At 44.3% G+C, this 72,089-nt stretch overlaps 1 long non-coding RNA gene across 1 annotated transcript; it reads left to right on the top strand.

The window, feature by feature from the left end:
- Positions 1–29,760: 29,760 nt before the first annotated feature.
- LOC132830095 (uncharacterized) lies at positions 29,761–55,789 on the top strand. Its single transcript, XR_009646323.1, has 3 exons — positions 29,761–29,847; positions 29,989–30,095; positions 55,113–55,789. It is a non-coding gene; the product is annotated as an uncharacterized LOC132830095 (long non-coding RNA).
- Positions 55,790–72,089: the final 16,300 nt, after the last annotated feature.

Raw genomic sequence — 72,089 nt, 5'->3', positions numbered from 1 at the left:
CTCTGCCTTCTCGATTAACTCCTCGTCCATTGCTTCCATCTGCCCAGCTAGAGCTAGGATCAGCTGCTGTGTCTCTCCGCTGGCTGCTGCCTCCTCCACTCCAGCCTGTTCTTCTTTCTGGGTGCCACCAGTCTCTGTTTCCCTGCTGTCTGGGTGAACCTTGCTGGTCTTTGAGGGTCCACGGCTCACATTGCCATCTCCAGCCATCTGTGCGTAAGTGGGCCCCCCCACCGTCTTGGGCAGGTCTTGTACATGTGGCCTGCCTCTCCACACAGGTTGCAGCTCTTTGTTTCCTGACAGTCCTTAGTCAGGTGACCCTCCTGTTTGCAATTCCTGCAGATGGTCACCTTACAATCCGCCCCCATGTGTCCCGCCTTCCCACAGGTTCAGCACACTTTCGGCTGCCCTGCATATGTCAGGTAGCCTCTGCTCCCTCCAATTGCGAAGCTCGAGGGTGGGTGAAGAATGTTCCCATTACCATTGACCCTCAGAGTTACCCTGACCTGCTGTTTACTGGTCCAGATCCCAAAGGGGACGAGCACATCGGTGGCTTCTCCCTCAACTTGGACGTACCTTCCCAGGAAGGTCAGGACATCAGCCGCTGGAACATAGGGGTTGTACATATGGATTGTAACAACCCGACTCCTCTGTGCAGGAAGCACACACAACAGGACTGCCGACAAGATGGAGAACAGAGGCTCCCCTTCCTTCTCCTTGAAGACCTTCAGGAGCTGCTCGCACTGCTTCACACTCCTGAAGGTCACGTCGAAATACCCTGCCCCAGGGAAATCCTGCAGGCAGTACACCTTTTTTTATTTCAAGAATATACTTTATTCAGAAAATATTTGATACACTGTACATTTGGTAATGCCATACATATGTCAACATTTACACACACAGCTCAGGATTTTCATTATTACATCCAGATCTGTGCATTTCTCACTCACATATTGAGCTGAGGCGTCAGCAGAGCCCAAATGACTGCAGGGCCCCCCGATCTTCTTTAGACAAGCAGATGTTAAACAGTGGCCTTTCCCTCCACTGCAGCAAACCCACAGCATCCCAACAACACCTTCTTAATGAACAGCATGCAATCGACCGGAGTACGACCCTCCACCTTCTTCACAGTCACCCTGACTGTGTTACGAATGCCCTGGCCAGGGCTGCGAATGGCTGCTGAGGCCACGGCTCCAAGATTGGTTGGTCCCTGAATTGGCGTTAGGCCGAAGACAGCATGAAGATCTACCAATACCAGGTCAGCACAACCAAACGATCCTCCAATGTCCAATCACGATCCAGCAATGATCTCTCCACTAGCTCTGATGACTCACAACTCAACACCTGTCCTGATAAGAACAGACACTTCATCTTAGCCAAAAGGCCGAGAAGCAGGCACTCCACCTGCTGTTCCTTCTTGCCTGAATACTGAATAGCCTCAGATATTTAACCCCCCAGTCCTGACCTTCCTGTAACCACATTTCAGTCATGCCCACCATGCCATAATTTTTTTATCTCTGCGCTATCAGCTCATTCATTTTATTCCAAATGCTGCACACATTTAGTTAAAAATGTTTTAACATAAGTTATATCGATTTATCTTTCTCCTTTAATACTTGTGTGCACAGGCTCTCTTTATTTATTGATCCGCGATAATAGTGAGCCTATCATATACTCCAACTTTCAACTCACATTTTTAAAATTGTTGTGATTAGTTCCCTCAGCATGGTCATTAAAATGGCTCTGCTTGTTTATTTGACAAACCTTTACTTTCTGCTCAGTTTCTGACCTGCTGCTTTGGTTCCCAGCTCCTGTATCATTAGCTTAAATCTGCACGATCACACCTCCCTTCCAGGGTGTTGGGGCCCCTCCATTTAAAGGACATACTTTCCTTTTTGTACAGTCTCCATCAGCCCTGGATGCGATCTGAATCATCCAAAAATCAGAAACCCTCCTCCCAAACTAGCTTTTTGCCACATATTCAACTTGACTATCTTCCTCTTCCTTGTCTCACTTCCAGGTGCCCAGGGAGTAATCCCAAGAATACAACCCTGGAGATCCTGGTTTTATACGCACTCCTAACTCCCTGAAATTCCTTTGCAGGACGTTTCAACCATTCACTCTTTTTACCAATATCATTGGTATCAATGTGAACCATGACCGCTGTCTGTTCACCCTCCTACCTCTGTATGCCCTGAGCATGCTCAGAGACATTATTGATCCAGGCACCGACCACCCTTTTATGAAGAAATCATAGAATCACAGAATCCCTACAGTGGGGAAGCAGGCCATTTCACACAGCATGTCGACGCTGACACTTTCCGACCATTCCCCTACTCTATTATTCTACATTTTCCCCTGACTAATGCACCTGACTGGCACATCGCTGAACACTATTGGCAAAACATAAACAACCCAGACCCATTCCTCTACATTTTGTTCAGTTTGCTTTCTCACAAATGATACTGACAGAACTATTGTGCATTTCCAGCAAGTTCTGGTTGTGTCACCGATGATGATTGCATATTTATAAAACCGTATGCAACACAGAATTGCAAATAAAGCTGAATTTAAACTCTCAAAAGAAAACTAAATATTTGGTTATTCAATGATCCCAGTAAAGGTTCATTACATTACTACTGTTCGGTCCATGAACGTCATTTCTTCAATTTCCCAATCCATGAATAAAGGAGGTTCTCTATCTTCCAACTACCTCAGTGATCTATCTCCCCAACCTCTCTGGGATAGAGAAGTCCTGATGATCACTCCCCTCTGTGAGAAGGAAACACACCGCAGACATACACTGTGACCTTTTGACATCAATAAAATATACGAACACCAGGTAAGAGTGACTGGCCCAGATAACAAGGAAGTATTTGAATAATGATGTTACCAAGGAACCTGAAGTAAATGGAATATAATGGAGATTGGGAGGAATCTCCCTACTTTTTTTTTGAGTGGGAGCAGCAGCAAAGGTAAGGCGAACCAGGAAGGCTACAGCTAAGGACCGGGAGATTTTTAAAATTACTTACCGGTAGTGGCCAGCGGTGTTTTTCCTCCACAGTAGGAGGGGTAGCAGCGGCGGAAGTGACGCGGACCAGAAGTGTTGCCAGGAAGGAAAGTAAGTGACCATATATATTAGCAAGACCCTGTGGCCCAGAAGGGAAGGGGGCAGAATAGAAAAGTGCTAGTGGTAGGAGACTCAATTGTTAGGAGAATTGACAGGAGATTTTGTGGTCAGGATTGGGATTCTCAGAAGGTATGTTGCCTCCCTGGTTCCAGGGTCTGGGACATCTCCAATCGGATGTATAAAATTCTGAAAGGGGAGGGCGAACAGCCAGAAATCATGTTACATATTGGCACCAATGATATAGCCAGGAAAAGGATTGAGGAAATCAAAAGTGATTTCAGGGAATTAGGGTTGAAGCTGCAGAGCAGGACGAACAGAATAGTGTTCTCGAGTTTACTACCAGTGCAACGAGATAGCGAGGCGAGGAACAGGGAGCGGGCGCTGCTTAACACGTGGCTGCGCAGCTGGTGCAGGAGGGAGGGCTTCAGATATGTAGATAATTGGGATGCCTTCTGGGGAAGGTGGGACCTGTACATGAAGGATGGGTTGCACCTGAACTGGAAGGGTCCAATGTCCGGGGTGAAAGATTTGGTCGAGTGGTTCAGGAGGGTTTAAATTGTATGGCAGGGGGGTGGGAACCTGAGCTATATACCAGTGGTGAGAGTTGATGGAGATGAGGCAATAGCAAGAGGTAGCGCAGCCAGTGGGAAGGAATTTCCTGGGAAAGAACCAAGGGATTAGTTAATATGTGTTTGCTTTAATGCAAGGAGTATCAGGAATAAAAGTGATGAGCTTACAGCATGGATCAGTGCCTGGTAAATGATGTTGTGGCCAGAACAGAAGCATTAGTTTTTAAGGGGCAGGAATGGTTGCTGGATGTTACAGGGTTTAGAACATTTAAAAAAATAGGGAGGGGGAAAAGAGGAGGGGGTGTAGTACTGCTAATAAGAGAGGGTATCACAGCTATAGAAGTTACCATTGTCATGGAGGGTCTGCCTCCTGAGTAAAAAATGAGGTCTGCAGATGCTGGAGATCACAGCTGAAAATGTGTTGCTGGTCAAAGCACAGCAGGCCAGGCAGCATCTCAGGAATAGAGAATTCGACGTTTCGAGCATAAGCCCTTCATCAGGAATGGTCTGCCTACTGAGTCAATAAGGGTGGAAATTAGGAACAGTAAGGGAGCTGTCACCTCGTTAGGGGTTTACTACTGGCCCCCCAATAGCAGCAGGGAGATGGAAGAAAGCATAGGTCGGCAGATTTTGGAAAAGTGTGAATGGAGTAGGGTTGTGGTAATGGGTGGATTTAACTTTCCCAATTTTGATTGGAACCTCCTTCGAGAAGATGGTTTGGAAGGAGCTGTTTTTGTAAGGTGTGTTCAGGAGGGTTTCCTAACTCAGTACATTGACAGGCTGATGAGGGGAGAGGCCATTTTGGATTTGGTGCTCGGCAATGAGCCGGGGCAGGTGTCAGATCTTGTGGTGGGAGAGCATTTTGGTGATAGTGACCACAACTGCCTCACATTCTACATAGCTATGGAGAAGAAGAGAAGCAGGCACAATGGGAGGATATTTAATTGGGGAAAAGGAAACTATGATGCTATCAGATGTGAGTTGGGAAGCATGGACCAGGAGCAACTGTTCCATGGAAAGGGCAGTATAGACATTTGGAGACAGTTTAAGGAACAGTTGTTGCAAGTGTTGCATAAATGTGTTCCTCTGAGACAGGCAAGAAGGGGTAAGATAAAGGAACCTTGGATGATGAGAGCTGAGGAGCTTCTCGTCAAAAGAAAGAAGGCAGCTTATGTAAAGTGGAGGAAGCAAGGGTCTTGCTCAGCTCTAGAGGATTACAGGCAGGCGAGGAAGGAGCTCAAAAATGGTCTGAGAGCCAGGAGGGGGCATGGAAAAGGCTTCGCAGGAAGGATTAGGGAGAATCCAAAGGCATTTTACACGTATGTGAGGAATAAGAGAATGATCAAAGAAAGGGTAGGGCCGATCAAGGATAGCATAGGAACTTGTGTATAGAGCCTGAGGACGTAGGGGAAGCCCTAAATGAGTTTTTTGCTTCTGTCTTTATTAAAGAAAAAGACCTTGTAGTGAATGAAACCATTGAGGAGCAGGTGTGCATGCTGGAACAGATAAAGATTGAGGAAGCTGATGTGCTGAAAATTTTGTCAAACATTAAGATTGACAAGTCACCAGGACCAGATCAGATTTGTCCTCGGCTGCTTTGGGAAGCGAGAAATGTGATTGCTTCGCCCTTGCGAAGAATTTTGCATCCTCGTTCTCCACTGGAGTCGTACCTGAGGACTGGAGGGAGGCAAACGTAATTCCTCTCTTCAAGAAAGGAAGTAGGGATATCCCCAACAATTATAAACCAGTCAGTCTCACGTCTGTCGTCTGCAAGGTGTTAGAAAGGATTCTGAGGGGTAAAATTTATGAACATCTGGAAGAGCATGGCTTGATTAAATGCAGTCAGCACGGCATTTTGAGGGGCAGGTCATGCCTCACAAATTTTATTGAGGTCTTTGAGGATGTTACTAGACAAATTGATGAGGGTGGAACGGTGGATGCGGTGTATGTGGACTTAAGCAAGGCATTTAATAAGGTTCCCCATGGTAGGCTCGTTCAGAAGGTCAGGAGGAATGGGATATAGGGAAATTTAGCTGCCTGGATACAGAATTGGCTGGTCAACAGAAGACAGCGAGTGTTGGTGGAAGGAAAGTATTCTGCCTGGAAGTCAGTGGTGAGTGGTGTTCCACAGGGCTCTGTTCTTGGGACTGTACTCTTTTTAATTTTTATTAATGACTTGGATGAAGAGATTGAAGGATGGGTCAGCAAGTTTACAGATGACACAAAGGTTGGAGGTATCATTGACAGTATAGAGGCGTGTTGTAGGCTGCAGCGTGACATTGACATGATGCAGAGATGGGCTGAGAGGTGGTAGATGGAGTTCAACCTGGATAAATGTGATGTGATGCATTTTGGAAGGTCTAACTTGGAAGTTGAGTACAGAACTAAAGACAGGATTCTTGGTAGTGTGGAGGAACAGCGGGATCTTGGTGTGCAGGTACATAAATCCCTCAAGTTGCCACTCAAGTGATAAGGTTGTTAAGAAAGCATATGGTGTTTTGGCTTTTATTAACAGGGAGATTGAGTTTAAGAGCCGTGAGATCTTGTTGCAGCTCTATTAAACTTTGGTTAGACCGCACTTGGAATCCTGTGTCCAGTTCTGATCGCCCTATTATAGGAAAGATGTGGATGTTTGGAGAGGGTTCAGAGGTGATTTACCAGGATGCTGCCTGGAATGGAGAACTTATCTTACGAAGAGAGGTTGACTGAGCTCAGACTTTTTTCATTGGAAAAAAGGAAGAGAAGGGACCTAATTGAGGTGTACAAGATAATGAGAGGCATAGATAGAGTTGATAGCCAGGAGACATTTTTCCCAGGGCAGAAATTGTTAACTCGAGAGGTTATAGTTTTAAGCTGTTTGGCGAAAAGTATAGAGGAGATGTCAGAGGCGGGTTTTTTACGCAGAGAGTTGTGAGAGTATGGAATGAATTGCCAGCATCTGTTATGGAAGAAAGGTCATTGGGGATATTTAAGAGACTGGTGGACATGCATTTAAGAAATATATAAAATTAAAAGTTAAAAGTTAAAAGAGAAAAAGTATAACATAGCAAAGATAAGTGGGAAAACAGAAGACTGGGAAGCTTTTAAAGAACAACAGAGGATTACTAAGAAGGAAATACGCAGAAAAAAAATGAGATACGAAGGTAAACTGGCCAATAATATAAAGGAGGATAGTAAAAGCTTTTTTAAGTATGTGCAAGGCAAAAAATTGGTTAGGACTAAAATTGGCCCCTTGAAGACAGAAACAGGGGAATATATTACGGGGAACAAAAAAATGGCAGAAGAGTTAAATTGGTACTTCAGATCTGTGTTCACTGGGGCAGACACAAGCAATCTCCCTGGGGTAACAGTGGCTGAAGGACCTGAACTTAGGGGAATCTGTATTTGCCAAGATTTGGTGTTGGAGAGACTGTTAGGTCTGAAGCTTGATAAGCCTCCGGGGCCTGATGGTCTACATCCCAGGGTACTGAAGGAGGTGGCTCGGGAAATCGTGGATGCGTTGGTGTTTATTTTCCAGAGTTCGATAGATTCGGGGTTGGTTCCTGAGGATTGGAGGGTGGCTAATGTCATACGACTTTTTAAGAAAGGTGGGAGAGAGAAAGCAGGAAATTATAGACCAGTTAGTCTGACCTCAGTGGTGGGAAAGTTGCTGAAGTCTATTATAAAGGATGAAATTATGGCACATCTGGATAGTAGTAACAAGATAGGACAGAGTCAGCATGGATTTATGAAGGGGAAATCATGCTTGACTAATCTTCTTGAATTTTTTGAGGATGTAACTCTGAAGCTGGACAAGGGAGATCCAGTAGATGTAGTGTACCTGGACTTTCAGAAAGCTTTTGATAAAGTCCCCACAGGAGGTTAGTAGGTAAAATTAGGGTGCATGGTATTTGGGGCAAAGTACTAGATTGGATTTAAAATTGGTTGGCTGATAGAAAACAAAGGGTAGTGATAAATGGCTCCATTTTGGAATGGCAGGCAGTGACCAGTGGGGTACCGCAGGGATCCGTGCTGGGACCGCAGCTTTTTACAATATATGTTAATGATATAGAAGATGGTATCAGCAATAACATTAGCAAATTTGCTGATGATACAAAGCTGGGTGGCAGGGTGAAATGTGATGAGGATGTTAGGAGATTCTAGGGTGACCTGGACAAGTTAGGTGAGTGGGCAGATGCATGGCAGATGCAGTTTAATGTGGATAAATGTATGGTTATCCACTTTGGTGGCAAGAGCAGGAAGGCAGATTACTATCTCAATGGAATTAATTTAGGTAAAGGGACAGTACAGAGAGATCTGGGTGTTCTTGTACACCAGTCAATGAAGGCAAGCATGCAGGTACAGCAGGTCATGAAGAAGGCTAATAGCATGCTGGCCTTCATAACAAGAGGAATTGAGTATAGAAGCAAAGAGGTGCTTCTGCAGCTGTACAGGGCACTGGTGATACCACACCTGGAGTACTGTGTGCAGTTCTGGTCTCCAAATTTGAGGAAAGACATTCTGGCTATTGAGGGAGTGCAGCCTAGGTTCACGAGGTCAATTCCTGGAATGGAGGGATTACCTTACACTGAAAGACTGAAGCGACTGTTTAGAAGACTGAAAGGGGATCTGATTGAGACATATAAGATTATGAAAAGATTGGAGACCCTGCAGCAGGAAACATGTTTCCGCTGATGGGTGAGTGCCGAACCAGAGGACACACTTTAAAAATATGGGGTAGACCATTTAGGACAGAGATGATGAGAAATTTCTTCACCCAGAGAGTGGTGGATGTGTGGAATGCTCTGCCCCAGAGGGCAGTGGAGGCCCAGTCTCTGGATTCATTTAAGAAAGAGTTGGATAGAGCTCTCAAAGATAGTGGAATCAAGGGTTATGGAGATAAGGCAGGAAGAGGATACTGATTAGGAATGATCAGCCATGATCATATTGAATGGCGGTGCAGGCTCGAAGGGCTGAATGGCCCACTCCTGCACCTATTGTCTATTGTCTATTGGTCACAGGCATTTGAGGGTTCGTACATTAGATTTACCTTACATGAGGATCAATGGTCAGCACAACATCGTGGGCTGAAGGGCCTGTTCTGTGCTGTACTGTTCTATGTTTTATGGTTGGAGTGATTCAACACAAGGAAGGTGGCTATGGTTCTTGGACATCCACCACCTCAGTCCCAGAACATCTCTGCGGGAGATCTATAGTGCAAGCATCCTCAGTTGCTCCTTAAATCTTTCCCCCCATCAAAAGCTCAGAAGTGGGGAAGGTCAATGAAGATCACACAATGTTCAAAACAATGTGTCCTCCCTCAGCTCCTGTAGCAGTGTGTGTCCATGTGCAGCAAGACCCGGGCAGCATTCAGGCTTATGCTGTTATAATGTCGGTAACATTCATGCAACTGTACTGCTGGGCACAGTGCTTTACTACAGTAAAGGGAAGAGTTCATTCAACACTTCAAGCTCACTTCACAGGAATTTGAGGAGGTCATTCAGCCCATCAACATTATTGGATATGAATAGGGACAGCCCATTCAATCCCTCCTGCCTATTACACAGGAAGAGAAGGAGCACAGTCCATGGATTGAGAATTTGATGATGGAGTGAACACAGAGACTAAGGTCTTCCTTTGGATAGAAGGCCATGACTGATTGGGTATCACATGCTTCAGTGCTTGAAACACCGCTATTTGTAACAAAAAGAAGTGGTTTGAATGTGAACAACACATACAGTCCTTTTCATGTTGTATTTATTAGAAGGTGAGAGGTTGCGAACTGCTTTTGGCAAAAAGGACCTGGACGTCCTTGGCCATGAGCCATGAACAGAATTCATGCAGGGCATCTATTAATCAGGACAGGAAATGAAATGCCAGCCTTCATTACAAAATGAATCATTTGTAGGAGTTGTGGAATGTTGTTGAGGCAGTATTTCGGCTATTGTGGACAGACGCGCTCTCCTTTATAAATCAATGATCTCCTTCTCACAGAGGCAGTGCAAAGCTATTTTATCACAATCATCCAACAGGAACCAGGGATTGCGCAATCAGGCCCTTGAGCTTCTACCCTGACACCAGGAGGCAGCCATTGAGCCCCTCAAGCCCCTTGTACAGAAATAGGAGGATGTTATTGACGCCCCAACATGACAAACGAATGAAGCAGAGACTGCACGGATAGACTGCTCCATGTTGATCCTCCTGGCTCCATTGCTAATGGTACACAAATGCCACATCAATGTGGTTTGCTGACGTTGAAGAGGGAAGACAAATGTTTCGTGTGAAGTCTCAAACCAGCATCTTCCATCTCCGAGAAGGTAGACGTATGTTCGCTATTCCTTCATACTCTCTTCATGTTACTATCATTCCAGAGATGATTGTGATAAAATAGCTTTGCACTGCCTCTGTGAGAAGGAGATCATTGATTTATAAAGGAGAGCGAGTCTGTCCACAATAGCTGAAATACTGCCTCAACAACATTCCTACAAATGATTCATTTTGTAATGAAGGCTGGCATTTCATTTCCTGTCCTGATTAATAGGTGCCCTGCATGAATTCTGTTCATGACTCATGACCAAGGACGTCCAGGTCCTTTTTGCCAAAAGCAGTTCGCAACCTCTCACCTTCTAATAAATACAACATGAAAAGGACTGTATGTGTTGTTCACATTCAAACCACTTCTTTTTGTTACAAATAGCAGTGTTTCAAGCACTGAAGCATGTGATACCCAATCAGTCATGGCCTTCTATCCAAAGGAAGACCTTAGTCTCTGTGTTCACTCCATCATCAAATTCTCAATCCATGTAGGATATCTCCCCCTTACACAAGGACTGTAACGTTTTCACTTACCTGTGTGCAACCGTGTCAACCTTCTACTGAAAATTCAAATACACCGTTCACCCTGGTTCTCACTCGTCGATGTCACAACCAACACCCTCCATAAACTCCAGTACATTTTTCAAAGACAGTTTTCCTGTCCTGAATCTAGGTTGACGCTGCTGAATCATATCATTGTTCTCCAATGATCTAGTTATGATTAATTACAAAAATTCTCAGTTTCCTCACTAATGACATAAACTTATCCCCTAGATGGTCCTGTTGTAAATATGTATGGTCGTAATAGCCGCTTTCCAGTCTGCAGGATCCTTTACAGAATCTAAAGAGCTTTGACCACCCTCATATAATGAAGGAAAAGGCAGGAGAGAAGGACGCTATTGACCCATCCTGTCTGCACCAGCTCCGAAAAGAGTTATCCAGAAAGCTCAATTCTCCAATCATTGTAGCACTCTAAATTCATCATTCATCTGTTCTGACAGCTTACCAACCTTCAACACAATGAGTTTTTCCAGTACTTCAACTTTACTAATTCTAAATTTCCTGAGGTTCCTCATTTTCGCAGTCACCCTGTTCTCTAATATATCCAAAAATATTTTCTATTGCTTCTTTTGTTTGGACAGAAAAATGTATTCACCTCACCCGACAGAGATGGCCTCTGTCACCTCGTGAATACGTGAGAGGATGGGACTCTGGCAAAGTGTTTATGTCCCTCATTCCTGCCTGGCAAGTTCCAGGATCAAAATGGCTGATGGACATTTTGAGTGCAGTTCTCTCCCTGGTGTGAGACTGCACAGCTCTGTGGCCTCCTCATTGTTGAAATAAACTGGCTTCGCTCTTTGCACCTGGGAAAGGTATACCATTGGGAAATATTTGTGGAAATCACAGAAAGGATCTGCTTCTCTTTATGCAGTCTCCGCAGACACAGATACACTGTAAAATATATCCCCATACCTTGCACAGAGTAGGCACACCAGGCTCCCTGGTCTCCCTGGATGAATGCAGCAGCTGACAACACAAATCCATTCAGAGAACCTACACTAACTTTCCAATGTCAGGAGCAAGTCAATACTTACATATATGGCACACCCACTCAGTGTTGACAATGCCTACTTCTCCTCTGTTTCTATTCCTGGCTGATAAACTGTTACATTTCTGTGCAGTCCCTGAAATATGAATAGTTCTGCTCACCATGAAAATAGTTGACAATGTAACTGCACAATTTTTTGTACCTCAGTCACGATAACAGCAACACCGCTATTGACGGTGGGGATGCTGAGGAGGTGATGGTCAAGCGGTATTTTCTCTAGACTATAAATTCTGAGGTCTCCACAAATATTTCCCAATGGTGCACCTTTCCCAGGTGATGACCTAAACCCGGACTTCAATCCCACCACAGCAGATGGTGGAATTTGAATTCAATAAAATATTTGGAATTAACAATCTGATGAAATATTGATGGTTGTCAAAACTAAGAACATTGGGTTCACTAGTGTCCTTCATGGAAAGGAATTTCACTGGTCTGGCCTACATGTGATTCCAGACCATCAGCAGTGGTAGACTTTCAAATGCTCTTTGCAATGGTCAAGTCTGATATTCAGTTATACACTACAAGGTCTCAAAGAAGTGAAACCAGAGAGACCTAAGCACGGCCAGTCTACAGCACGTCGATGTGCAGAGGTTCAGAGATGCAGTTCCCCAGCATTTTCTCAAATCAACTCGGAAAGAAAAATAAATGCTGACCCTGCCAACAACACCCATGTCTCATTAATGAAGAAAATAAGATGACCACACCCAGGATGGAGAGATAGAGGGGACAGAACTCTGTTGAAACAGGGACTTGGATATATACCTACATGGCCATGATACTCAGGTATATGGGAAAAGGTGAAAAATAAGTGAAAATGATCTCTCAATTTATTTCCATACCAACTGATTATCCACAGTTCCTTTGTTTATTTTTTCTATGTCTCTATTTCTCCATATATTCAACACAATCCACCAACACATATTACACTATTTCCCAGCTGCTTTCACGTTGATGCATGGTGAGTGGACTCAAAATGCTAACTCTGTTCTTCTCTCAACAGAGGCTGCCAAACCTACTCTGTCTCCCCAGCACTCTGTTTCCTTTTGGTTCAGAAGCCAAGTATCTTTCTTTGTTTCATTTAACCTTTATTTTTGTTATTGTATGGGACATTGGCCCATCGAGTCCACACTGACCCTCTGCAGAGCATTGCACCCAGACCCTCCTCATACCTCATTCCTGCATTTCCTATGGCTAACTCAACTCCTACCCTGTCCCTGCGTCTCCTGTAGCCTAGCTGCACATGACGGGTAATTTAGCATGGTCAATCTACTGAACCTATTGTGCACTGTGGGAGGAAACTGAACCTGACAGAGGTGTATGAGCAGAGTGAACAGACAGCAGCTGTTGCCTTTAGTCAAAGGGTCAAAAACAAGGGGGACCACATTTAAAATGAAGGACAAGACATTAAGAGAGGATTTGTGGAATCTGTTTTGAACCCAGACGATGGTGTGTGTCAAGAACGCACTGCCTGAGAGGGTGGATACGAAAGGAAACTTCACAAATTTTATACAACACTTGTATCAGCATTGGATGGTGCAGACTCGATGGGCCTTGTCTTTAATACACGATTTCATGTGGTGGTAGCCATGAAAGCTCTGATATGTTCTGAAGCAGCAACCAATGAGACTTGTTGGTTTGCTCCATTGAACTGTGCTCAGTAAGTGGTGAGGTTACAAACCAGCATCATCCCATGGAGTATCAGCACTTACTCAACGTAGGACACCCAGACATCTCTGAAAATATCTATGTTAATTCACATGCTCAGTGCAAGAATTGTCCAACAACAGCATCAGCATTATTTCAGCTGTTTGACACCATTATTTTAAGGACAACAATAACATAGAAACAGGCTTCCCTTCATTATTATATAGACTTCTCGTCTAAGGTTGTTATTTCTCTGAAGAATAATAAATTCCTTCTCATGTCGGTGTATCTCCTATTTAAATTTACTTAATGTCCCAAATCCACATTGTTCTGTGGCCGTGAATTCCACAGATTCACCATTCGCTGAAAGAAGTAATTCCTCCAACTTCCCCTTTATTGTAAAATTACGACTCCTCATTTTAGATTGAATCATCTTCTCTGTCTCTACTTGGTCAATCCCTTGACCATTTTATAGACCTCAATGATACCATCTTTCAGTCTTGGGCTCTAATGAATATGAATGCAAATAGTAGTTGTAGTTCAGCTTGTGACATCTTAATAACTGTGGCAGAGGATATTTGTTCAAAACTGAGCTGGACAGTTAGTACTTTTCAAATAAGAAATAGTTGATGAGATTAAGTGCATTAATATATTGGAGTTTTGTTTTTAGGAAGACTTACTGTTGGGAATATTTAGTTCAGGGAATATTGCAGTGAAAGCTGTGGAAGATTAACCTCCACCCATGTGTGAGGTAGTACACTGTAGTCAAAAGGATAAAGAGACCACTTCCTCATTGGAAATATCTCCTTAAAAAGGGCAGAGGGATCCAGAGACAGGAATGAGTCACTGACAGTAAATGGCACCGCTTTGTGAGGTTAGATAGAAAAGTAGATCATGGTTTTATTTCTGGGGCAACAGAATGGCAATGTGTTAGGTATGTGTAGAACCATGGACAGATCACGCTTGAGCACTGCAAACAGTTCTGATCTTCATATTGTACTATGGATGTAGAGGCAGTAGGGAAGATAAAGAATTATATCAAAATTGAATTTGAATTCGTCAAGTAAGATTGGACAGTCTTGTCACTTTGAAAAAGAGTGACATGGTCCAGTTAGGTAGGGGTTTGATAGGGTAGACATAGAAAAGATGTTTCTGCTTGTGAATGACACTATGCACTGGAGCTGGGGATATAATTGTAGTCTCTATTAAATCTAACAGAGAATTTGCAGAGGGCAACAAAGTCTTTACCTAGAAAGGGGTGTAACTGTAGAACTTACCTCATCAGGAATTTTGAAGCAAATAACAGATGAATTCAAGGAGGAGCTTGGAATACAAGAAATTGAAGAAAACTATTTTGATGGATTTAGGTTGAGAAGGAGGCAAATCACAAATACTGAGAACCTGTTTATGTGTCCTGAAACTATACATCTGTGTTGATCTGTAACATTTCTATAGTAGCAGCAGCGGCAGCATTAAACAAGACAGCTCACACTTACCATTCTTGGAGAAAAGCAGAACCTCTGCCCACACAAAGGGAAATAGCCCTATTGAAGAGGTGGTTCAAACAGTGGCCAATGACTTGGCCCACAGAGACAGTGTTCCTTCATTACCTTGTGAGACAGGTGAATTCTTGAACCAGAAATAATGTTTTGTCCTTCCACTGATGTCATGACTTAAACAGGGAAATGTGTCTCTTCAGTTAGATGATTTGAATCAATCAAATCTATTGCTACGTTAACACTCCTTCCGTACCCAAAGGATATGTGGGTCAAATAGGCACTTGTCTTGCACTGATTTATTTCAAGATTCCTTTTTTCAGTCATGTGCTTAAGCTATTCAATCCAAGTTCCTTGTGTTTCCCTTGGATCTGTGGTTGTGCATAAGGAAACTTAAACAATGTGTGATTCAATATCAAAGTAGTGTTGATTCAATAATTGTAAATTCGACGTTTCGGGCATAAGCCCTTCATCAGGATGAAGGGCTTATGCCCGAAACATCGAATTTCCTGTTCCTTGGATGCTGCCTGACCTGCTGCGCTTTTCCACCAACGCATTTTCAGCTCTGATCTCCAGCATCTGCAGACCTCACTTTCTCCTCAATAATTGTAACCCAACTCTGCTCCTTGAGCAGATAACTAACCCAAGGATTCTAGCTCAGCCCTTAACTTCAAGTTCAAGTTCTAAACCTTTCAGTGAGCAATGGGAAATAACAAAGAACAATGTCAATCATTTATTGTTTCTCCAGACTCTGCTTCCATTGCCACTGAGTACTCCCATAAGTTTGATGTGTCAATGACTAAAGGTGAGATTGAAGAGAAAGTCCTTCCGTTTCATCCTGCCATCAGAGAGCCATCACCGCTTTAATATGGGGAAGAAACGCAGCTCCGCTCCATGTTGGAGGTATCTTGCCATGAGATTCAGATGGAGAGGACGAGGACCATATGGTGTAATGAGTGTGAGCCAAAGTTGGGCCGGGCCTGTGTTTTTAAAAAAATCACGAGTACCACTCGGTAACAATGTGGCCAGAGTTTATAAATATTGAAGAAGAATAAATATTTCACACAGTTTTTTATAGATATTTTATTGAAAATTTAACATTTTTTACGTTTACAAAAGAAAACTTAAAAACAACCCAAGTATAAACATTGACATACAATTAAATCTTAAATAAATAATAACCAAAATCTATCAAACAGAAAAAAAAGACCAAGAAAGAAAAAAAACAAAACTCTACTAACTACTCAACTAACCAGAGTGTATGATTAAAACTCTTACATTATTCAAGAGAGAGAAAAACAACAACAGATAATACAGAAATTGAGTAGTGGTATACATGCTCGGAATGTGTTAACATCAGATCACAACAAAACCCATATTTGTGCGGGATTCCTCTCTTAAGAGGCCCTGGACCAGCCAGGTTCAGCCCTCAATTAAATAAAGGCCCTTGTTAGGATGACCTAGATATTTGTAGTTGTGTAATTCAAGAAGGGCTGCCATGTTTCATGGAGTAATTCGGTTTTTCTTTTGGTGCACCATATTTGTAAGGAAGTCAGGGGGAGTATATTCCTTAATTAGTGTATATTCTTTAATTAGTGTATATTCCTTATTGGGCAGCATGGTGGCACAGTGGTTAGCACTGCTGCCTCACAGCACCAGAGACCTGGGTTCAATTCCCGACACAGGCGACTGACTGTGTGGAGTTTGCACGTTCTCCCAGTGCCTGCGTGGGTTTCCTCCGGGTGCTCCGGTTTCCTCCCACAGTCCAAAGATGTGCGGGTCACGTGAATTGGCCATGTTAAATTGCCCGTAGTGTTAGGTAAAGGGTAAATGTAGGGGTATGGGTGGGTTGCGCTTCGGCGGGTCGGTGTGGACTTGTTGGGCGGAAGGGCCTGTTTCCACACTGTAAGTCTAATCTAAAAATCTAGTGAAAAATTATTCTGTGCCAACTCGAAAGTCCATGAGGGCCCACAGCCACCCAGTTTACCAAAATGTTTTTCCTTGCACAGAAAGAGAAAATGGAAAATAATCTCTTCCCTGTCGTAATTTCAGGTGTTCTTTATCCAATAGGAGAGCTATATTGATCCTATAGGAGAGCTATATTGATCCTTTCCTTTTTGAGGTTTGATAATATTCTCTTCCTTTTGACTGGTGAATTACTCCCCGTGACATTTCAGGTGCACCATTTAATTGACTGATCAACCATAATCACAGGGTAAGTCCGAGACCCCCTGGGAGAAGAAAACTTATCCAAAAATCCCGAGCATAGAGCATATATGGACAAGATGACAATTGTTATGATCATTGTAAAAATCCTATTTTATTAAATATAATCAAAGCATGGAGGGTAATGCAACAGGATGAGGGCAGCCTACAAAAATCCTATAGTGGGAATGTTGGGATGCCAGCCAGGGCTGACTGATGCTGTATTCAGAACCTGGGAGTCCAGAGGTATCCTCTGTTTGGGAGACCTGTTCGATGGGAAGGTCATGATGTCCTTCAAACAGCTGCATCATAAATTTCGGTTGCGTAATAAAGATCTTTTTCAATATTTTCAAATACAAGAACTATTTTACAAAAGAAGACCACATTGATAATTAATCTATGTAGACTGGCCAACAAGAGGTGAGGCCATACTGGATTTGGTTCTAGGTAATGAACCAGGCCAGGTGTTAGACTTGGAGGTAGGTGAGCACTTCGGGGACAGTGACCACAACTCGGTGACTTTTACTCTAGTGATGGAGAGGGATAAGTGTGCACTGCAGGGCAGGAGTTATAGCTGGGGGCAGGGAAATTATGATGTGGTGAGGCATGACTTAGGATGTGTGGATTGGAAAAATAGGCTTCAAGGGAAGGACACAAATGATCTGTGGAGCTTGTTCAAGGAGCAGCTATTGGGTGTCCTTGATGAGTATCTACCAGTCAGGCAGGGAGTAAAGGGTCTTGTGAGGGAGCCGTGGTTTAATAAGGAATTGGAATCCCTTGTAGAAGGGAATAGGGCAGCCTATGTAAAGATGAGGCGTGAAGGTTCAGTTGGGGCAATTGAGAATTATAAGGTAGCCAGGAAGGATCTAAAGAGAGAGCTAAGAGCAGCAAGAAGGGGACATGAAAAGACCTTGGTTGGTAGGATTAGGGAAAACCCAAAGGCTTTCTATAGGTATGTCAGGAATAAAAGGATGACGAGGGTAGGTATCGGTCCAGTCAAGGATAGTAGTGGGAAGTTGTGCGTGGAGGCGGAGGAGATTGGAGAGACACTAAATCAGTACTTTCCATCAATATTCACTCAGGAACAGGACATTGTTGCTGATGTAAATATTGAGTCACAAGTGATTAGAATGGATGGCTTTGAGGTATGTAGGGAAGAGGTCCGGGGAATACTGGAAAGGGTGAAAATAGATAAGTCCCCTGGGCCTGATGGCATTTATCCTAGGATTCTCTGGGAAGCTAGGGAGGAGATAGTGGAGCCATTGGCCTTGATTTTTATGTCATTGTTGTCTACAGGAATAGTGCCAGAAGACTGGAGGATAGCGAATGTGGTCCCCTTGTTCAAGAAGCGGAGTAGGGACAGCCCTAGTAACTATAGGCCAGTGAGTCTCACTTCTGTTGTGGGCAAAGTCTTAGAGAGAATTGTAAGGTATAGGATTTATGAACATCTGGATAGGAATAATGTGATCAAGGATAGTCAGCATGGTTTTGTGAAGGGCAGGTCGAGCCTCACAAACCTTATTGAGTTTTTATCCCAATCCTGCATATTGAAATCCCCCTACTCACTGTAACTTTGCCTTTCCTACATATATTTTCTATCTCCTGGTCTATCATGCGCCCCAACTCCTGACTGTGATTCAAAAGCCTGTACATCACTCCAACTATGATTTTATAACTTTGCGGTTCCTCAATTCTACCCACACACATTCCACACCATCTGACCATACATTGGGTAATGGGAACTGAGTGATGGCACTGAAAAACACGTTAGCTTTGTCTCAAATTTATAGTTTAGACATGGAGTAAAAATATTTCATTTTAAATTAGTTTGAAATGTCGCCGCAGTGTGTTTCATTGGCCAAATATTCTGTCTGTATTAGGGAAGAATACAAACTGTTGAAACTGTTAGAGAAGGAAGATATGAAGAGGACACAAGTCCAAAAAGAGATATAGGTTGGGCCAAGTGAACAGGCAAATATTTTATATTTCCTACAAACATAGTAGGAAAAATATGTCTGTGCTCAAAGATATTGGTGGGTTGAATGGAAACGGAGTGTATTATTTCAGTGGAGAGATTGGCTTTTTGAGAGGAACCGGGCATCTGGGTTACAAAATAAAAACTTTATGTGTACATCAAATTTTTAGGGAGGTAAGATAAATGTCGAAACTCTCTGAAACAGAATACATTTAAAAGTAGGGGTGATTTTCTACAGATCTACAAGGTAATGGTGTAACTACATCGAGAGAGCGATGGCCACAATGATATGAAATGCAATCCATAGAAGATTCACTCAGCTGACTCCTGGGAGGAGCGTTTATTTATGGAGGAAATCTTGAATTGACTGGACCTGCATCTTCTGGGCTTTAGGCGAACAACATGTGATCTTGTTTGACCCCAGAATATTCCAATTGTCTTTCAAGTCGAATTCTGAAACAATGTTTCAGTTGGGTGAGAGATTACCATGAGTGGCTGGATTATAAAACTGAAGAATGTCTCTGTTAAGAAGATGGTGATTTGGTGTAATCATCTCAAAGTGTTGTGTCTTTGTGGAATTCTCTTCCCAGATAGCAATGGAGAATAAGTCATTGAATATTCCTAAGGCAGAGGCAGGCAGATTCTTGACTAAGAATGCACTAACATTGTAAGGGCAAAGGAGAAATGTGTGATTGAGGTCAAAATCAGATCATCCACGACCTTATCGCATGACGGAGCTGTTTTGATTCCTTACTCCTGATGCTAGTTTCTACATTTCTGTTGTCTTTAGATACTGAAAAAATTATGGGCATGATTGCCATGAACATGAGAAGGTGAAGCAGTGATTTCGACCTGGTGCAGATTTGGTTCCAAGTTCTTGAATTTGCAGAGAGAGAGGAATTGTTAATTGTCACAATTTTAAGTAACTACTTCCATGTAATTGGCAAATAATACAAAGTGAAAATGTGAACATTATTTTACTCAGTAACTTCTGAGCATCTGGCACAGTCTGAATGACACATATTCAGCAGGTATTCTGAAACAGACTTGGAATTTTACTTTTTAAGGAAAGATTTGGGGGGCTGTGGCCACATGGGAGGGGTTTGGGACAGATTTTCAGCATCTCCAGAGGGAGAAAGTACAGGCCCAGTGGGCTGAATAGCCCCCAACTCCCTGTGCTCTGTGATACTGCCCCAATCACTGTGAATGATGCTCATCCCAGGGCAGAGAGAGGGAGGAGCCAACCACTCACCTCTCAGTAGGCGCCGGCTTGATTAACGGCAGCTCCAGACCAATAGGAGGAGAGTTGGTGTGGTCCTCCAGCCAATGGGAGTGAAAGAGGGGTGGGTCCAGCAGGCCAACACGTGACCATGAGCTGTGCAGGGGCAGTGTCACTGTGAGGGAGGGACCCAGTGAGTGTGAAGGGAGTGGGAGAGAGAGCAGAGACTGGGACATAGGCTGTTAGATCGGAATTACAAACTCCCTGTAAATTAAAACCAAAAGATGCTGCCAATCCAAAACAACAATCAGGAGGTTCTGGAAAACATCAGCAGGTCTGGCAGCATCTGTGCAGAGAAATCAGTTAAAGTTTCAGAACAGATCTTACTGATGAAAAAAAAGTCAGTTTATGTGCAGAAGATAGTGTGGGGGAGGATATAAGGAGTAAAGGATAGAGGTGGGGATAGAGTGAGAAGAACGTTTGGATAAAGGAGTGGATAATGTTATAAGTGAATTCTGTCTAGGTATTCTAAATCTCCGGAGAATAGTCCCTGACACTCGGCTAACTACTCTACACTAGGGCTATGGTTCAGATCAACCGAGTTCTGCCTCCACACTCTGCCGACCGCGGACTGTCCTTTAACCCTTGACTTCAAGGGAGACTGTCCACAAGGTCCCGTCCTAGGAGGCGAACTCCAAGCTGACAGCACCAGCCCTCATCCCCTCCGACTACCGCTTTTCCCGTGGCAAATCGAAATGCTGCGAGACACACAAATGAGCAACGGATGTTTATTTCAAACTTGCAAGTTTGGGCGGCTTCCAAAAAAAAGCTTCGGAAAATCGCGCCGGAAGATTTTACAGCACTAATATTTATACATTATTTTTACATGTAAAAACATTAATGACAATTCCATTGGTTAAAACATTTCACGCTTTTCTCTGCCAATTCTTTGATTTATATTGTTTTTAACAATTCCATTGGTCAAAACCTTTCACACTTCTCTCTGCCAACGCTTTGATTATCTGTATGTTTCTAATATTCTGAGAGCTACTATTGTATCATGGCCACCTGTTTCTTAAACATTACATTATTTTTCTCTATCCCAGGCCTTGGTTATCTGTATGTTTCTAATATTTTAAGAGCTTCTATTGTATTATTGCCAAGGTTACCTAGCTTCATAGCAGCCTAGTTTTAATTAACAGCTTACGTCAGTTTCATTCAAGGTTACAAACCGCCATGTTTTTGACATAACAGTTTCTCCCTGTTTCCAGGCTAACTTACATTCAGTCTCACAGTTCGCCCTTACTTATTAACCCTTAGTTAAACTGCAGAAATTACATCACCCATATCAATCCCCCCTGTCTTTTTATACGGTCTATAATTTCTGCAGCATAATCATGGCCTGTCTATCCCAATCAGTCTCAGGATCATCAGCATCAGTCTGGAGGTGAATGCCCACCACTGTACGCGGGTCGCCCTTCATCAGGGCCGTTTCAATAAGGCGGGTAATCAGGCCCCGTAGACAGGGAATTATACAACAGCCTAAAGCGATTATGACCCCTGTTACCACCAGAAGTGTAACCATTACTGAGACCATCACCCCCTTCCATTTACCGAACCACCGCTCTAGCCAGCCAGTCCAATCAGTATTAACTCCTGAATTTTCAGTTATTTCCTCTGCCAGTGACTTAAGTCCCTCCAAGGCACGGGTGACCGAGCCATCAGGGGCTGTGTTGTTAGGAATAAAAGTGCAGCATTGAGAGCCGATCATGGCACAAACACACCCCTTTTCAGCTAGGAGCATATCTAAGGCCAATCTATTCTCCCAAGCCATACGACTGGTAGCATCCAGTTGTTCCGCCAGACCCTTGACTGCATCTCTAGTATGGTTAATAAATCGTGCTTGGTTATAATAAATATAGTTTATCCAATCGACATTCTTGTTTATAGTGACCCACCAGAACAGGGATGACTCAAAGCCTGCTGCAATTTGGTTACGAGCTTTGAACTCATCAGGCACTCCCCTAGGGACCCCTATTGAGTCAAGGTAAATCTTATCATCAAAAGAAGTGGGCAACAGCGATCTCCTATCCCTTCCCTTTGTTCCGACTATCTGTTCTCCCTCAAATGCCAAGGTGAATGGAATTGCCAATTGTACAATCGCACATATCCCCTTCCAATCTGGGGGCAGGGTGGGTCTCAGTAGTTTGCCTCCACAGTACCACCACAGATCCGCTCGGGGAACATTTAAAGCTGAGTAGTTTCTTCCTTCCTCCGCTTCAGTAACGTTTTTAATTGCTGAACACAATCTCAGCTCCCCCAAATCGCTAGATCGACCTTGTCCAACAGCAGCCGAAAATACAGGGGGAGCTTGTGTCTTTCGTTTCTCCAAAGGAGGGAACATCAAACATCAAAGACAGGGAGGTACAATTCGGATTATTCCATGCAGTCTCATCTTGATATAGGGTTATCATACTTTCCATGTCCTGTTTGTTTCGCTCCCACCCGAGCGGAAAGGGAACTACCTGAGACACTGTCCTGCCGTAGGCACATGCATAGCAATTGCTTTTGTTCAGGCTTTTTACCCATTCAACCCAGGCATTTGTATCTCCGTATCCAACTTCTATTTCAAGAGTCTGTCTCAAGTCTTTTACCTCTATAATTTTTAGTGAATTCGGATCAGTGGAAGGGGTTAAAATTTGCAATTTAGAATGAAGGAATCCCAAAGGCTGTCTTTGTCTGACGCCAATTCGAAAACAGCAGCCCACAAAACGCTTCCCATACCCTGTCATCTCTATCTTTAAATCATTACTAAGGAGTTGGGACCCATTTTTACGGGGAAATGAGTCTTCAGAGGAAGCATTTTTAATGGTGAGATATATCGGATGACACTTCCTGTCAAAACAGTTTAGGGCTGGGCTAAAGGGGGCTCTATGGATAGTGATGCCAGGCGGTGGCTTTTGCGACCCAAACCTTGTGTTCGGTAGGGTGTGAAGAAATATCTTGGAGGAAAGATATTCCCTTTGAAACTCTACATCTGGGCATTCTACTAGGCTGCAAGCATTGACCTTTATAACTTGTGGAAATTCCGAAACAGAAATCATTAACACAACATCTGAAAAAGATATATGAGCAAAACTCAGAAGTAACAGGAATAGCAGTATAATTCTGACTAGTGCTAAGAACTTAAACAATATATCAAAGCACAAAACAAGGTTAAATAATCCCCGCGCTCGCGTCGCCACTGTATAATCAGTTACTCAAAGTCTGTTCAGTCTGAGTTTCAGTGGGTCACGTGTTGATTCGGCTGTCCAGACTCCTTTCTTAACTGGAGAGGGTACTGGCCCTTTGCCAGCCTTTCTCCGCCGTTCAGTGGTGAGGAGTACTAGGAACGGGCCGTCCCACACACGTTCGAGAGTTTGCTGTTGCCAATGTTTGATCAAAACCCCTTCACCGGGTTCAATAGTGTGCACAGCGAAATCCAGAGGTGGAGTCTGAGTCAGGAGTCCCTGGTGGAGTAAACAAGAAACAGCGAAGCCCAGGGTCTCAACATATTTACATATACACATATCTCGTGACTCAAGCTCTAGGTGATAAACACTCAAACATTCATGCACTAACGAACAGATGACTTTCAGCCAGAAACACAACAAAATGTAATAGCTTCTGTTCTCTCTCTGTAGGTCCTCTCACACAGCCGATTGCTCTCTCTCTCTCTCTCTCTCTCTCACACATGCGATGTTGGTCTCTCTGTCTATGTCTGCCTGTCACTGTCTCCTGTGTCTGTGCGTCGGAGCTCATAGCGACCTCCCCTTGACCACCAGGTCTTCAAGTGCTAACTCTTTTCCCCAAGTATCTCCACTCCCAGTCTCCAGTACTGCTGCCTGGGCAGTCCCCATGTGGCAGATCTTCCCCCGCTTTCCCGGAGGTCACTGCTCTACATAGGGAACTGTCCAGGGTCGGTTGTCAGTAACATTTTTAATTATGTTTCCCATCCTTTCATCTTGCATCTTTAAAACTCCACTTCTCAGTGCAATACAGTCTACTTACTGTCTCAACGTTCTGAAACTCACTCTCAAGTTACCCATATTAATTTGCATCTGCCCTCAGAGTTTCTGGTCCCCCCTGCCTTATCAGCAGCCTATTTCTTTGTACATCTATTCCGGAGCCACTGCTCCCCTGCCTCACCGGCAGCCTATCTCTCTGTGTAACTGGGTACATTTGCCCCTAGAGCCCCTGCTCCCCTGCCTCATTTTCCTGAAGGTGGATACCACCCCTCATGTGAATTTGGAATTGTTCTAACTTATTACTACCTTGCACTCAATCTCATGAATGGTCCTCCTTTCCATAAGAAGTCAGCCGGATTTAAACATGCGCCCACCTCTATCTTAAGGTCCTCTCTATCTAAGAGCACTGCCTCATATTTCAGGATTCGGGAGTCTGTGAGCCATCGTCCCGCTTTTTGATTCAGGATAGTGCGGACTTAGTGAGGAGTAACCACAGTCAGTGGTGCTCCAAACGTCAGTTTCCGGCTTTCTTCCACTAGCTTAGCAGTGGCTGCTACTGCTTGTACACATTCGGGCCAACCCCGTGAAACGGGGTCTAGGATTCTGGAGAGGAAAGCTACAGGTTTTTTATGTCCACCCCATTCCTGAGTCAAGACCCCAAAAGCCGTCCCGTGCTTGGCATTAATAAAGAGTCGAAAATCTTTATTAAAATCTGGCAAGCTCAAAACCGGTGCTGTAACTAATTTTTCTTTTAAAGTTTCAATCAGCATTTTTCCTTCTGGGTCCTATTTAACCCTGTCCGGAGCCTCCTCTGTTAGCTGCAGGTATAACCTTTTCGTAAGAGTAGCATAATTATCTATCCAGAGTCTGCAATAATCCAGCAAACCCAGGAACTTTCGGAGTTCCCTCTTAGTTCGGGGTAGTCCTAATTCTACAATTCCCTTTATTCTTTCGGGGCTTATTCTCTTCTGCCCTTGACTGATCAAATGCCCTAAATATCTGACTTCCCATTCCACATACTGTAGTTTGTTCTGACTAACTCGCAATCCCTTCACTGCAAGGTAGTTTAATAAATCATTGGTTCCCTGCTGTGTGTCAGTTTGGGTGGGACCGGACAACAGGAGGTCGTCCACATACTGAATTAACTTTAAAGTTGGCCTTAAAGTCAAGCCCTCAAGAACTTGTTCTAGGATCTGTCCAAACAAGTTTGGTGACTCGGTAAAACCTTCAGCTAAGACAGTCCACCTATACTGCTGTTTTCTCCCAGTATCAGGGTCCTCCTTAAGTTCTAATAAAATCATATCATGAAAGAAAATAACGTTGAGCATTCATAAAATTACACTCAAAAATAGCACACTGAATCAAATGACAAACAACAAGTTTCACACATAAAACCATTAACAAACAGATGAATTCAAGCCAGAGCACAAAGTGTTAAACTGCTTATTAGCTGAGAAGCCTTCTGCCAGATTCTTTCTCACAGACACCATGATAAAGCTTGCAGCATTTCTTACTTGCACTTTTCCACACAGATTTTCGCAGAGAATTTCACACAAAAAGATCCATACACAAACACAAATTCTCACATCCACAGAGACTACTTTATTTTTCACAATCAGATTTACACACACAAAGACACACATAGATCTTCACCAACACAGAGATCCTCTCTCTCTTACAACAAACAGATTTTACTCAAACACCCACATACCCAGTTATACTAGCAGCTTCCGTTCGTTCTTCCTAATCGGGCCGGCCCATCTCATTCAAACATACATAAATATTCAGATTTAGATATCCACCTTATCTATCCGACTCCTTTCCCTATTCACATTCCATCCCGTAGATGCCCTCTCTCTCTCTCCGTAACTCCGGGCATTCTCGTTTGAAATGACCTAGTTTCCCACAGTGATAACATCCTGAGGGTTTCGGCCTCCATTGTCCATAGCCCTTACCCTGGACATTCCACTTCTCTTCACCACCCTTCTGCCAACTTCCTCTATCCCTTCCGCGACATCCTTGTGTCCTTCATTCATCCTCCCAGGGGACTCACAGTCCTCCCTTCTATCATTATCTTAGCCTTCCGTTTCTCCGCCACTATGTCCCTCTATACAAATACCTTCTGAACCTCCTGTAACAACTCCGACTCATTTCTACCGCTCCCGTCCTCTATCTTCTGTAACTTCTTCTGGATATCAGGCCATGCCTTTGTCACGAAGTGAACCTTTACCATCCTTCAGTAAAAAATGAGGTCTGCAGATGCTGGAGATCACAGCTGCAAATGTGTTGCTGGTCAAAGCACAGCAGGCCAGGCAGCATCTCAGGAATTTACCATCCTTCATCCTATTTCCCCATCTGGGTCTATACTCGAACATTTCCTAACCGACTCCCTTAATCTGTGTAAGAACGCACAGGGAGACTCGTCCTTTCCCTGCCTCAGGTCAAAAACCTTGGCTAAATTTTGCCGTTTGGGGATGCAAGTTTGTATCCCTTGGATTATCAAATTTCGCAAGTCTGACGTATTATCCCTTCTATATTGTGGTGGTCCCAGTTAGGGTTCTGAAGGGGATATTTGTCCTCACCCCTAACCATCCCCCTCTCATGCCAAATTGTCCGGCAAGCTCAATACCGGCGCTGCTACTAGTTTTTTTTAAAATCTCAATTAACACTTTCCCTATCCAGTATCCCCATATAAGTCTCCTTTCTCCCCCAGTAAACAGTATATTCAAAAATAGACATTAACTCAGCCCACATATACAGACAGGGCCTCAAAAATAAATTAATTTTTTCTGACAATCCTATCGGATTCTCAACCAGGACCGTCATTTCCTTTTAAATGTTCCGACCTCCCCACTGGTGAGGGGGTCATACACAAACACAATCTCCTTGTCCCCTATCGGCACTTTAGTCGTTACGTTCTTCCTTTTTTTAAGAAATATTGCAATGTTCTTAGCTTCTCATATCCTCAGACACCAATTTATTAATTCATGCTTGACTAACTTTAAAGCCTGTTCCTAACTTGTAAACATATTTATATATTTATGTCCATTTATTCAGTATTTAATATTTAAAATGTAAAATGCATACAGTTCCCAATTTTGAAATCCACTGTAACCACCCAGATTTAGTACCCTAATTTAGGTCCAAAATTAGTTTTCTTATGTACTCCTGACCAATCATTTCTCAATTACAATACTTTAGGTCGTAAAATAATCAGAGCTGTCTTACAATAATTTGTCAATTCAAGTTAAAAAAAAATTCTAATGGCCGAATCCAAGGTCTCAGATAATAACCATGGAAGTTATCGTCTTTTTATTCCGACAGCCTACTGTTGAACTGAAAATTCAACTGTCCTTCACATGTTGAAAAAAATCATGTTAAGTTTACATAAAAATCACATTTAAAACAATCCTGGAACTCAAGCTCCAGTGAATAAAACTTCCTCATTCAATCACCAACAAACAAATGTGCATTCAAACCAAATCACAAAGGGTTAAATGTTTTGCTTGCTGTTCTCGCACTCTCTCTCTCTCTCTGCCGGTCTTACTGCAAGCTGCTGGTAAAAATAAACTTCAGTTGTCCCCCTTATACGGCTTCTATGTAAGGATAATAGAGACCATCCAGAAACGGGGTTCAACACTATCAGTTTGTAACTAATCTCTTCCGCTCTCCACAATCTCTGTAGAATCTATCAGAGGGAATTTTCGGGGTTTCGTCTTCCCGTTCCTTTTTCGATCCGGAACATTGGCCACCCATGGTTGGTCTTCAGGCTAACCTGTTTTCTATACTCTGGTTACTTAGTCAACCCTTTTATCCCGGTTACCAAGTTAACCCTTAATTTCCCGGTTACCTGTCACAACCACAGAGTCGACAAGGCAGTGTACACTTCTCAATTCCGCGAAAACCCCAAATACCAGAGAAGGTTCTTACCTTGATCCGTGCACGGAGTCGTCCGACTCAAGATAACACTTCAACCTGTTACCTTATCAAAACTTCAACCTTTTACTTTATTATAAACGCTTCCTATTCACATCGTTTGCTCAAATATCTGTGTGTGTCACAGTGTCCCGGAATCATTCAGAGCCTCCCGTGGGAGTTCTTTTTAGTATCCCGGACACGAGCCCCCAAATTTGTTATAAGTGAATTCTGTCTAGGTATTCTAAATCTCCGGAGAATAGTCCCTGACACTCGGCTAACTACTCTACACTAGGGCTATGGTTCAGATCAACCGAGTTCTGCCTCCACACTCTGCCGACCGCGGACTGTCCTTTAACCCTTGACTTCAAGGGAGACTGTCCACAAGGTCCCGTCCTAGGAGGTGAACTCCAAGCTGACAGCACCAGCCCTCAGCCCCTCCGGCTACCGCTTTTCCCGTGGCAAATCGAAACGCTGCGAGACACACAAATGAGCAACGGATGTTTATTTCAAACTTGCAAGTTTGGGTGGCTTCCAAAAAAAAGCTTCGGAAAATCGCGCCGGAAGATTTTACAGCACTAATATTTATACATTATTTTTACATGTAAAAACATTAATGACAATTCCATTGGTTAAAACATTTCACGCTTTTCTCTGCCAATTCTTTGATTTATATTGTTTTTACAATTCCATTGGTCAAAACCTTTCACACTTCTCTCTGCCAACGCTTTGATTATCTGTATGTTTCTAATATTCTGAGAGCTACTATTGTATCATGGCCACCTGTTTCTTAAACATTACATTATTTTTCTCTATCCCAGGCCTTGGTTATCTGTATGTTTCTAATATTTTAAGAGCTTCTATTGTATTATTGCCAAGGTTACCTAGCTTCATAGCAGCCTAGTTTTAATTAACAGCTTACGTCAGTTTCATTCAAGGTTACAAACCGCCATGTTTTTGACATAACAGTTTCTCCCTGTTTCCAGGCTAACTTACATTCAGTCTCACAGTTCGCCCTTACTTATTAACCCTTAGTTAAACTGCAGAAATTACATCACCCATATCAGATAATGATCTGGCTGGGGGAGGGTGACGAGCTGTTAATGGAGACTGTTAGTGGCTAACCATGGGTAGTGTGTAATGGGCAGGCTGTGAGAACAAGGGGTAGGGGTGTGGGGTAGGGGGCTAGGACATGAGGTTGTTAACCTATGGTTAGCCACTAATTGTCTCCATTGGGAGCTGTTCCCCACCTACATCACTCCACGATGGGAGCTGCCCAGGACACACCCCTCTGGAATATCCTCCCTAACTCTCTCTGTCCTCCTTAAAGATGTATCTAAAAATCGTTCTCTTTAATCAACATTTCCATCATTCGTGAAGCATTTTAGGAGATTTGTCAATGTGACAGGCTCCACACAATGCAGGTAGTTGTTGTTGTTGTTGTTGTCTGACATCAGGAGAAACAGAGAACATCCCTCTCTCTCTCAACCTGATGAACAGCAGCAAAAGCAGGAAGCACTGAGCATGCTCCAGGCCACAATGGGCCTCGGATTATTGATGTCAGCGCAGGACCAATGAGAGTCGGGGGACGGGGGGAGGGGCTAGAGGACCAGGAAGTGCTAGATGGTCCTTCAACCAATCGGAGTTAAACAGGGGTGGGACTATACTTAACCACGTGATCAGCTTCACTGGCAGCACAGTGTTGTTGTGACCAAGGTATTGGAAATGTGTGAAGGTGAAGGGCAGGGGAAAGTCATCTTGACCAGGAAGAGAAGGAAATTTTCATGGTACGGGATGAGAGGTTTTACAGAACTTAGTGCACATTGTAAAACACAAATTTTGAAAATCCCAAATTCTGCACCTCTTTCCCTCCCTATAATGCATTTTGCACTCCCTGAAATATCAACTGTGTGTTTGTCCCTCCACAGATACCAGTGATTAATGCCAAAGCCTCATTGCCTGTGGAGAAGGTGATGTTTGACTTCCTTGTACAGCTGCAATTCGTGTGGTGAAGGTGCTCCTGCAATGTGGTTGGGTAAGAGCTGTTATAGATTATTCACTCAGCAACATTGAAGAGTTGACAATGTATGCAAATCAACAACAGTTAATTTTTATCATGTTTATAATTCCACAGAAATACTATTGAAAACTTCTGCCATAAGGCCATAGATTGAGATATCAGGTGATCAAAAGCATTGCCAAATAAGCAGGTTTTCAGAACACCTTAAAAGAGGAAAGCAGGTCTGAGAGGGTTAGGGTAGGAATTCCAGACCTTCTTGCCTTGGCAACAATAGAAATGGCCAGAGAGGTGAAGTATTGAATAAACACATCGTTGGGAGTCTGAAAGAAAATGAATTGTCGAGGTCTCACAGGTTGTGTGGTGAAGGGAGACAGGGATGTTCACAGCCAGGAATTACATCAAGGGTGAGAATTTTAAGTTGTTGCTTGTAAATAGGAGCCTTTTGATGGATCAACAAGTTTTGGTACAAGTGAGCACTTGGGCAGTAGGGTTTTAGATACTCTTGAACATTTAAGTTGAATGTGGGAGGCTGGCCAGGAGTGTGTTTGGATAATTAAGTCTGGAGATAACACAGGGATGGACGAGTATTTCAGTAAATGAACTGAGACTAGGGTGGAGTTGGGTGATATAACTAATGTAGAAATAGTGCTTTTGGAGTTGGGCTGCTCCTCATCTCTTCCCCCTCACCAAATCATAGATATTGTTCCTTATTCTGTCTGTCTGTCTCTTCTGATTATGTTCTTCTCTCCCATTCTGCTACAAACTAATATTTGACCCCACCATTGTTGGAAAAACCTGCTCCATCCCTACTCTCCCTTTCCTTTCTGAATTCTTTGTATGTGGTGTCCCTCAAGGATCTCTCCTTGGTCCCTCCTGTTTCTCACCTACATACTGCCAGGAGGTGACATCGTCCAAAAGCACCGTGTTAGGTTTCACATGTACACTGACAATGCCCAGCTCTCCCTCCCCATCATCACTTTCCATTACTCAGTTATCAAACTGCTCATCACGCTCCCACTACTTGATTGGCTGCAATTTCCTGCAACGGAACATTGCAATGGTTAAACCCATTGCCTTCAGTTGCTATTACAAATTACTTTCCCTTATTACTGAGCCCCTCCCTCTCCCTGGGAACTGTCTGAGGCAGAACAACACTCTTCTCAATATTGCTGTCATATCTGACCCCAAGGTGATCTTCTGATCAGGTATCTACACAATCACAAACACCAGGAATTTCAATCTCTGAAAATATTGCTTGTCTCCACCTCAAGTGAAAAGTGAGGTCTGCAGATACTGCAGATCAGAGGTGAAAATGTCTCCACCTCACCCATTGCTACTGAAACCCCTGACCCGTGTCGGTGTTGCCTTAAACGGGACGAATCCAAAACAGAACCCTTGATTCCGCGACTATCCTAGAATTAGGTTCCACACTCCCTCATGATGGGAAACATCCTCTCAGTATTTACATTGTCAAACTCCTTAAGAATCCTGCATGTTACAATGAGATCACCTCTCATTTTTCCCAAATCCAGTGAGAAGAGTCCCAACTTCTTCAGCCTTTTCTTAAAAGTTAATCTCTGCAAGCTGGGGTTCATCCCAGTCAATCTTCTCTGAAATGCCTCTGATGAAATGATGCATTCCTTTAAATAAAGGGACCAAAACTTCTGTCATTACTCCCAGCTGTGGTCTCACTCCCACTTTATAAAGTTACACTCAGGTATATACTCCAAACTCTTACACTGAAAACTCCTTGCAATAAGAAACAATGTTCCATTCCCCTTCCTGATTCCTTGTTGTAACTGTGTTTCCTACACAATTACCCCGGTCTCTTTGTGGTGTAGCTTTCTACAGTTTCCACCATTAACATAGTACTCTGTTCTTTTATTATCTCCTCCAAAATGAACAACTTCACATTATCCCAAGTTATACTCCATTTGCCAACTTGTCCACTTCCCCAATGAATCCCTCTCTGTAAACTGTTTATAATTCTTTTGGAACTTTACCATTCTGCCTTTTCTAGGAGATTTCCCCGCTCATTCTTCTAAACATTTCCTGGGAGCACTGGGCAGTGGGAAGTAGTTATCTTTTCAGAGAGACTCTTTGGAATGACTGGGAGGAGCTTGCTGCCCATTGGTCAGAATGGAGACAACTTGCCCATCAAGCTGCACTCGCCTTTCACCCCCCATGTCTTATTGATGAGGCACAGCGGCAGCACGGACGGAAAGAAAAGGAAGCAAATCCTGCTCTCCACATCCCACTGATTCTTGGAACATTGTGTCCCATGTGTCAAAGATCTGCCCTGTTCAGTCACGTGAAGTCCCAATGTGGAAACTCCTCGAAACCCACACAGATTTCCTCCTGAACTGACTGCTGACCTCCACAAGGGGTAATGCGTCCAGTCATCCTGGGCCAGGAGGAGGGGATGGTGAGAGTTTCTTAAATGAACTGACAGTGACAATTTTATAAATGTGTATTACAGGTGGGCATTCAGAATGTAATCTCAGTAATTGTAATGCCAAACTCTGACAAAATTACTCAATTCATCAGGAGCTGGATATTCACATTGTGTGTGAGTATTGTGTTCCAGCTCATTCCCATTTGCTGCATAAAAGTTCTCTTTTGAATCACCCTACACTCTCAATAGATCTCCCACAAGTCTTCAATATGTGTCCTGTAATCCCTTTATGATGTGCTCATGAGTGTAAGGTTGATTATTCTAACGTACAAATTATGTGAACCCCTCTGTCACAGGGCACCCGCAATTTCCTCTGCTCCAAGGAGAACAACCTCAGTTTCCCCAATCCCCTGATTGGCCAATGTCTGTTTGCTATCTATAAGGCACCCGTCAGGATTGTGTTGGAACATTCTCCACTTGCCTGCACAGTGGCATCACTGTGTAAAAAGTAAAGTCATCATAGTCCGACCAGACCATAGGGCTGCTCTGTCATTAGGGAGAGTTATCTGGTGGTGGTTAAACCTGAAGGTTACCACAGCCCAGGCAAGGGGAGAGGTTGAGAAGAAGAGTCCATCTATTGTAGATGTATATTCTTGATATGTATCATTAACACCTATGTCCCTGCAACTAAAATCCCCCATTCCTTGGACCATCCTGGTAACTCTCCTGTGCCCCCTCTCAGAGACCCTGCCATCCTTCCCAATGTGTGGGCGATCTCTGGTTTGCACAGACGCAGCTGCTCTGTGTTACTGTGGGTGATGTTATCATAGAGCAACAGTTGCATTAAACCTCACTGTTTGGAAGGGTGGGAGACACACAAATCCCAACAATATTTAAGATGTATTTAGTGTGCACTTGCAATGTCATGTTAGATAACATTTTTCCGCAAGTAGTAGAAAATAGATGAGGATAGTTCGATGGTAGTTTTCTTTGTCACAGACTGATGGACCGCCAGAGACTTTTTCTGTTCTGTAGACCGCGGAGATGTTTATTATAGGAATATGACATGATCTATTGGACATCATGTCAGAAAAGGTGACACTAGAATAGATGACAGATGATTGGTCGATGTTTTTGGGAGGAAAAGGGGATTGAGATGCTTAAGAGGAAATTCAGAAGCTCAGCGCAGGGATCGGAAAGGGCCATCATCAAGTGATAAATAAACATTGGGCATCCTGAAAGCTGGAAATAAAGAAAGGCACATATGGCAGAGCTTTGAGAGACTGGTGGGGATTAGACATGGGGAGGATAATGAAGCTGGGGCAGATGAAACTTGGAAAGGATTGTTACAGAGATAGAGATATTTGTGATAGAGGTTTTGGGGTTTTGAGGCTGGAGAGGAATTATCGAGATAAGGAAGAGTTGTAAGGCTGGATGAGGTGGCATTGACAGGGAGAGTACTGAGCATAGAGGAATTTACAGAGGTAGCGAGCGTAAGAGTCATAAAGTTATGCATCATTGACACAGACCCTATGGTCCAACCAGTCCATGTCGACCATAATTTTGAACTAAACTAATTGCATCTGCTTCCACTTGGTCCCAATCCATCCTAGCATTCCCTATCGATATATGGGTCCAAATGTTTTTTCCTCTTAGAATCCCATTCCCCAACCCTTTTACTCTACATTTACCCCTGACTAAATCTAATCATCCCTGAACACTATGGGCAATTGATCACGGCCAGTTCACCTACCCTGTACATCTGTGGTTTGTGGGAGGAAACGGGAGCACCCGGAGGAACCCACGCTGACATGGGGAAGCATATCCTAGCACCACATGGACAGCCACCCAATGCAGGGATTGAACCTGTGTCCCTGGCGCTGTAGGCAGCAGTGCTAACCATTGAGCCACTGTGCCACCCTTAAATTGTAATTGTATTCACAGTCACCACGTCCTCTGCAAGTTTATTCCTTATGTGAACTTCTCTCTCTGCAAAAACAAAAAATAAAATCCAGAACGTCCTTCTCTCACCTTAAAAAGTATGTACCCACTCTTGAATCGCACTCCCTCCTGGAAAGGGCACCTGCTGTTCACATTACCTACGCTGTTTAGGATTTTATAAACCTCTAATAAGGTCACCCCTCAGCCTCCTACACTCCAGTGAAAGAAGTCCCAGCCTACCCAGTCTCTCCTTATAACTGAAAGCATCCATTCCCATCAGCATCCTGGCAAATCTCTTCTGAACCTGCTCCGATTTAATAATATCCTTCCTATAACAGCACAACCAGAACTGGGCCCAGTATTCCAGAAGAGACCTCACCAATATCCTGTACAACCTCAACGTAATGTCCCAACTCCTATACTCAAAGGTGTGAGCAATGAAGGCAAGTGTGCTATACACCATCTGAACAACTCTGTCTACATGTGATATAAACTGCAAAGATCTGAACCCTGAGGTCTCTTTGTTCTATATCACGATTCAAGGCCTGACTTTTAATCAGTGTAAGTCTTGCCCTTTTATCAAGATGTAATATTTGGCATTTATTCCAATCCAGAACATCCTTTGAGTATAAAGGCAATAAGAGGAAAATCAGTAAGGCAAAAAGGGGACAGGACTCAGCTTTGGCGAATAGGGTCAGGACAATCCAAAAGGTTTTTTTAAATACATTAAGAGCAAATGGGTTACTAGAGAGAGAATAGGACTCCTCAAGGATCAGCAAGGCAGCGTATGTGTGGATCTGCAGGCGATGGGGAGGGAATACTAAATGAGTATTTTGCATCAGTATTTACTGTGGAGAAGGACATGGAAGATATAGAATGTTGGGGAATAGATGGTGACACCTTGAAAAAAGTCCATATTACAGAGAAGGTGGTACTGGATGTCTTGAAATGCATAAAGGTGGATAAATCCCTAGGATCTGATCAGGTGTATCCGAAAATTTTGTAGGAAGCTAGGGAAGTGATTGCTGGGCCCTTTGCTGAGATTTTTGTGTCATCGGTAGTCACAGCTGAGGTGCCAGAAGACTGGGGGTTGGTTAATATGATGATACTGTTTAATGAAGGCGGTTTGGACAAGCCCGGCAACTACAGACCCGTGAGCCTGATGTTGGTGCCAGACAAGTTGTTGGAGGGAACCCTGAGGGACAGGATTTGCATGTATTTGGAAAAGCAAGGACTGATTAGGGATAGTCAGCGTGGCTTTGTGTGTGGGAAATCATGTGTCACGTACTTGATTGAGTGTTTTTTTTGAAGAAGTAACAAAGAAGATTGAGGGCAGAGCACTAGATGTGATCTATATGGACTCCAGCTCGGCGTTCGACGAGGTTCGCCATGGGAGACTGGTTAGCAAGGTGAGATCTCACGGAATACCGGGAGAATTAGCCATTTGGATACAGAATTGGCTCAAAGGTAGAAGGCAGAGGGTGGTGGTAGAGGGTTGTTTTTCGGACTGGAGTCTGTGACCAGCGGAGTGCCATAAGGATCGGTGCTGGGTCCACTACTTCTCATCATTTATATAAATGATTTGGATGTGAACATAGGAGGTATAGTTAGTAAGTTTGCAGATGACACCAAAATTGGAGGTGTAGTGGACAGTGAAGAAGGTTACCTCAGGTTTCAATGGGATCTTGATCAGATGCGCAAATGGGCTGAGGGGTTGTTGTGGTTCTGTTCGCCAAGCTGAGAATTTGTTTTGCAGATGTTTCGTCCCCTATCTGGGTGACATCGTCAGTGCTTGGGAGCCTCCTGTGAAGCGCTTCTGTGATCTGTCCTCCGGCATATATAGTGATTTGTCTCTGTTGCTTCCGGTTGTCAGTTCCAGCTGTCCGCTGCAGTGGCCGGTATATTGGGTCCAGGTCGATGTGCTTATCGATTGAATCTGTGGATGAATGCTGTGTCTCTAGGAATTCCCTGGCTGTTCTCTGTTTGGCTTGTCCTATAGTAGTAGTGTTGTCTCAGTCAAACTCATGTTGATTGTCATCTGAGTGTGTGGCTACTAAGGATAGCTGGTCGTGTCGTTTCATGGCTAGTTGGTGTTCATGGATGTGGATCATTAGCTGTCTTCCTGTTTGTCCTATGTCGTGTTTTGTGCAGTCCTTGCATGGGATTTTGTACACTACATTGGTTTGCTCATGCTGGGTATCTGGTCCTTCGTTCTGGTGAGTTGTTGTCTGAGAGTGGCTGTTGGTTTGTGTGCTGTTATGAGTCCTTGTGGTCGCAGTAGTCTGGCTGTCAGTTCGGAAATGCTCTTGATGTATGGTAGTGTGGCTAGTCCTTTGGGTTGCGGCATGTCCTTGTTTCGTTGTCTTTCCCTTGGGTATCTGTTGATGACCTAGACAGGGGACGAAACGTCTGCAACACAAATTCCCAGCTAGGCGAACCGAACCACAACAACGAGCACCCGAGTACAAATCTTCTCACAAACTTTGGGCTGAGGAGTGGCAGATGGAGTTTAATTTAGATAAATGTGAGGTGCTGCATTTTGGAAAAGCAAAGCTTAGCAGGACAGATAGATGTAATGGTCAGGTCCTATGGAGTGTTGCTAAACAAAGAGACCTTTCAGTGCAGGATCATGATTCCTTGAAAGTCGAGTCGCAGATACATAGGATAGTGAATGTGTTTGGTGTGATTTCAATTATTGATCAGAGCATTGAGTACACCTCCTCCCACCCTGCCCCCTCTAAAAACGCCATCCCATATTCCCAATTCCTTAGATCCGCCGCATCTGCTCCCAAGAGGACCAATTCCAGTACCGAACAACCCAGATGGCCACCTCCTTCAAAGACGACAATTTCCCCTCCGACGTAGTTGACGATGGTATTCACCACATCTCCTTCACTTCCTGCTCCTTTGCCCTTGAACCCCACCCCTCCAATCGCCACCAGGATAGAACCCCACTGGTCCTCACCTACCACCCCACCAACCTCCAGATACATCGTAACTTCCTTCGTCATTTCCACCACAAACAGACCCCACCACCAAGGATATATTTCCCTCCCCTCCCCTATCAGCGTTCCAGAAAGACCACTCCCTCCGCGACTCCTTCGTCAGGTCCACACCCCCCACCAACCCAACCTCCACTCCCGGCACCTTCCCCTGCAACCGCAAGAAATGCAAAACTTGCGCCCACACCTCTACCCTCACTTCCCTCCAAGGCCCCAAGGGATCCTTCCATATCCATCAGAAATTCACCTGCACCTCCACACATATCACTTACTGCATCCGCTGCACCCGATGTGGTCTCCTCTACATTGGGGAGACAGATTGCCTACTTGTGGAACGTTTCAGAGAACACCTCTGGGACACCCGCACCAACCGCCCCGTGGCTGAACACTTTAACTCCCCCTCCCACTCCGCTAAGGATATGCAGGTCCTTGGCCGCCTCCATCGCTAGACCAGGGCAACACGGCGCTTCTTCTTCCGCCTAGGAACCCTCCAACCACAAGTGATGAATGCAGATCACCACCCCCCCGACCTTATCTCAGTCCCAACCCTGGACTCAGCACTGCCTTCGTGACCTGCAATCTTCTTCCAAACCTCCCCATCCCCACCCCCTCTCCGGCCTATCACCCTCACCTTAACCTCCTTCCACCTATCGCATTCTCAACGCCTCTCCCCCAAGTCCCTCCTCCCTACTTTTTATCTTAGCCTGCTTGGTACACCTTCCTCACAGTGGAAATAGCCTCCCTGCTTCTATCTTATCTACTCCCTTCATAATTTCATATTTTTCCTATGTAACCTCCCATTATTCTAAATTCCTACGAGTATCATGCCAGTTTTCTCAATATCTCCTCATAAGGTAAACCTCTCAGCTCCAGACTCAAACTAGTGAACCACCTCTGCACCCCCTCCAGCGCCAGTCCATCCTTACTCGAAGTAAGGAGACCAAACCTGTACACAGTACTCCAGGTGTGGCCTCACCAGCACCCTGTACAGCTGCAGCATAACCATCCCTTTGGCAATGAAGGACAATATTCCCTTCACTGCCTTAATTACCAGCTGCACCTGCAAACCAGCTTCCTGTGATTCATGCACAAAGACACCCTTTGCACAGCAGAATGCTGCATGTTTTAATCATTTCATCATCCAGTTTGCTTTTAGTCCAACCAAAATGAGCTTACATTTCGCAACAATGTCCTCCATCTGCCAGACCCTTACCCACTCAATTAACCTATCTGTATCCCTGTTCTGGATCAGTGGTGCTGGAAGAGTACAGCAGTTCAGGCAGCATCCAACGAGCAGCAAAATCGCCGTTTTTCCAGCAACACTGATCCAGAATCTGGTTTCCAGCATCTGCAGTCATTGTTTTTACCTATCTGTATCCCTGTGCAGACTGACAGTGGCTTCTGTACACATTGCTCTACTACTCATCTTAGTGTCGTCTACCTTTCACGAATCCATGCTGTGTCTGCTCGATGAGGCAACTTCCCTCACTACAGAAGTTATGCTAACAGGTCCATTTTAAAACGTTGGCATCACATTTGCAGCTTTCCAATCTGTTAGAACAGTCCCGGAGTCCATCAAATTTTAGTGAATTATCACAAGTGTATTTGCTATTTACCCACTGCCATCTCTTCTAGTCCCCTGGGATGCATTCCATCACAGCCAGGAGACCCATCTACCTTTAGGCTGGTATCTTTCCCAGCACTACCTCTTTACTGAGAGTGATTGTTTCTCTATCCTCATCTGCCATTGCCTCCATAGGTCTGCGACAATGAGAGTACACAGACAGTATGTTCCTGTTCAGGCCAAGGCTGGGAGGTGTAGGGAATGCTGCTTGTTGAGAGGAAATGAGGCTCTGGTCAATAAAATGAAGGAGGGATATGGCAGGTACAGACAACTGGATTTGTGTGAATACCTGGAGATGTATAGGGGCAGTAGGTGTATACTCGAGGGAAACTAGGAGGGCAAAAAGGGGACGAGAGAGCTTTGTGAAATGGGTTTGGGGAAAATCCAAAGAGATTCTAGAAATATACTAAGGACAAAAGAGTAACCAGGCAGAGAATAGAAACCCTCAAAGATCAACAAGGCTATCTATGGATCTGCAGGAGGCAGGAGAGATACCATCTACGTATTTCATGTCAGCTTTTACTGAAAGAGGATATGGAAGTGAGATAGTTTGGAGAAATAAATAGGGATAACTTGACAAGCGTCCATATTAGTTAGGAGGAGGCACTGGAACTTGTATAATGCATCAAGATTGATAAATCCCTGATACATGATCAGGTGAATCCCAGAACTTTGTGGGAAGCTAGGGAAGTGATAGTCGGGCCCCTCGCTGAGATATTTGCATCACTGAGGTGCTGGAAGACGGGAGCCATTATCTGAGAAAGGTGATGAGGAAAGGCCAGGGAAAAATACACTGGTGATCCTGTAGTCAGGCAAGTTGTTGGAAGGGCTTCTCAGGGATAAGATTTAGATGTAATTGGAAAGGTAAGAAATTATTAGGGACAGTCAGCATGGCTTTGTGCATGGAAATCACTAACTTGGACTTCAGAAAGACATTCAAGGTGGAAGAGCTAGCTATTTGGGTACAAAATTGGCTGTAAGCTTGGAGACAGAGGGTAGTGGTGGAGGGTTGCCTTTCGGACTGGAAGCCTGTGATGAGCAATATGGTGTAAGGATCGGTGCAGGGTTCACTGCTTTTTATTTATATAAATGATTTCTATGTGAAAATAGGAGCTATGGTTAGGGACTTTACATAGACACCAAATTGGAGGTGCAGTGGATTGGAAAGAAGGTTACCTCAGAGTCCAATAGGACTTCAATCAGTTGGGCTGAGGAGAGGCAGATGGAGTGTAATTCAGATAAATGTGAGGTGCTGCATTTTGGAAAAACAAATCAGGGCAGGACTTATACATTTACTGGGAAGGTTCTGGGGATTGTTGCTGAACAAAGAGACCTTGAGGTGCAGGTTCATAGTTCTTTGAAAGTGGAGTCATGGATAGGCAGGGTAGTGAAGGAGGCGTTTGGTGTACTTGTCTTTATTGGTCAGTGCATTGAGAATTGAAGTTGTGACATTATTTTGCAGCTCTGCAGGACATTGATTCAGCCACTTCTGGAATTCTGCTTTCTGTCCTGGTCACCCTGCTCCAGGAATGATATTACAAAACTTGAAAGTATTCCGAAAAGAGATGCAAAGGTGTTGCCAGGGTTGAGGGTTTGAGCGAAGGGAGAGGCTGAATAGGCTGGGGCTGTTTTCCCTGGAGCATCAATTGCTGAGAGATAACCTTCGAGGTAAATAAAATCGTGAAGGACATGGATAGGGTGAACAACCAGGTCTTTTCCCAAAGTTAAGTGAGTACAAAACTAGAGGGCACAAGCCTAAGTGTGAGGGAAAAGATTTTAAAGGGATCTAAGGGGCAATGTTTTCAAGCTGGACGTGGTATGTTTATGGAATTAGCTGCCAGAGAAAGTGTGGAGGCTGGTACAATTACAACATTTAAAAGGCATCTGACTGGGTACGTGATTAGGAAAAGTTTAGAAAGATGGGCAAAGTGCTGGCAAATGTGACGAGATTAATTTAGGTTATCTGGGTGGCATGGACGAGTTGGATCAAATGGTCTGTTTCTGCGCTGTACATCTCTGGAATGTAACTATATGAGGATAAATTTAGAGGGCTACAGGTAAATGGGAGGGGAGTAAGGGCGGATTGGCACCATCTCGAGAGGGAGAGAGTACAGCCCCAATGGGCTGAATAGCCCCCAGCCCCTGTGCTCTGTGATACTGCCCCATTCACTGTGAATGATGAAGCTCATCCCAGGGCAGAGCCATAGACACATACAGCATGGAAACAGACCCTTCAGTCAAACTTGTCCGTGCCGACCAGATATCCTATCCTAATCTAGTACGATATGGTAGCAGTTGGCTCATATCCCTCTACACCCTTCCTATTCATATACCTATCCAGATGCCTTTCAGATGTTGTAACTGTACTAGATGCCACCACTTCCCCTGACAGAAGCTTCCATACACCCACCACCCTCTACGTGAAAAAAGTTCTCTCTCGGGTACCTTTTATATCTTTCCCCTCTCACCTTAAACCTATGCTCTCTAGTTCTGGAATCTCCCACCACAGGGAAACGATCTTGTCTATTTATCCCATTCCTGCCCTTCATGATTTTATCAACCTCTGAGGTCACCCCTCAGCCTCCCACACTCCTGGGATGATCCCACCACTCATGTCACAATGGGGCCTGGCTGATTGACAGCAGCTTCAGTCCAATAGGAGAGTTGGTGTAATCCTCCAGCCAATGGGAGTGAATGAGAGGTGTTGCCAACAGGCCAACATGTGACCATGAGCTGTGCAGGTGCAGTGTCACTGGTCACTGGGGGGGTGGTGAAGAGACCCAGGGAGTGGGAGACACTGCACAGACTAGGAGAGAAATGGAGTTAGTGTGGACTGGGAGGGTTTATAAACACACGATGTAGGCTGCTAGACCTGAATTAGAAACTCCAAGTAAATGAAAACCAAAAGAACTGCGGATGCTTAAATCAGAAACAACAACCAGAAGATACTGGAAAAGCTCAGCAGGTCTGGCAGCATCTGTGAAGAGAAATCAGAGCTAACATTTTGAATCCGATGACCCTTCCTCAGAACTGATGTAACTGAGAAAAAATGTCAGTTTATATGCAGAAGGTAGGGGTTGAGGAGTAAATGATAGGTGGTGATGGATTCCAAAGAGAGAGAGAGAGAGAGAGGAGCAGTTGAACAAAGGAATGGATAATGATCTGGCTGGGGGAGGGTGAATAGATGTTAATGGAGACTGTTAGTGGCTAACCATAGGTGGTGTATAATGGCAGGCTGTCATAACAAGGCCTGGTCTATGGGGTGGGGGGGCTAGGCCGCGAGGACATGGGAGACTTAGGACCTAAAATTAATAATTCACTGTTGAGGCCAGAGGGCTGAAGGGTCCCCAAGTACAAGATGAGGTTTGTTCTTCCAGCTTATGTTAAAGTGTGGCACAGGAGAAGCACAGCAGGTCAGACAGTATCCAAGGAGCAGGAGAATTGACATATTGGGCCTAAGCCCTTCATCAGGAATGAGAGGGTGCTGTAAGTGTGCTGACGGATAATAGGATGGGTGTGTGGGACTGGAATGAAGGTAGCTGGGTAGGCAATAGGAATATGCAGGTGGCAGGTAATGGTGAGAGGGTGGAGTGGATAATTGGGAAGGAAGGTGGCTGGCTGGGACTGTTCAAGAGGGTGGTGCTGAGTTGGAGGGTTGGATCTGGGATAGGTGGGGGGAGGGGAAATGACGAAATGTTGATTCTGTGGTTGAATGGTCCCAAGATGGAAAATGAGGTAATCTTCCTCCAGGAGTCATGTAGCTAGGATTTTGTGGTGGAGGGGCCCCAGGACATGCATGAACTTGGCAGAGTGGGAGGGGGAGTTGAAATGGTTGCCAGAGGACAGTGGGGTTGTTTGGTGCATGTCTCCCAGAAAGGTTCCCTGAAACATTCTGCAAGTTGGCGTCCTGTCTCCCCATTTTAGAGAGCAATGAACACAATAGGTGACGTGTTTGGATGTACAGGAAAATCTCTGCTGGATGTGGAAGGAACCTTTGGTGCCTTGCATGGAGGTGAGGGGGAAGGTGTGGGCACAGGTTTTACACCCCTTGCAGTGGCAAGCAAAGGTGTCGGGAGTGGAGGATGGATTGGTGGGGAGCATGGATCTAATGCGGAAGTCACAGGGAATGGTCTCTGAGGAATGCTGAAAGGGGTGTGGAGGGAAAGATATCTCTGTTGGTGGGGTCTGATTGTAAGTGTTGGAAATGGCAGAGGAAGATGTGTTGTATCTGGCTGAAAAGTGAGGACTTGGGGGTTCTATCCTTGCTGCGGTTGGAGGGGTGGGGTTCAAGAGGCAGAGGTGTGGGAAGTGGTGGGGATACACTGAAGGGTATTGTTGACCACATGGGAGGGCAAATTGCTGTCCTTGACATACGGGTCTATTTGGTATGTTCTAGAGTGTTCTGCCAGTTTGCATCAAGCTTCCCTGGAACACTGCAGTCAGAAAGAGACAGAGATGTTGGCCCGGGAACAGACTTGTGTGTTAAAGTGGCAGGCGACTGGAAGCTCAGGGTCTTTTTTGGCTTGAGAGGGAGCACAGATTTATCCAAATTGCACTTCATCTCTTTGGTTCTAAATCTGACATTTCCTACAATCACTCACTCCATGATATTAACCTGTAAACTCCTTATTTTCAATTCCCTGCAAACTTCTCATTAAAATTCCTTATGGACTCAAATTCCAGCACCATTTTGGGTGGAATGTTCCAGATTCTGACAACTGTCTGTTCATCCAGAAACTGCTGAAGTCCCTGTTGACTCTGGGGTTACAAAGGGCTGAATTGAAAGAGGAGATGCTGTTCCTGAGCTGTCATTGAGATGCATTGGAACAGTACAGGAGGCTGAGGGCAGTGTAGGTGTGAGCAGACAATGAAAATGACAGGGCTGCACTGAGAGAGCTGCTTGGCTCAATGAGAGTGTTTTGGAGTTGGGTGAAAACAGAGTGAGGGGAGACAGGGAGAAGGTGAAGCTGAAACTCAGTTTTAGTTCAGGCCATTCAGAAATTCACATGGTCCCAATGGGAACAGCCAGTTTGTCAGCAATACCTGTGGAGATTTTGTAACAGTTTTTAAAATTATAACATATCAGCTTAAGTAAAGAATACGGGACTTTGATTATAATGGAAATGTTTAAATGGAAGGAAGATTGCTCGCTCCATTAAATTCTCTTAATGGGAGTAACTAACTGAATCTAGAGAGCCTCTGTGACAGGAGACCTCAGACCCATGGTGTGCTTCTCTTGTACAATGTGGGAAAATTAGGGATGTTTCCAGTGTCATTGACGGCTGTGTGTGCAGGAAATGTGCCCATCAGCAGCTACTGGGAAACTGCTTTTCGGATCTGGAGCTGTGAGTGGACTCGCTGTGGAGCATCTGCAATACTGAGATGTTATGGTCAGCACGTTCAGTGAGTTAGTCACACTGCAGGTGAAGGTTACACAGGCAGAAAGGGAATGGGTGACCATCCGATCAAGTAAAAGACTCAGAAAGGGAGTGCAGGAGTTCCCAGTAGTAATTCCCTTCCCAAACAGATACTGTATACCGCTTGGAATTCGTGGGCGTGTGGGTGGGCGTGGGTGGGTGGGTGGGTGTGTGGGTCGGTCTCAGGGGAAATCAGCAACAAACAGGTTCATGACACCATAGATAGCTCTGCTGCCCAGAATGGGAAGAAACGGGGGATTCAATAGTCAGGGTTACATAAGGCACTTCTCTGGCCACAGCCATGAATCCAGGATGGTATGTTATCTCCCTGGTGCCATGATCCACGATATCAAGTGGCTCCAGGACATTCTGGAGCTGGAGGGTAAACAGCCCGAGGTTGTGGAACACACAGATACCAACGGCATCGCTAAACAAAGGGATGAGGGTCTGAAAATTGGATATTGGGAACGCAGGGACACATTAAAATGCAGCTCCCGAAATGTAATGATGTCAGACTTGCTCCCAGTGCCATCAGCTCCTGAGAGCAGGCATAAGAGGTTGATCAGCTGCATGTGTGGCTGGAGAAATGGTGTACCAGAGAAAGGTTTAGATTCTTCAGGCACTTGGGACCGTTTCTGGGTTAGTTGGGATCTGTACCAGCCTGACCGGTTCCCCCTGGGCAGGGCTGGGTCAAATCGCCTGGGGTGGCTATTGCTGGTTCCATTGGTGAGGTATTAATTAGTCTGGCAGGGGGATGGGAAGTAAACTGTCAGTTTAGATGAGTCAGATTCAGATCAGGGAGTGGGAGGTAGAATATTAGTGATGTAGTCAGCAGCTCAGAAAGCCAGAAGAAAGAAGGATTAAACGAGGATTGAGTCCCCCTTCATCCATCAGTCCTGACATCACAGGAATGAGAGTCAACGAAATATGGAACTGTACAGCTCTCTGACTCCAAGTGCTTTAGCAAAATGGTGAAAATCTCTAATAAAAACAAAAAGTGCTGGAGATCCTCAGCAGGTCGGGCAGCATCTGAAATGGTGACAGTTGCAGGAAACATTGCAGCCTCGGTCATCTTGTTCACTGTCCACTAAACCTCCAATTTTGGCATCATCTGCAAAATTATTAATACCTCCTATGATCACATCCAAATCATTGATATAAATGACGAAAAATAGTGGATACAGCACCAATCCTTGTGACATTCCACAAGCATACAGTCTGAAAAGCATCCATCCACCACCACTCTGTCTTCTACCTTTGAGCCAGTTCTGTACTCAGATAGCTGGCTTCCCCTTTATTCCATGAGATGTAACCTTGCTCACCAGTCTCCCATGAGAAAGCTTGCCGAACACCTTACTAAAGTCCACTTTGATCGTGTCGAACAGTCTGCCCTCATCAATCATTTTTGTTACTTCAAAAAACATTCTACCCCCTAGAAAACATAACAGTTACAGCACCAGAGTAATCAGCCCACCGTCTCTGTGCAGATCATGGTCCCATTCCAAACTAATTCCATCTGCCTGTAATATGATCCATATCCCTGCCGATCTATGCCTGCTTATGGGTCTGTCCAAATGCCTCATAAATTGTGATTGTTTCTGCTTTTCCCTTCTCCCAGGAGAATACATTCTAGTCACTTCTCAACTTCTGCACAAGATACTTGCCTGACACAACTCCCTTTAAACTTGCTCAGATGTTGTTGAAAATGCTCAGCAGGTCATGCAGCATTTGTGAAGAAAAATTAGTTCAAGTTTTGGGTCTGGTCACACTTCCTCAGAAACGTTAACTCTAATTTGTTTTCACAGATGCTGCTAGACCTAATGAGCTTTTCTAGAAATTTCTGTTTCTCTTCCTGGTTTACAGCATCTGCAGTTGTTTCGGCTTTCATTTCCTTTAAACTTGCACCCTCTCCTGTTAAATCTGTGTCTCTAGAATTTGTCATGTCCACCTTGGAAAAAAGATTCACATTATTCGTTTGGACTCCTCTACCCTGGGAAAAAAGAAACCCTATCATTGCTCCTCATAATTTTATAAAGTTCGATAAGGCCACCTAAAGTGTCCAGTGCTGCGGGGAAATAGCCTCAGCCTATTCAGCCTCTCCCTGTGGTTCAAATGTTCCAACACTGGCAACACCCTAGTAAAATTTTCTGAACACTTGCAAGTTTCCCAACATCTTTCCTATAGCAGGGAGACTGGAATTGAAAGCAGTGTGATTCCAAAAGTGGCCGACCCAATAAACTGTACAACCGAAACATGATCTCCCAACTCCTATACTCGATGCACTGTCCAATAACAGCTAGCATACCAAACACCACCTTCACCGACCTGTCTACCTTAAACCACACTTTCAAGGAACTATCAACCTACACTGCACGGTCTGTTTGTTTGTCAACACTTCCCAAGAACTTGCCGTTAAGAGGTTGAGTCCTATTCTGATAACAGCTTTCTGAAATCAGGGAGACTACAATTGAATGCAGTATTCTAAAACTGGCCTCACCAATGCCCTACTCAGCCACACGTGACCTCCTAACACCGATACTCAGTGACAGAATCCCGAGTGTGGAAATGGCCTTTCGGCCCATGAGACCATACCAACTATTTGAACAGCATTCCAGCCTAACTCCGTAACCTACCATTACCCAAAGCTAATCCAGCTAACCTGCATGTCTTTGGATTTGTGGGAGGGAATTAAGAGCACCCAGAGGAAGCCCACGCAGACACACGGAGAATGTGCAAACACCACACAGACAGTGGAATCGAACCAGAGTCCATTTATTGATCAGCACAATCCAATGCACCTGATCCCACTGAAACTCTACTTTCCAGGAACTATGCAGTTGCTCTGAGCCCTTCAGACGGAATTAGGGTGAGGAGGAGAAAACAGGAACAGGGTTGAGGAGTAGATCTATAAAATAACTCTCCATCGTTCCCCTCTGTGTTTTCCCCCCGTCTCTCCCCGCTCTATTTCCCCCCCCCCTGTCGTCAGCCCTTTGTCGATCACCCCCACCCCTGTCGGTCGCCCCTCGGTCTGTCCCCCCTCTCAGTCAGTCATTCCCCCCACACTCAATCGGTCGCACACCCATCTCTTCTCCCCCATTCCCCATTCCTTGGTCTGTTCCCCCTCTGTCAGTCACCCCCCCCCCCCCCCACACACACTGTCGATCGCCTCCTCTCTTCCCCCCCCCCCCCCCCGTCTATGCCCCTCCTCTCTAATCCCACTTTCTGTCCCCACCCATTTCTGCCCCACCCCTCTCGATCCACCCACCCTCTCTGCACACCCTCCCCTCCCAGTCCCCTAGTTCCATACTCCCCCACCGCAGAGAAAATATCTTGTCTATTTACCCTATCCCATGCCCGGTTTGATTTTAAAAATTTCTTTCAGGTCACCGTTCAGCCTCTGATGCTTCAGGGAAAGCAGCCTATCCAACCCTGGCAACATTCTATCATTCTTTTCTGACACCTTTCAAGTTTGAGAACATCGATCTGATAGGAAGGAGACCAGAATTGCATGGAATTTTACAAAAGTTGCGGAATCAATGTCCTGTACAGCCACAGTATGACCTCCCAACCCCTACACTCAATGCTCTGACCAATAAAGGCAAGCAGACCAACTGCTGCCTTCACTATTCTATCTACTCGCTACTCTACTTTTAAGGAACTATGAACCTGCACTCTAAGGATTCTTTGTTTAGTAGCACTCCCCATGAACTTACTATTAACTGTATAAGTCCTGCTAAAGTTTGCTTTCCCAAAATGCAGCAGCTCACATTTTTCTAAACTGAACTCCTCAGCCATTCACCCATCTGATCCAGATCCCCTTGTACTCTGAGGTAATCTTTTTCACTGTCTACTACACCTCCTATTTTGGTGTCATCTGCAAACTTACTCACAATACCTCTTATGTTCACATCCAAATCATTGGTGTAAATGACGAACTGTAGTGGATCCAGCACCGATCCTTGTGACACTCCACTGGTCACAACCTTCCAGCCTGAAAAGCACCCTCTGTCTTCTACCTTCGAGCCAGTTCTGTACTCCATACGATCTAACCTTGCTGACCAGTCTCCCATGAGGAACCTTGTTGAACGCCTTAGTGAAGTCCATGTAGACCATGTCCATGCTCTCACCTCAACAATCCTCTTTGTTACTTCTTAAAAAAAAAGGAGTCAAATTCATGAGACATGATTTCCCATGCACAAAGCTGTTATTAATATCCAGGATTTAACTCTGTATATCGGGGTCTGCGTTGCCCAGTTAATATTCGGGATGAAGTTCAAGTACACCAGCATTTTGTCAGTGACTGTGTATTGAGTCTTGTTAATATCACCAACATAGGTGAGTTCGTTTATGAAAGGCAGTCCCTGTATCCCTTGCCCAGGAAATGGCAGTGTCCTTACATCTGGACCAGGAGGATCGGGTTCAGAGTTGAGTGACAGCATCTTTGAAGAGGATGATTAGAAAACATGCCCAAGCCACCACGCCATACTGTCTCCCAGCTGTCCCTGCCTGAGCCTTTAAACAGAACCATCCTGTAGTTTCTCTCCTGTCAAACTCTTCCATTGCTCATTTAGTCCAGGATCCCCTCCTGCTGCAGCACTGATCCTGTCCCTTACTGACCTGTGCATCTCCCAGTGTCCTCCACATTCATTCATTGTTCTCTATCCCATTATCCCAGTCCTGCAGCCCTGCCCCCTCCCGTCTATAGAGACGGCTCAGTGGTTAGCACTGCTGCCTCACAGCACCAGGTACCTGGGTTCGATTCCGGCCAAACCTGGAGTTTGCACATTCTCCCTGTGTCTCAGCAGGCTTCCTCCCACAATCCAAAGATGTGCAGTACAGGTGATTTGGCCATTCTAAATTGCCCATAGTATTAGTTACATTAGTCAGGGGTAAATATAGGGCAGGGGAATAGGTCTGTGTAAGTTACTGTTTGGAGGGTCGGTATGGACTTGTTTGGCCGAAGGGCCTGTTTCCATACTGTAGGGATTCTGATATATTGGGCAGCAGCTGCTGTCAATCACCCAGGCTCCTGTATGATCTGGAGCATGTGCTATAGGAGGGGAGACCAGTGCACGGGCGCAGTGCTGGCCAATTGTGGGAGTATGCACAGTTACGGGACAGTGCCAGGCAGGGAGGCTGTGGGTGTGTGGGATTGATCTATCATTTAGGAGAAAGTGAGGACTGCAGATGCTGGAGATCAGAGCTGAAAATGTATTGTTGGAAAAGCGCAGCAGGTCAGGCAGCATCCAAGGAGCATTCCTGAAGAAGGGCTCATGCCCAAAACATCAACTCTCCTGCTCCTTGGATGCTGCCTGACCTGCTGCGCTTTTCCAGCAACACATTTTCAGCATTAATCTATCATTGGCAGCTTCCTCCCTCTGGGCGCAGGACCCAGGGGAATGGCCCCTCTCCTGGTACCCTGACGTGATCAGACTATCAGTGGTGCAGCATTTTGCAGCAAGTTATGAGAACTCTTTTGTGAAGATTCAGGGTTGTCACGGAAAGGGACAAGGATGGGCCTGCAATTAGAGTTCTAATTTTGTTCATTTCAGTAAGATGGATTTTGGCCAGAGTGTGCAGGAAGCAGTGTATGCAGGATGGTTGTCATCAGAGGATTCACCAACACCCCCATCTCTCTCTCTCTCTCTCTCTCTCCCTCCCCCCCCCCCCCCCCCAACCCGGTGGACTCAGAGTCAGAGTCATTGATTTGGTTCTTGGTCTGCAGACAGGAGCTAGGAAAATGAATTCAAAGAGAGGAGAGAGGGCGTGAGAACTGGGTGTGGAGGAAAAGAGTGAGGAGATTGGTTTGGATTTCAGTTCACAGAAGAGAGAAATTGTGAGACTGCAATTGAAAGCTTTGGAGGAACAAGGAAACCACAGTTTAATACCATCATTATCTTATGAATTTCCATCTTGTGTTCAGTGGTAACTTGTGTGCTCTGTTGTATGGTACTGAAAGGGTGGATTTGTGGATGAGAAATTCAAATTGAACTTCATGTTCAGATCCGATAGTTACTTGATCCGTGCTGATCTGAATATCATTGGCCTTTTCATGTGGAAGGTGTGTATTCTGTGTGTGGTAAATATTCCGAATCTGTGTGACTGGAAAAGTACTGAGACACAGCCAAGTCCATGTCAGAATGGTGACTGGAGAGAGATTTCATTTGTTTTTGAAAGTCTGAAAAATCATGGCACATTTTCCAGGAACAATTAAGCCACAGCCTTGCTTTGTAGAAAGACAAGTCTTTAATGAACCATGCAACCAGAAAGAGACAAGGATACCTGCCCCATGGGAGACACTATGAAAATGGGATTGTTGTAAAGGAGTTAATTCTCGATCATGGATTGTAATCCATTGGCGTTGTCACGTTGGTTTCAGCGCCGTGGGGAAATACAAGAATATGATGAATGCAGTGTAAGTTTCAGTTATTAAACTGTAAAAAGTGCAGAAAACATTACAAGTATGTTGGCAGGGCTCAGAGATAGGGAGAGGTTGGACAAACAATGATTTTTTTTTGTTTAGAGCAGAGGAAACTGAGGGGCGATCTTTTCTGGAAGTGTATAAGATCATGAGAGGCTTGGGTAAGGTGAATGCACTCAGTCTTTTTCCCAGGGAATCAAGGAGTGGAGGGCATCAGATTAAGGTTAGAGGATAAAGAATAAAAGAAAAGCTGAGGGGCAACTGTTTTACCCAGAGGATGGTATGTATATGGAATGAGGTGCCAGTGGAAGTGGTTGAGGTGGGTACATTAACAACATGTAAAAGGCATTTGGACAAATACATGGACAGCAAAGGGTCAGAAGCAGATGGGCCAAGTGCAGGAAAATGGGGTTAGTGTGGATGGACATCCTGGTCAGTATGGGCCAGTTTGGGGTCTGTCTCTGCTGCAGGATTCTATGATTCTAAGTGCATTTGCTATTTCTCCCACTAACTCTGGTATCCTGGGATGTATTCCATTAGGGCAATGAGACTTGTGTACCTTTAGCTCCATTAGCTTGCCCAGCTCTAACTCTTTCGTGATAATGGTCATTTCTTGGTCCTCACCTTCCTCAGTCTCCTTACCAATTACTGGCATGTTCTTCTTATCCTCCACTGTGAAGACTGACTGCTGTGTACTCATATTCCTGAACCCTGCTGGATAGGATAACTAGGTACAGAACTCTGAGTGGTCTTTGAGTCTTTATTGATGAGAAATGGCAGTTACATGGATAGTGTACATGCGAAATGTCTTCAGGCAGCATCAGATAACTCCCCGCCTGTCCGATGTACAGCTCCCATTCTTATACATTTGTGGTTTGGGACTTTGAATAGAGACTGACTCTCAGTATTATCTCCATGGCAACAGCAGTTAGAAAGTCTAGTTCAATTCAGCACTTTGTGGTTAAACCACACACACACCCCCACGCCCCCTCAGTGGGGCTGTCTATCAGGATTCTGATGTGGAGGAGCCGGTTTTGGGGTGGGCTGGACAAAGTTATAAATCAGACAACACCAGGTTATAGTCCAACAGGTTTATTTGGAAGTACAAGCTTTTGGAGTGTGCTGTGATTTTTAACTTGATCAGGATTATCTCTATGGTAACAGCTAAGTGCTTCAACAATTACAGAAGTCATATGTTCCCCACACAATAAGTTCCCCTCTAGCAGTGTAAACAGCTATTCCAGCCCTGTGGATAGCTACTAATCACATTCCTCCCCCAATCCCATCTAGCTTTCTGTTGATCTTTAACGTTTTTCTAATGTCCTAATGTCTCCTTGGTCTTTGCCGATTTGTATGCCTTCTATTTCAATTCGATAGACTCACTTATTTCCTGAGCCACCCAGGGCAGATTACTCCTTTTCCTACAGTCCTTCCTTTTCTTGATATATACTTTCGCTAAGCACTTCGAAAAATTGCTTTGATATTCCCGCACTGTCCGTCAACTTTCCCACCGTGAAGTCTTTGTTTCCAGTCTACATTAGCCAACTCCTGCCTCATCCTATTGGAGTCTCCTTTGTTTAAGCACTGGATCTTGGGCTTGGATCTAATCTTCCAGCTGTCCATCTGCGTTCTAAGTTCAACCAGACTTATCAGAAGTTTTTTATCAGATTACGAGGTGAGGCGGTGTTTCCTGGATGTTCTGGATTTCATTGTCAGAGACCTTGGCTTTGTGGTAAAGTATAGGATAGATATTCACAACAGAGTATTCTGGACGGTGTGAATGTACTACACAGTCTAAAACCATAAATCACTGTCTCCCCTCAGGTTCAAATTGCAAAATCATTACCTTCTACATGCTTCCTCACTATCTAAGTTTGGAAGCCTAATCCACCTGATTATCCTGCATTTTCCAAAAATCTCCTTTGGTGAAGGTGGTGAGTTTTGGATCCAGCTTTCCAGTTATTACCGTAAGAAGATGAGCACTGGGCACAGGAGAGGCAATGCAGCCCTTCGAACCAGCTCCCCCATTTAATATGGTGATGATTGAGCTCACCTCGGTCTCAGCTGGATTTTCACGCCTGCTCTCTCTCACTCTTCATCTCATTGCAAATGAAACATCTGTATCTCTTCATTAAATCTGCTCATTGGCCTGGCAACCACCGCATTTTGAATAGGGAATTCTACGGATTCACAACACATCGAGATTGTGAAGGGCAGGTCGTGCCTCACAAACCTTATTGAGTTCTTTGAGAAGGTGACTAAGGAAGTGGATGAGGGTAAAGCAGTAGATGTTGTGTATATGGATTTTAGTAAGGCGTTCGATAAGGTTCCCCATGGTAGGCTAATGCTAAAACTTCGGAGGTATGGCATTGAGGATACATTAGAGGTTTGGATTAGGAATTGGCTGGCTGGAAGGAGACAGAGGGTAGTAGTTGATGGATTATGTTCATCTTGGAGCGCAGTTACTAGCGGTGTACCACAAGGATCTGTTTTGGGACCATTGCTTTTTGTTATCTTTATAAATGATCTACAGGAAGGACTTGAAAGCTGGGTAAGCAAGTTTGCGGATGACACAAAAGTCGGTGGAGTTGTGGATAGTGAGGAAGGAAGTGGTAGGTTACAGCGGGATATAGATAAGTTGCAGAGCTGGGTGGAAATGTGGCAAATGGAATTCAATGTAGCTAAGTGCGAAGTCGTTCACTTTGGTAGGAATAACAAGATGATGGATTACTGGGCTAATGGTAGGCTACTTGGTAGTGTGGATGAGCAGAGGGATCTTGGTGTCTATGCACACAGATCTCTGAAAGTTGCCACCCAGGTAAATAGTGCTGTGAGGAAGGCATATGGTGTACTGGGCTTTATTGGCAGAGGAATTGAGTTCCGGAGTCCTGAGGTCATGTTGCAGTTGTATAAGACTCTGGTGAGGCCTCATCTGGAGTATTGTGTGCAGTTTTGGTCGCCATACTATAGGAAGGATGTGGAAGCTTTAGAACGAGTGCAGAGGAGGTTTACCAGGATGTTGCCTGGAATGGTAGGAAAATCTTATGAGGAAAGGCTGAGGCACTTGGGGCTGTTCTCATTGGAGAAGAGAAGGTTTAGGGGAGATCTGATAGAAGTGTATAAGATGATTAGGGGTTTAGATAGGGTAGATACTAAGAACCTTTTACCGCTTATGGAGTCAGGTGTTACTAGGGGACATAGCCTTAAATTAAGGGGTGGTAGGTATAGGACAGATGTTAGGGGTAGATTCTTCACACAGCGGGTTGTGAGTTCATGGAATGCCCTGCCCGTATCAGTGGTGAACTCTCCTTCTTTATGGTCATTTAAGCGGGCATTGGATAGGCATTTGGAAGTTATAGGTTAGGTAGGATTCGGTCGGCGCAACATCGAGGGCCGAAGGGCCTGTACTGCGCTGTATCCTTCTATGTTCTATGTTCTATGAGATAAGTACATTCTTCTTCATGAAAATAGAATAGAGTCCCTATAGTGCAGAAACAGGGTATTCATCCAGCGAGTCCACATACGATGAGTATCCCATTCAGATCCACCTGCAACCCTGCATTTCCCATGGCTAATTGTCTAACCAGCACTGTGGGCAATGTAGCATAGGCAATCCACCTAACTTACACATCTTTGCATTGTGGGAGGAAGCTCAAGCACCCCAGGAAACTCACACAGACATGGGGAGAACATGTAAACTCCACACAGTCGCCTAAGGCTGAAATCAAACCCAGGTCCCTGACGCTGTGAGGCAGCAGTGCAAACCACTCGGCTACCTCTGCTTAAAACCTGCTACCCCTTATTAACCTCCCCACCCACAATTGGCTGAATCTATGTTCTGATGTCAGAAATCAGGTTGTGGAAGCAGATGTCTCCGTAAATTCCAGTAACAGCCCATGTGTCCTGTGTGTCTGGGGATCTTATACACAACACCCTCCAGCCCACTCTTTTCATTCACTATCCAGAAACATGTCTCCAGTGGCTTCATGGGGGCTACAACTCCCACAATCCCTGAGGCAGGGACCACGTGTGTGCAGGGAAGCCCGGCACTGCACATGTACAGAATATGGGCAGATTTTGGCGTATGTGCGTTGGGGTAATTAGCGGAAAGTATTTGACACTGTGATTGGCTGGAGGACAAATGTACAGCTTCAGGGGAAGAAAGGGTAAAAAGATATTCCAGAGAATGGTCTGTTCTGAATTTCTAACCTGTACATATTCCTTTATACAAGGTGCTAGATGGTGAAGATTTGCAGACTGAAATCTCAAAATCATGTGCAGAGTGTGATTAAGTTAACCAGCATTTGAAGAACCAAAGATGAAGAATCACTCGGCCAAAATCCTACAACACACTCCCTCACAGCATTGTCGATCTGTCTGCGCCAAATGGACTGTGAATGGTTCAAGACAGCAGCTCAGTACCATCTTCTCAAGGGTAACTAGAGATGGGGAATAAATCCTGGTTGAGTCAGTGATGCCCATATCCTGGAAATGGTTTCTATCTCCACTTGCTGAAACCTGGTTGATGTTACTTCAGGATGCTGAGTGTATCCTCCAGGAGGCAGAACCATCACATTACCCCTGCCTACACCCACACAGTAACACCGCAACATCACTGGAACAAAAGGCAGTAAAGCCAAAGGAGGACTTACGTAGTTCTTTGAGGTAAAGTCATCCAAGGGGATTGGAGCACAGCAGGACCAGGAGACTGAGCTGGATGGTCAGCTGTTTCCCATTGAATGGTGGAGCAGGTTGAAAGGCCGTATGGCCTCCTCCTGCCCCTATCTCCCAGGAATGTATATAGCCATGGAGCCCGGGTAGGAAGAAGTGGGCAGGGCAAGGATTCTCCAGGAGATTGCACTTCCACATCAGTTTTCAGTGAGTGGATTTTATTTAACTTCTGTCTTTAACACCAGGTTTGTGAATTTGGTTTTAAAATATTGTAGATGTTTATTCCACAATAAAGAAAACTAAAATAAAATATACAAAACTATCTGAAAATATAACGGTTTTGAAAATTTCAAACGCCCTGCAAAACAAAATCCTGTCTACTCCCGGACACCATCACTTCCCAGTTACTCAAACTCCAGCGAAATATTCCCTCCCTGTCTGAACCATTGGTTTGATTTAACTGCTTTTCAGTACTCGTTCTGTGAGCTGTGAAGCGTTAAATTTTCCCCCGTTTCTCCTACCCAGAAGTGTTATTACATACAGCTGAGCAACTGTCCCACCATCAAAATCATCATTATGCCATTTTGCTTTTTGTTAATATATAACCACTAGCAGTAAACCACCCATGTTACCAAACAAAGCCCATTATGGGCAAAGCAAACCATTGCAAGTGACACAGTGGGAAAGGACTAAATCAAAGTAGAGTTTGGGGTGAGGGGGCAACAGTGAACACTGTATCCCTTGCAATGCCCACCTCTATCAAAAGGTGCGGAGAGCATTGATACATACCACATGCTCCTTCTCCAAGGATACCCTGCTGTGTAGCCTTTATCCTCAATCATAGAATAGAATCTCTACAGGATGGGAGGAGAGCATTGGCCCATCAAACCCCACCGACCATCCCACCCAGAGCACTCCATCCCTGTGACAGTGCATTTCCCATGGCTGGTCGGCCTAGTCTACACATTCCAGGACATTGTACAATTTATCACGACCGATTCACATAACCTGCACGTCCTTGGACTGTGGGAGGAAACCCGAGCACCTGGAGGGGAATGTGCAAACTCTACACAGGCAATCTAACAATGCTGGACTCCAACCTTGTACCTGGTGCTGTGAATCAGCAATGCTACCATCACAATTTAAATTAAAACAGATGATCCCTGTTCATTGTCACGTCGATGTTTGTGGAGACTAATTGCTCAGAACGACATCCTGAGGTTCAGAAAGTAGTGATTATAAATTTAGTCAACACCAGTCCAGTTAATGTGAATAATAACCCCAACATCAATACTCCAACAATGCCATCATGTACAAGGTCCAGTCCTGACTCTGAAGAGCAGTAACTCCAGAATCAGAGTCCTGCAGTGCTGGAGGAGCAGGGGGATGACCACTTCCCTGTGTCCACGCACTGATCTCTCTGTCATAGAACATGGAAAATACAGCGCAGTACAGGCCCTTCGGCCCTCGATGTTGTGCCGACCGAAGCCTATCTAACCTACACTAGTCCAATAACCTCCATATGTTTATCCAATGCCTGTTTAAATGACCATGAAGAGGGAGAGTCCACCACTGCTACTGGCAGGGCATTCCATGAAATCCCAACCCGCTGAGTAAAGAATCTACCCCTAACATCTGTCCTATACCAACCTCCCCTTAATTTAAAGCTGTGTCCCCTAGTAACAGCTGACTCCATTAGCGGAAAAAGGTTCTCACTGTCAACCCTATCTAAACCCCTAATCATCTTGTACACCTCTATCAAATCTCCCCTAAACCTTCTTTTCTACAATGAGAACAGCCCCAAGTGCCTCAGCCTTTCCTCATACGATCTTCCTACCATGCCAGGCAACATCCTGGTAAACCTCCTCCGCACTCGTTCCAATGCCTCCACATCCTTCCTATAGTATGGCGACCAAAACTGCACACAATACTCCAGATGTGGCCGCACTAGAGTCTTATACAACTGCAACATGACCTCAGGACTCCGGAACTCAATTCCTCTACCAATAAAGCCCAGTACGCCATATGCCTTCTTCACAGCACTATTTACCTGGGTGGCAACTTTCAGAGATCTGTGTACATGGACACCAAGATCCCTTTGCTCATCCACACTACCAAGTAGCCTACCGTTAGCCCAGTAATCCATCTTCTTGTTAGTCCTACCAAAGTGAATGAGTTCACACTTATCCACATTGAACTCCATTTGCCACCTTTCTGCCCAGCTCTGCAACTTATCTATATCCCGCTGTAACCTGCCACATCCTTCTTCGCTGTCCACAACTCCACTGACTTTCGTATCATCCTCAAACTTGCTCACCCAGCCTTCAAGCCCCTCCTCCAGGTCATTTATAAAAATGACAAACAGCAATGGTCCTAAAACAGATCCTTGTGGAACACCGCTAGTAACTGCACTCCAAGACGAACCTATACCATCAACTACTACCCTCTGTCTCCTTCCAGCCAGCCAATTCCTAATCCAAACCTCTAATGCACCCTCAATGCCATACCTCCGCAGTTTTTGCATTAGCCTGCCATGGGGTACCTTATCGAACGCCTTGCTAAAATCCATATACACCATATCTACTGCTTTACCCTCGTCCACTTCCTTGGTCATCTTCTCAAAGAACTCAATAAGGTTTGTGAGGCACAACCTGCCCTTCACAAAACCATGCTGACTATCCTTGATCACATTATTCCTATCCAGATGTTCATAAATCCTATCCCTTACAATTCTCTCTAAGACTTTGCCCACAACAGAAGTGAGACTCACTGGCCTATAGTTACTAGGGCTATCCCTACTCCCCTTCTTGAACAAGGGGACCACATTCACAATCCTCCAGTCTTCTGGCACTATTCCTGTAGACAACGACGATATAAAAATCAAGTCCAATGGCTCCCTAGCATCCCAGAGGACCCTAGGATAAATGCCATCAGGCCCAGGGGACTTATCTATTTTCACCCTTACCAGTATTCCCCAGACCTCTTCCCTACATACCTCAAGGCCATCCATTCTAATCACTTGTGACTCAATATTCACATCAGCAACAATGTCCTGTTCCTGAGTGAATACTGACAAAAAGTATTGATTTAGTGTCTCTCCAATCTCCTCCGCCTCCACGCACAACTTCCCACTACTATCCTTGACTGGACCAATACTTACTCTAGTCTTCCTTTTACTCCTGACATACTTACAGAAAGCCGTTGGGTTTTCCCTAATCCTACCAACTAAGGACTTTTCATGTTCCCTTCTCGCTGCTCTTAACTCTCTCTTTAGATCCTTCCTGGCTACCTTATAACTCTCAATCGCCCCAACTGAACCTTCACGCCTCATCTTTACATAGGCTGCCTCTCCCCTTTCACAAGGGATTCCAATTCTTTATTAAACCACTGCTCCCTCACAAGACCCTTTCCTCCCTGCCTGACTGGTACATACTTATCAAGGACACCCATTAGCTGCTCCTTGAACAAGCTCCACATATCATTTGTGTCCTTCCCCTGAAGCCTATTTTTCCAATCCACATATCCTAAGTCATGCCTCACCACATCATAATTTCCCTGCCCCCAGCTATAACTCCTGCCCTGCAATGCACACTTATCCCTCTCCATCACTAGAGTAAACGTCTCCGAGTTGTGGTCACTGTCCCCGAAGTGCTCACCTACCTCCAAGTCAAACACCTGGCCTGGTTCATTACCTAGAACCAAATCCAGTGTGGCCTCACCTCTTGTTGGCCTGTCTACATATTGTGTCAGGAAACCCTCCTGCACACATTGGACAAACGTCGACTCATCTAACGAACTCGAGCTATAGCTTTCCCAGTCAATATCTGGGAAGTTAAAGTCCCCCATAACAACCACCCTACTACTTTCACTCTTCTCCTGAATCATCCTCGCAATACTTTCCTCTATGTCTCTCGGACTATTAGGAGGCCTGTAGAAAACTCCTAACAGGATGACCTCACCTTTCCTATCTCTAACCTCAGCCCAAACTACCTCAGATGGCAAGTCTTCCTCCATCGTCCTTTCCACCGCTGTAATACTATCCTTGACAAGCAATGCCATGTTGAAGACTCAGCAAATCCCTTGTCACACAGAGAGGTAAACAGCTCCTACCCAGTGTGAATCTGATGGGGTCTCAGGGGGCAGGATGAATCACTGCATCCCTTCTCACACACTGAGCATCTGCATGGCCTCTCCCCTGCGTGAGCTCGCTGATGTTTCAGCAGGTCAGAGGACTGAGTGAACCTTTTCTCACACATGGAGCAGGTGAAGGGTCTCAACCCTCTGTGTGCTCTCTGGTGCCTTAGCAGATTGTAAGATCAAATAAATTCCTTCCCATACATGGGGCAGGTGACCACCCTCTCCACAGTGTGACTATGTCTGTGAGTGTCCCTCTGGGAGGGGTAACTGATTCCCTCCCACAGCCTCACTCTGGTGCCCATCATATTAGTGTGTGTGTTTCTGTGTATATCTGTTTAATGGTAGGAGACAGAGTGTTGGTGGAGGGTTGCCTGTGTGTTTTTTTTCTGTGTCTGTCTGTTTAATGCTGGTGTTAGGGTGGTGGTGGTGGTGCTTGTTTGTGTATGTTTTTCTGTATGTATCTGCTCAATGACAGGAGACAGTCTGGTGGTGGTGGAGGGTTGTGTGTATCTGTGTTTCTGTGTATATCTAATTTAAGGAATGGAGACAGTGTGGTGATGGAGGATTGTGTTTGTGTGTTTCTGTGTATATTTGATTAATTGCAGGAAACAGGGTGGTGGTCAAGGGATGGTGTCTGTGTGTGTGTATATCTGCTTAATAGCAGCAGACAGTGTCACAGTGGAGATTGGTGTGTTTCTGCGCATATCTGTTTAATGGCAGAGAAAGGGTGGTCTTGGAGGGCTGTGTGTGTATTTTTGTGTATATCTGTTTAATGACAGGAGACAGTGGTGGTGGAGAATTGTCTGTATATTTCTGTAAATATCTGTTTAATTGCAGGAGACAGGGTGGTGTTAGAGGGTGGTGAGTGTGTGTTTCTGTATATAACTGTTTAATGAACGGAGACAGGATGGTCGTGGAGGGTTGTGTGTGTGTTTCTGTGTGTATCTGCTTAATGACAGGAAGCAAATTTGTGGTCGGGGTTTTGTGTGTTTCTGTGTATATCTGGTTAATGGCATAAAACAATGTGGTAGTGGAGGGTTGTGTGCGTGTGTTTCTATGTATGCCTGTTTAATGGCAGGAGACATGGTGATGGTGTCGTGATGTGTGTGTGTTTCTGTTTATATCTGTTTAATCGCCATAGTGTGTGTGATTGTGCAGGCTTGTGTGTGTGTGTGTTATTGTGTATATCTGATTAATGGCAGCAACCAGGGTGGTGGTGGAGGGTTCTGTATGAGTGTGTGTTTCTGTGTATATCTGCTTAAGGACAGGAGACAGGGTGGTGTATGTGTACACAGTAGTGTACAAAATCCCATGCAAGGACTGCACAAAACACTACATAGGACAAACAGGAAGACAGCTAACGATCCGCATCCATGAACATCAACTAGCCAGGAAACAACACAACCAGCCACACACGCAAATGACAAGCAACATGAATTCGACTGGGACAACACGACGATTGTAGGACAAACAGGGAACAGCCAGGGAATTCCTAAAGGCATGGCACTCATCCACAGATTCAATCAAAGCACATCGACCTGGACCCAATATACCGACCACTGCAGCGGACAGCTGGAACTGACAACCGGAAGCGGCAGATTTAAACCACTACAAATGCCGGAGGTAAGATCACAGACGCGCTTCACAGGAGGCTCCCAAGCACTGAGGATGTCATCTAGACAGGGGACGAAACGTCTGCAACACAAATTCCCAGCTCGGCGAACAGAACCACAGCAACCTTCCCTGTCTGTACCACATTGCAGACTCAGTGCCTCCATTTGATGTCATCATGAATGATCATTTTGGTGATGCACTAATTGAGCTTCACACCATTCAGTTCCCTGCCTCAAGATCTTTGATACAGATAATTTGTCATTGATGATCCAACAGTGATCTCTGTAGCACAACACTAGTTTTGTCACAGCTTTGCGATCTGAAAATAAACATTTATCTCGACTCTCTATTTCCTGTTAGCGACAGCTTCCCTGTTCCTGTGTAGCACCTAAGGTGGGTTGAATGGTCTCCACCTGAGCTGTGTAATGTACTCAACGAGTTGAATTACTTCATTCCCTATTCCTGTGTAACTCCTTCGAGGGGCAGAATGGTCTCCTCCTGTCTCATTGTAACGATCCTGTCTGACTGAAAGGGTGGTCCCCTACCTTGTAATAGCATCGAGGAGTGGATTGAGGGAATAACAAATGGAGTAGGGGCAGCAGTATATCTCTGTAACAACCTCGAGGGTGGACTGAGGGCACAGCACATGCGGTAGGAGCAGCAGTTGGCCTTTTGGCTGCACCATTCAGAATGCTCACGGCTGATCCGAGTGTGTCTGACCATCCGTCTTCTGTCTGTTCTCAGTAAACATTGACTGTCCTGTCCAGCAAAGATCAGTCAGGCTCAGCGTTGCATATCTTCAATAACTGAGTCTTCACTGCTCCCTGAGGATGAGGACACCACAGTCAGCACAACACTAAAGAGAAAGGGACATCATTATTTCATTGTGGGACCCGGTATTTTAACCTGTGTTGAACCTAACATCAAATCATCACTTCTTTTCAGACATAAGGACACAATAATTACGAATAAAGATAAAACATTCCAGTCTTTAAACCTGCCCTACGTTCCCGCTGACCCTTTCCAATCAAATATGTATCAATTCCAGCCTCTGCTGCTGTCTCAGAAAGAGAATACCTGATAGCATAACACCACAAGAATATAAAAGCAAGGAGCAGAATTAGTTCATTCGCCCCATCGAGTCTAATATTCCGTTCAATAATGGCTTATATGTACCTCAAGCTCATTCTTCTGCCTTCTCCCTAGAATCCTTGATCCCATTACAAATCCAAAGCATATCGATTTGCGTCTTAATGACACGAGTTTCTGTTCCTGTGTGTGTGTGTGTGTCTGTGTGTGTGTGTATATATACGTGTGTGTCCATGTGCTTGTTATCTGTGTGTTTGTGTGTCTACATCTGTCTTTCTGTGTATCGGCCTGTGTGTTTCCTAACTGTGTTTGTGTCGATTTGTATGTGACTGTATATGTCTCTGTGTTTCTACCTGTGTGTATGCCTATCTACTTGTAAGTATTGTGTGTTTTTTTTATATTGGGGTATTTACCAATTCTTCTGTGTATTTCTGTGTCTGTGTCTCTGTGCAATGAGGTATCTGTGTCTTTTACTTTTTGGAAGTCAAAGGACTGTCATTTGAACTGCCAGTAGGTTTAAAGTGAGAATTGTCTTTCACTGAACATTGCTCCTTAATTGGTCGGTGGGACGTGTACGTTTCAGGATCTCCACATGAGGCGTCCCAGTCCTATCTGGCTCATACCAGTGTCCTCCCCACATGGCAGGGGGAGGAGGTGAGGGAATGGATATCAGGCACTCCACCACCCGGCTTTGCCTTTCAGTCCTATTCCAGGCTCTTCATCCTGGAATGGGAGAAAGGGAGGGTGAGTGGGAATGGGTGACCCTGCTGTTAGTGCTGGTGTAATTGTGGGGAAATGTGAGGTGTCTGGAATGAGTCGGTCGACAGTTTTGAATCCATATAGTATTATTAGTGTGGAAGGTATTGCGTAGGTGACAGAGAAAGTGAGGAAGAAAGTGGTCGTGCCTGAGCCTTATTTGGAGATAGAGCATGAACCTTATTCGGGGGTAAGTGCTTTAACAGATATATAGTGAGTCTGAGTGAGCAGAGAGTATACGGTAACTCTTATCCTGACAGAGCGGAGAGGATATCAATGCTTATCCTGTATTGCAGGACATTTCTTCAGATCATCTCAGCATCGAGCTGTGGCTCCCCAAATGTCTTGTCCAAGTCTGTCACTAATAACGACACAGACCTGTCCCTCAGCTTCCACAGAATCAGTTTAGTTCGGGCAAGACAGCAAGAAGAAGCAAATATTGGTGTGTTATATATCAAAACCAAATGCTAGCAGAAAATCTCAGCATCATATGCTCTGGAAATTAGATATGCAAGTATTGTGGATACTGCAATCTTAATGGATGGTCTCAAATTGCGTCTAAACTGTGTTAACTAAGTGACTGCTCATGTTGTGAAAAATAAACTCCGTAAGTGTATATGAGGTGGGTTGTTATGAAGAAAACTGGAGAGCAGGTTATTTTGGATTTGGTATTGTCTGGTCCGAATGACGAATTATTAACCTTGTACTGAAGCAGCTTTTAAGGAATAATGACATTAATAAGATGCGTTTTATATGGCGTCTGTGTACAATATAGAATGCTTGAACTTTCTTGTTAAACGTCATGGAAAACTGGAGGCTAGGGGGTCAAGATAACTCCAGTGAATTGGGAAAGTACAATATAACATTCAGTGGGAGACAAGCAATAGTTGTTCAAGTCATAGAGTCCGACAGCACAGAGACAGGCCCTTCAGCCCAAACTGGTCCATTCCGACCAAAATGTCCATCCACGCTAACCCCATTTCCCTGCCATTGCTCCGTATCCTTCTAATCCGTTCCTATCCGTGTATTTGTCCAAATGCATTTTCAAGGTTGTTAATGTATCCGCCTCAATGTCTTCCCCTGGCAGCTCATTTCATATGCGTACCAGCCCCTGTATATGAAAAGATTGTTCCTCAGGTTCACTTTTATTCTTTCTCCTCTGACCTTAAACTGATACTCTCTAGTTTGTGACTGCCCAAATCTGGGAAAAAAAAGACTGGGTAAATTCACTCTATCCATGCCTGTCATGATCTTATAGACTTCAATATGATCCTCCCTCAGTCTCACACACACACAAGTAAAAAGTCCGAGCTTGTCCATCCTTTCCCTATAACTCAGTCCATTGAGTCCTTGGCCACATCCTTATAGTGTTTTTCTGCATTCTTTCCAGTTAAATAACATCCTTCCTATTGTAAAGTGAACAAAACTGAACATAACACAACCAATATGGCCTCAGCAGCATCCTGTATAACTGCAACGTAACTCCCCAATTTTGATACTCAGTGAAATACACTGATTAAGGCCAGTGCGCCAAAAGTTTTTTTCACTGCCCTGTCTATCAGTGAATCAACTTCCAGAGAACCATGCACCGAATTCCAAGGTCCCTCTGTTCCACTACACTCCTTAGGACCCAACCATTCACCATGAAAGTCCAACCTTAATTTGACTTTCTAAAATGCAAGAACTTACACTGATCAAAATTAAAATCCATTTGCCAATTCTCAGCTGACTTCCCCAGCTGATCAAGGTACTGCTGTAATTTCTAAATTTGTGATAATCTTCCTCACTCTCATGATGCCGCCTATTTTAATGGTGTCTTCAAACTTACAAATCATATCTGTACATTCTCATCTCATTCTCCTAATCATAAATATATGTAATATGCAGTGGTCCCAACACCAACCCCTGAGGCATTCCACTAGTCACAGGCCTCCAGTCTGACCAGCATTGTTCCAGTATTCCCCTCTGCTTCCTACCATCAAGCCAATTTTGTACCTAATTTGCCAGGTTCCCCATATTTCCATGTGATCTAACCTTCCAGAGCAGCATAACATGTGGAACCTTATTGAAGGCCTTACTGGAATCCATATAGACTACGTATAACACCCTGCCCTCCTCAACGTAACTTTTTTTTTAGATTAGATTACTTAGTGTGGAAACAGGCCCATCGGCCCAACAAGTCCACATCGACCCGCCGAAGCGCAACCCACCCATACCCCTACATTTACCCCATTATCTAACACTGCAGGCAATTTAGCATGGCCAATTCACCTGACCCACACATCTTTGGACTGTGGGAGGAAACCGGAGCACCCGGAGGAAATCCACGCAGACACGGGGAGAATGTGCAAACTCCACACAGTCAGTCGCCTGAGGCGGGAAGTTACTGGTCACTTCATCAAAGAACTCCAACAAATTTACGAGTCATGATCTCCCATGCACAAAGACATGCTGAATTTGATGAAGGGCTTTTGCCCGAAACATCGATTTTCTTGCTCCTCGGATGCTGCCTGACCTGCTCTGCTATTCCAGCACCATTCTAATCATACTCTGAATCACATTCTGTCTTTCCAAATGCATGTATATCCAATATTTCAGAATCTTCTCAAGTAACTTACCCACTTAATTTTAGGTTTACTGGTCTTTAATTCCCAGGTTTATCTTTGTAGCCTTTCTTGAAGAAAGGCACATCATTCGCTACCCTCCAATCGTCTGGGACCTAACTTGTTGGCCAGTGATGATGGAAATGAGCCAACCAGGGCTCTCGCAATTTCTTCTCTATCCTCCTATCCTCCTGCAGTGTTCCTGAATATATCTGGTCAGGACCAGGAATTTTTAGAAATACTGCAAAGTCTGAAAAATTCGTCTATTTATTTCCGGCACAAACACCAAAAAGTGAGAAAGTGGCTCAATGATGGTTAACATCACAAATTAGAAAATGTATTCATCATAGGAAGTGGTTTCAGAAGAATTCCAGATATTGTGGAAACCTGGAATTCTCAGAAATTAACAATCCAGAAAAGGAAGACCATGAAACTGATAGGGAAATCAAAAAGAGAACGTGCATGCTCACGAACAGGAACACAAAGATTGCATCAATCTACGATCTATATTTCAAAGGAAACAAAATAAAAGTAAGGTCAAATGTGGAAATTTGTAATTGGGAGAGGAGAGGTTATTGTGGAGAACAGGGAAATGGCCAAGAAAACAACCAATTACTTTGCGTCTGTCTTCATGGAGGAAGATCCAGAAAATCACCCAGTAATACCAAGTGATCATATCAGACTTCTGCAGCTAAAGACATAAAGTCAATTCATATCAGTAACAAGGTAGTACTTGAACATGTAGCTGGATTGAGCATTGCTGACTCTGACGAAACAGATGTATTTCCTATCAGAATTTCAGAAATAAATCACCAATAGTAATATTAATTGTACTATCGATGACTGTTTTATTTTCCTGTACATTCTGCAGAGACTGGAAGCTATTCTGGATAATTGGAAGTTATTAAATGTGATCCATTAGATGAATGGAAGGAATCCAAACAGCTACAAAGGGGAGAATAGATAATGTGGAGAACTGCAGACCTTGACATCTGTAGGGAAACTATTGGAATCTGTTACAGAGGATGTGATTTTTGATATTTAGAAATTAACAGCAACAATGGAGAGAATCATGCATTTCTGATAGAGATATCATACTTGATAAACTTTGGAATTGTTTGAAGTTGCTTCTTACAGCATAGATAATGGGGAACCGGTAGAAGTGGCATGTGTTGGATTTGTGGAAGGGTTTCTACAAGAACTCAAACAGTGAGTTTATAAATGCAATGAATGTGAAGAGTATTTGGAGGAATATATGTAAGTGGAAAGTTAAAGTTTGGTTCGCCTTCAATTATAAGAGTCAGAACATTGATGTAAAGACATGTTGAAGCAGCTTCACTGCGTGTTGGTTGGACTGTGCCTGGAGTATAGTGTATGGTATTGGTGACCAGATCTCAGAAAGAATATACTGACCACAGAGGAAGTGCATTGGACGTTCTCCAGATTAATCCCTCATCAGGTTGCCTGATGAGGAAACTCGGCCTATGTTCTCTCCAGTTTCAAAGAATGAGAGGTGAGTCACTGTAAAACTTAGAAACTTCACAAAGCATGTCACCAGTTGGACATTAACAGACTGCTTGCCTGGCTGTCTAATCTATAATCAAGGCAAATAACAGCAGGATCTGGGATAGGCCATTTACATCTGCAATAAGAAGTAAATTCTTCATTTGGAGGGCACTGTCTAACACAGGGGCACGGAAATCTCCTGGCAGGGCAAGATTAGAGAGACTCCCCAGATATTCTACAAGTGTGGCATGTGGAACAGAATAACCAGGGAACAGGTAGGACCTATTATTTTCTTGGATTCCTATTCCTATTCCTTGGATGCTGCCTAACCTGCTGTGCTTTAACCAGCAACACATTTTCAGCTGTGATCTCCAGCATCTGCAGACCTCATTTTTTACCCGAAGATTTTAACCCACTGCGAATCCTCTTGCAAGGATGCCTTCCTTGAAGAAGCTCTCTTCCTCCCTCTACAAGGATTTCAGTGAGGAATTTCCTATTCCTTGGATGCTGCCTAACCTGCTGTGCTTTAACCAGCAACACATTTTCAGCTGTGATCTCCAGCATCTGCAGACCTCATTTTTTACCCTATTATTTTCTTCCGAAGTTGCGTCCAAATCAACTTAGTGGTAAGAGACAGAGAGTGGTGGTAAAAAAACTATTTGGGTGACTGGAGTCTAGCGTCCAATGCAATTCGGAGTTAAAAATCACCAACCCCAGGTTATAGACCAACAGGTTTATTCGGAGGCACGTGCTTTCAGAGCACACAACCACCTGATGAAGAAGCAGCGCTTCGAAAGTTCGTGCCTCCGAATAAACCTGTTGGGCTATCACCTGACGTTATGTGATTTTTAAACTTATCGTTTGTGGCATTCATAAATGATGTAGATGTGAATATGGAGGAGGGTGGTGAGTAGTGTGATAAGTAAGTTTATGTTAGACACAAAGATTGCAGGAAGATACAGATGGAATAGCCAGATGAGCAGATCAATGGTAGATGGAATGTAACCCTAATAAATATGAGGTGATACGTTTTGGAAGAAGGAGCCAGACAAGGGAGTACTCAATGTATGGCAGCACACTAGGAAGCTCAGAGTCTGCTTCTCAACACATCACTGAATGTGAATGGCGAGGGCAATACACACGGTGACAAAGCATAGCGGACAATAAACATGGCCTTTATTCATTGATGCATAGATTATAAGAGCTATGTGGAACTTTGGTTTGGTCAAGATGGAATACTGTATGGAGTTCTGGGAACCACATTACAGGAAGGATGTGATTGCACTGGAGGGGGTGCAGAGGAGATTCATCAGGACATTCCCTGGGATGGAACATATCAGCTATGGAGAGAGGCTGGATAAGCTCGGGTTGTTAACTTTGGAGCAGGGAAGGCTGAGGTGGATGTGATTCAGAAGGATAAGATTACGAGCGTCATGGTCAGGGTGTATCGACAGCACTGTTCCTTTGAGTCAGAGGGCCAAGAACAGGAGAGCACACTGTTAAATTGAAGGCATTGAGGTTTAGTGAGGACTTGAGGATTGCTTTTTTTTAACCCAGTGGGTGTTGGGGTCTAGAATGCACTTCCTGAGAGGGTGGTTGTCACAGGTAACCTCACAATTGTTAAAAAAAAACCATGGTTGTGCCCTTGAAATACTGTAACGTTGACGGCTATGGATCTTGTGTCAAAAAATGGGATTAATACTGACCGTAGTCTATTTCTGATGGTACAGAGACTCTGCTACTTTGATTGTATGGCTATGGAAGGTCAATCATTGAGCAACTTAAGACAGGAATTGTTGGGTTTCTGAAGAGTATAATTACAAGGTTTATAAGAGTGAACTCTTACAAACTTCTAAAATATATCAATGGTAAAATTAAGAGGGAAAAAAGGTGCAGCTTTCTTAGTCTGATACCAGAGAATTGAAGACAGGAAAATAGCCGAACTGTGGAGTAAATACTTTAGTTATGTCTTCACAGAAGAAATCAAAACAAAAAAGAAATCTTCCCAACAATTCTAGGAAACTTTAGTCTGGTGAGAAAAAGGAAATATAATGAAATTAGCAACTACACAGCGTAGAGAAAGTATCTGGACTAAAGGTAATAGGCATAGATAAAGTCAACAGATATTTATGAAATGGGAACCATATTTGTGAAAGTCATTTTTAACAATATTATTTGGAAGCAATCAATGCAATACGATTGGATTTTCAGAAAGATTTTAGATACGCCCCAAGCTTATTGTGCAAATTTGTATCCTATAGGACTGGGGCTAATATACGGTCATGGTTTTAGAATGGGAGAACTAGCAGGAAACAGTGAGCAGGAGTAAAACAATATTTTTTTAAAGAGTCGAAGGCTTGAATGATATAGCAGGGTTCGGGGCTTGGGACCCATTTATTCCCAATACACATCACATATTTAATAGAGGGGATCAAATGCAACATTCCCAAGTCTGCTGATGGCACTAAGCAATGTCAGATTGTGAGTGGGTGAGGAGGATGTAGAAAAGCTCCAAAGTGATTGAAACACGTGGCATGAATGGGCAAATATGTGACAGATGACAAGCAATGTGAGGTCGTGTACTTTGGTTGGAAAAATAGAACTGTAGCCTATTATTTGAAAAGGGATTGGTTGAAACATGTTGATCTATAAAAGAACTTAGGCTGCGCTTTTATTTTCCTTCCGCACAGACCTGCAAAAGCCATCCTGGGCAGTGAGTTCCGAAGCCATAAGTTAATTTTGGGAATATCATTGGCACGCTGACCGATGTACACAGACCCACCAAATGGGTGACTGTAACATTGAAAAGAATCTGGATCTCCCTGTACACCAGCCACTGAAAGCAATGTTACAGGAGCAGAAAGCAGTTAGGAAAATAAATGGTGTGTTGACCTTCATTTGAGGAGGATTTGAGTCCAGGAGTAAGGTTGCCTTACTGCAGCTGCACAGGGCCTTGGTGAGACCCCATCTCGAACATTGTACAATATTGTGTGCAGTTTTGGTTTCCTTACCTAATAAAGGACAAACCTGCTGTTGAGCGAGAGCAGTGAAAGATGACAAGACTGATCCCTGGAATGACATACTTGTTGTGGGAAGCAGAGTTTGTGTTGACTGGGCCTGTATTCCATAGGCTTTAGGAAAATGAGTGGAAATCACAGTGAAAAATACAAAGCTCTGATAGGGTGAGACAGATTGGAAACAGGGATGATAAGTCCCCTGGCTGGGGCATCTAAAACAAGGGCCCACAGTATTAGATACTGACAGGCCATTCTGCATTGAGATGAAAATAAATGTCTGCACTCAGAGACTGGTGAACCTTGACAATTGTCTCCCAAATTAGTTTGCTGAAGCAAAGGCACTGAATATAAATAAGGATTTCCAGACACTAAAGTAATGGAGAGAGCAAGAGAATGGTGTGAAGATAGGTCAGCCATCATTATAACCTGTTCTCTGATAATGCAGTAGCTCTGTTTCTGTGCCACACTGTATTCTAGAAAACAGTGCAATATAAATAATAGGGCTTATGGGAAACATGGGAGAAGGGTGAAACCCACTCACCAAAATATCAGTAAAGCACACACGCTCACACGTTCTAAGTAAATCTTTAAATCATATATTGTAATGCATTAGTACAGTAAATGTAACACTTTAACACTACAGTCATTGGCTATAGCCCTGTACCTTTCACCAAGCTCTTCAACAAAAACCGCGATAGCCAACTGACCACGTGATGCCCCCACAGAATTCCAGTTCTCCCCAAGCTTCTGTCCTCGGTTGGAAATAAAGTCCCTTCTAAATGTTGACCACAATTCCCAGTTTCAGGCTCAGTTTCAAGGCTTGCAGAGCGGATTGCATTCCTGTTTTAGCTGACCACACTGAGGGTGCATTTTGGAGGCAGAGGATCCCGAGGCTGAATTTTGCTGTTCAGCTAGTGCCTGAGATGGAATCACGTCACAGTGAACAGGAGCTTGGTTAATAAAAGAAAGTTCCGCAATGCACTAATCATATTACAGCCAAATTGTATTTAATAACCATGCGTTAGAGGAGAGCTGTCTGTATATTGAATGGAGCAGCAATATTTGTGGACTGAAGGGATGACAGCAGTTCCTATTTTATATTTCCAGATGTTCAAACATATGAAGGAATATGAACACTGTGAGGTAAACCTCATTTCTCCATTAGCTAGAAAGGGGGAAGGCTCAATATGTTGAATGGCCTACTCTATTCCCGATGTTTGTCTGCAGTCTGTGGGAAAGCTCTGTAAATGTTGTCACAAATTCTCAGATATTTGGAAGGAGGACTCTGCAATGTCGTCAGGACTATGTTTCGAATTCCCAAATTCCAATATTGAGGCTGGTGCTGGGTGTTCTGTCCAGGTTAATTCTTTAATACCCCGGAGAAATTGATATAATTGAGTGTCTTGCTTGGCCTTTTCAGAGACCATTGAAGAGTTTTTCACATGTCTGTGTGTCTGGAGTCACTTTTAGGCCAGACCAGGAAAGCACAGGAAATTTACCTGAAACTACATTGTGGAAGCAAATTCGTATTTACAATTGACATTGACTTCAGTGTTACTATTACTGACTCCCGATTTTAGATCACAATGTTTTATTAATTGTTATTAACTCCCACCAGCTGCCTGAGCATTAGCCTGGTCTGGATTAGTAATCCAGTGACATTTCCACAACAGCACCATCTCCACATGGGACCTGTCGGAAACCACACTGAGCAGGATATTTCCGTGCTCCTTGACAGCTCTGTCAAAAAGAACTCCCACCAATTTGGCTTTTGTGATGGGACTGAGGGAGTGGTAATTGGTCAGATCATAATTAT

Source organism: Hemiscyllium ocellatum, chromosome 30, assembly GCF_020745735.1.
Source record: "Hemiscyllium ocellatum isolate sHemOce1 chromosome 30, sHemOce1.pat.X.cur, whole genome shotgun sequence".
In the NCBI taxonomy this organism is placed as follows: Eukaryota; Metazoa; Chordata; class Chondrichthyes; order Orectolobiformes; family Hemiscylliidae; genus Hemiscyllium; species Hemiscyllium ocellatum.
Note: the sequence above shows the minus strand (reverse complement) of the source record. Positions and strands in the feature narration are given on the sequence as shown.